Genomic DNA, 72,089 nt, shown 5'->3' on the forward strand with positions numbered 1-72,089 from the left:
ACCTACACGGACACATGCACTAACCTGCCGGGGGGGTGGAGGGCGGGGGCTGGTGGTGGGTGGATGTGGCTGTCAGGGCGTGCCACCCTCTGCCCAGGAGCTGCGGCGCCGCGCCGAGGGGTTCTAGTGCGGGCTGCTGCTCTCCATCTCCAGTGATGGATGGGCTTTGGATGCTGCTCGGGAAGCAGCTGGAAGGAATGCTCTGTAGTGCCGACACATCTCCCCGGGACTGCTGTTTATCGGGGCGGCGGGAAAACACGCTGCCATAATATTGAGCTTTTAATAAGTCAATAAGTGATCAAATAAATCAGCACTTCCCGCAGGAAACACGAGCGGTCTCATTCACCAGCGGGAGGCTGAGCGACGGTGCTCCTCGCTCCGCTGCCCGCGGTGGTGCAAGAAAACCGTGGGTGAAGGGGAAGCTCGGGGTTTCCCCGGCACTCAGCCGTGCAGGCTGGGACTGCGGCGCCTGCCAGGGCGGGGGCGCCGCCGCTGCCGCCACCGCCACCGCCCTGCCTGTCCGCGCCCCTCCGCGGCTGCGGACCGGCCGCTCCCGCGGTGTCCAGTCACCCCCGCCGCGTTATGTAAGTGCTGGTCACAGCGGCGGCTTTGGTTATCCCTCACCTCGGGCTGCCACGGGACACAGCGCCGTCAGCCCGGGCGGCTGGGCGCAGGCTGCGCCGCATGCGCCCCTCCCGCCCCGCGCGGAGCCGCGCACGACACCGCCCGCGCTCCGCGGCGGCCGGCGGAGGCTGCGCCGCGCCAGCAGGAGCCCCGCGCCCCCGCCGCGGACTCCCCGCTTGTCCCCCCGGTCGCAGCACCCCCGTGAGCGCTCCGGGCGGGTGGCGGTGGGTGCGCGGGGCAGCCCCTGGCCGCCAGCACCGCGCCCAGCCCTGCGCTCGGCGGAAAACAGCGCGCACTGCCACCCGCACTCGCAGCCCGTTATCCTGAATGGGAGAGTGATTCCCACGCCCAGTTCGCTCAGAGATTTTCAGCAGCTCTATGCCATGCAAGCGAGAAGATTCAGTCAGAAGACAGTGCCTTTAAAAAAAAAATAAATATTTATTTATTTTTTGTTTACCAGAGCGCCCACCGCACGAGAGGGTGAAGGGATACCCTATTCAGTCAACTGGGTCCTCCTCACGGCTGGGCAATGGCTCCCTGTTCCGTCCTTCCTTTGAAGCTAACGCTGCTTTTGGGGAACAGGGGATCCAGCCATCACCGGGCTCGTAGGGGTGGCACGGGGCATCCCCGCTACCTTTCTCTCTGTCTTCCCTGTGCAGACCGCCCCCGCTGCCCAGGGTGCGGGGGAGGAAGAAAGGCTGCGGAGGAGGAAGGAGGAAGGGGGGGCTGCCGAGGGTGTGCGTGTCCCCCCCGCCGGCCCCTCGCTGCGGCAGCACGTGGTGCTCCCGGGACGCGGGTCCTCAGACGCCCCCCCTGCCCAGCCAGCCTGTCTCCTTCGCGAGGAGCTTTTTATAGCAGCCCCGACCCGCTCCCCGATGGGAGGTTTCTCGCCGCGCTCACGTTACCGTGCGGGTGCGATGTTAAATAAAGGAGGGGGAGGAGGGGAAGGGAGTTCGGCGGGCGCCTAATTAAGAGCCGGCGTTAACCAGGAGTGCTAAAAATAGCGCCGAGCGCTGCAAACCACCCAACCGCAGACAGCAAGCCCCGTCGATCCCTGCCGCGCCTCCGCCGGTGAATGGAGCGGCCGGCGCTGAATGGAGCGGCCGGGAGCATGAATGGGGAAGCGGAGCGCGGCGTGAATGGGGCGGCGCGGGCGCCGCGGGGGGGCGCTGTGGCGCCGCGCGGCGGCGGCTGGAGCCCCGGCCGCGCACGTGCCGGCGCGGGGGCGGCTCGGTGTCACCTGGCGGCAGCGGTGGCGGCGGGCGGGGCGGCGGCGCGGGCGGCCTATAAAAGTGTCCCGCCGCGGCACATGCACACTTCGGGGAAACTTCCTGCCTGGAGTGGCGGCGCCGGCCGCCATGGGAGGTGCGCCCGTTCCTGCCAGCCCCGCTCCGCCCTAGGGCGGGCAGCCCCGCGGCGCAGGGCGACCGCGACCCCCGCCCCGACCTGCCCTGCCCTGCCCTGCCCTGCCCTGCCCCCGCCGGAGGCAGCGCTGGCGAGAGCGCCCGCTCCGCCGGTAGCCGGCTGTGCCCTGGGAGGCTCGGAGGCAGGATGAGAGTGAACGAGAGCGAGCTGAACAGCTCCGTCCTCCCGCGGGACCCGCCGGCCGAGGGCGCCCCGCGCCGACAGCCCTGGGTGACCTCCACTTTGGCCGCCATCCTCATCTTCACCATCGCGGTGGACCTGCTGGGCAACCTCTTGGTCATCCTCTCCGTCTACCGCAACAAGAAGCTGCGAAACGCGGGTAAGGGGCGGCAGGGAGGCCCGGGGGCGCCGCCCGGGCTGGGGTGGGTGGGGGTCCCGTGGCCTCTTCGCCTGCCGGCGAAACTTTCCCCGGGCGCGGAACTCCGGGGCTGGGCTCTTTGTCTCCATCCTGAGCTGGCGGTTATATGCTGTGACAGATGCCAAGAGCTCCGTCTTTCCTGCCGAGTCGGTAATCGAGCGGGAAAAGGGTATTTTTAGCTCCAGCCACTGAATCCTGGTGGTATTTTTAGCTCTCGGCAGTTCCCACCTAGAAAAAGAAAATGGCAAGTAAGTCGTATTTAAGAATTAAATTTAGGCATGGTATCGGGGATGCTGCCTTGGCATACAGTGTGTGTCTGTGCATGCTGGATGCTATTCTTCTGATTGATTTTCTTTGAGTTACAGAAATGTCTTCAGTAACAAATTCTCTGGTTGGAGCTTCAAATCAAGCGAATACGAAGTTGTAAACATTGCAGGATTCAGACAATTCCCTCCCCCCACCTTTGTTCGCCTCCTACTTTGCTGTCTAGGTCTTTGGGGAATGGAAAACATCTAACAGAAAACAGCTTTAGGCACTTTAAAAAAAAATCAGTCTCTAATTTTGACAGGATAGAATCTGTGCTGGTCTATTGAGTAAATCCCTCTTAGTTCATGGATTATTGGTCAGACAGGCAGGAACTTCTTCAGATTCATTCTGCTTTATCATGTCAGACCAGCTGCTGCGCACGTGTACCAAATCTGTGCACTCCAAACCCTATGCATCTTTCATTGAAAAAAATACAGGAGCATGGGAGGAGAGCTGTACTGGTAATGAAAGCAGAATTTCACTCCATGACAACTGAGAAGCTGCTTTTATTTTTTTCACAACTGGGCTGTCAGGGTCTTCATTACTACTGCACTAAGTTCGTTAGTTAATGCTTTAAAATTCATCTCAGGGGGAACTTGAGCTGGCCTAAGAAAGGTATCTAGTATTGGGCTCTGGCAAACAGTGGCATGCTTATCTTTCTAAGGTTAATTCAGGTAATTCCAGTGGGTTGTCTGCTTCAGTTTCATTCAGCCATAGTGGAATACCACACACAATATGAAAATGAAGAGTAACAGATTTTAGTTTTTTCTTCCCTGCAATTGCCACTGATGTAAATTCTGAAAGCCATATTACCTTCCGGCTTTCATTGGCAGAAATTTCATTCACAGGAGCTGGCAGGGTAACACGTACATGTAATTGAGAGGAGACTCCAACTCCAGGAGTCCAAGTGAGCACTTGACTACCCTTTTTCCCTGGAGGATTTTTAGATGGAGGGAGAAAGGATTGAGACAGGCATATTACTTGAGTTACTCTAGGGGAATAGGTGATATTGTCCTCCTCCTTAATTAATAAATCTATGCTTTAGCACTTTTGTGGGTAGTTTGCAATATGGATAAGTCTGGTAAAGTCTGAAATAAACATGGTGTCTTTTTTCTGGAGACATAACTGAATCCTTGGGCTCTATGTGTGTACGTAATCTCTGCTGTAGATATCGTGTAATTCCTCCTGAATCTCAACATGTGCTCACTTGCTTGCTCTTACTGCATTTCTTGTTCTTGCCTTTTCTGTCATAGTGACTGTTAAGAGCTGCAATAAACTGGCAACAGCTAGGAGAGTAGAGCATTCTTCTGAACATAAGTTGTTTGAGACTGGAACATGAACTAGATAACTGCTTGACCCTCTGAAATTAAAGATTAATTAAAACAAGTACATACTTGGTACAAAGTGGTGAATAGTTTGTAGTCTTGATTTAGGAGAAAAATAAGAGCAAGCTTTTAAAGTTCTTAAGTTTGAGGGCTTTTTTTCTTTAAAATATGGAGGGGTTTAGTAAATGAATTAAAGGAATCTTTGGAAACAACACAAGTTCTAAAAAGGTGTTGTAAATGTGCTTGACTAATCCTGCAAAAACCTGTGCCTGGGAATAACTTTATTTATGTGAGCACCACTTTAACTGGGCCTTCAATTAGGGCTTACTCAGGCAAATAAATTTATAAAAGGGAGTAAGTATTTAGAAGACCCTGGCCTAATATTTGTAAGTTTGAAGACTAAAGTCTCCCAAGTCTTGGTTTCCTAGTTCAGATTATTCAGGAAGAGATTACAATGAAAATAATCTGATTTATCCATACAAGTAATTTGTAACCTGGTAATGCCAAAAGCAGTTACAACTTTTTACAGAATTGTAATAAGAAAACTTCTACTTTTGCAACAACTTATATTAATTAAGTCTTGCTGGCACATTTATTGAGGAAAAAGGACACAGGATGAAAATTCCACTGGAAAAAGGTCAGGGAGGAACAGAAGATACCTCCTGAAGAAAATGTATCTCACTGAAGATTTTCTTCCCTCTTTGCAAGAGAGGACTAACAGAAATAAGGAGTATTTAACCCTTTCACAAAAAGGTGGATTTGGTGGGGGAAAACATCTTTCATCTCTGTCCTACTCTCTATTATATACATATGTATTGGAAGATACTACAAATTGAACCTGTGGACTTACAATTTTAAAAGTGCATTGGGGAATAGTAGGAAGGCCTAGAAAAACCTTCTCAACAAGTGGTGTAACCTTCCTGACAGTCAGAAGGTTAGTAAAAGACACTGATCAAAGCAGAGAAGTCAGTAACTCAAAGAAGTTTGTCTCAGCAAGCGAGGAGTGTCTGATACTACAGACTCCTTCATAGGCACAAGCATGGCTTCAATAGATGCTCTTCTAGACACAGAAGCTGATGATACAACTGGTAGGATCCTCTTTTATTTAATGTACTTGACTTGTAATAAGTTTCATAGTTCTGGTCTGTTATTTCTTTTATGGTGGCTTGTAATCCAAGAGGTGCCTGACACCAATTCAGTCCTGATGGGAACAGCTGCAATTTAAAGCTGACCTACACAAAGACTGAATTTGGTTTATGATATCTGTAATCTTTTTTAATTTTGAAACAAAGTTCAAGGGAAACATTCAAGGCATAAGGATTTTAATGACCATAGCTTGGTAGCATATTCATGCAGCTTGAACTTTAAACTGACGTGCCTTCTTTAATAGCTAATTTTTTAAAAGAATGAGAGAGGATAATTTTAAAAAGAAGTTTTGTGTAAATCCTTGTCTCATTTACCCTTATAAATATTCATTGATCAGAAATAAGGTCATTCAACAGATCCACCCTGGGAAGATGCAATAACTAGCCTTAGGGAAGGTGTATTAAAAAACTGTTAGTACTTGTAACAAGTGGAATTTTTATTTGAAACTGTCAACATCGAATCAGACCATCTCAGAAAACCGAGGAGATCATTTAAGTGATTTATGTAATACTACACACAAATTTGGTGATTGCTGGTATCCTTATGCCTTTGTTGTTACCCACACCAAGAAAACAATGCATCAAGAACAAGGTGAGGGAGCAGTTCTAAGTCTTTGACTATGGAGATTAGTTTTCTGGTAGTGACATTAAAATGTCAACACACGCCTGTTCTCTTGGTGACAGGTGGATTTGGGTACTCAGTGATTGCAGAACTGGACCATTCGAAAAGTCAATGATGAAAGTTTTCTTGAATGGTATTACACCTCTTGCTCTTCTTTCTCTTCCTTTTGAAACTTTCTCTTGGCCTGGCGGGTTGCTTTTTTTCTGGGTGCTTCATGTGCTGAGGTCCAGAGGTTCCCTGACTACCCCCTCCAGTGGAGTCCAGTGTGGGAAGGGTGGCCCAGCAGTCTCAGCCTCGCTCCTGTGTGCCTGTCCTGTCTGCTAGCACTTGGCATGGGTTGGGATAATCCAGGGACTGGTGCCACGCTGGTAACTAGCACCCACTAAATCAGGGCAGAAAGCTGCATTCACCTGCTTCTCACTGATCTCTGTTCTGTGCTAGGTGTATTTGGGGTTTTGTACTTTTTTCTAGTTTTCCACGTCCTTGGCCCAAATGTTTTGTTGCTAAAACTGTGTTACTAGTGAAGAAGGCATAGAGGAAGTTTGACATTGCCCCAGGGCAACAAGATACAGTTAATTTCACTAGGACTGCACACATGCTTAAACTTACCTATGTGTGGTAGCTACTTTTCTGAATGAGATGGCAATGGCAAAGGGAAAAAAACCCCAATGTTTGTATGCTCAATCTGCCTCACCTGCTTTAGATCCCAAGAGTTCTGTGAAGACAGCTCTGTGAGTGCTCAAAAGAATACAATGAACTCAAGGGTAATATTGAGTAAGGGTAGTCTCTCTAAAATCTCTTCAGATCAGTGAAGTCACACTTGAAAGAACTAAGTAACACAGCTACTTATGATTTTTTTTTCATTCTTTGCTGAATATTACAGCCATTGCAGAATTAGGGTTGGGAATCTATCAGTAAGAATTTAATTTTGGAGACTTTTCAAACTGGCCCTGGGTTTTGATTTAAGCAGTGTAAGAATCTAGTTGAAGAGTGCTCCTCTCTTAATGCATCTTCTAGAACAAAAATTTTAAAAATAAGGATGGAGCTATCTTTTGATAACCAGATTGGAGATATCATCAGCCTTTTCAGAAAAATGTTGTTCTTGATGATGTTTTGTTTTTTAGTTTTAAAATTATAATATTAAATGCTCTAGTAAAGATTGTTTTATCTAATAAATGAAACTCCTTTTGTGAATTGAGACTAATGAAATCATTCTTTTTGTCACAGGTGAACCTTGGACTTCGTTTTGTGCCCTGAGAGACTCTGGGTAGCCCGACAAATCCTTGACTCAAGGAAGAGAGCTTAGAAGATCAAGTTATAGCACAAATTCAGGGTTCTGATAAAAACTGAGATGTTGATGGCAATGAACATTATTTCAGAAATTAATAACTTCCAGTATTAAAAATGGTAAGCTGTTTGGGAGGAGGGAAAAAGTTTAGAGGAGATACTGAATTTTGCCAATTGTTGAACGGAAGCAAGCATAAAAATACAGTTTCAATAAAGTTGTTCCTCAGACTGGTTTTGATTGAATACTTTACTGAATCAAAGGTTTGCTTCAAAGGCTTGTTTAAATAGTGCTGTGCTGTTAGTTAGGTAGAGGTGAGTATTCCAAATAATTAATTCTTACTAATGCGTCTGTCAAGCTCAGATATTTATTCTTGCAAGATTGTGCATTTTGAAGTTTTTAGAGACATTGCTTTTTCTAGTGTAGCTGCTGCCAGTGGGCAGTGATACTCATATGGTCTACTATTTGCTGCCTCTTTTAGGTTATTTTTTGAGGAGTTTTCCCTTTTCTCATAAAGTTTTTTTTCATCTTATTTTTTTCGTTAGCAGTGTCCAATTTGCTTCTGCTCTTATCTCTCCTATTTCTTTTCACACTATCCACTTTTCTTTCATAACATGGACATTTCATGTCTTTCCAGCAGTCAGACATCAGCAAGTCTAAGTTAGTGACAGAAAATGCTACCAAGAGTAGGCATCCAGTGCTGGTGTGGCGATGTCCATTCTGTTTTTCTGGTGAGGCTTGCTTTCCTAGGGCAATAAAAACTTTGTGTTGTCAATTCAATGCTAGGCATCAAAGTTTAGTTTTGCAATGTCAATAAGAACTTGCCTCCCTTGCTGTTGGCAGTTTTTTTCATCTAGTCACATCTCTGAGCTGCCTTAAATACCACGTTTCTGCTCCTGAGAAACAATTACAGGCATCTGTTTCAGGAGGACAGGTGCTACTAAGAATTCCTCAGGATAACAGAAAACAAATTGTTACCAAAGCAAAAAATGTTTGCTTCTTGAATGAACTAATGAAGATGTATTTAATGTGCATAGTTAAGTAATGCTTGGGACTATAATACAAATGCTGCTACTAAACAAATCCAAAGTTCTTTCCAAACCTAGCCCTCCTGAAGTCGCAGGTAGATAGGTGGGATAATCAAGGTTTCTGCCTTAAATGATAGAAAAAAAGGTCTGATTAGCTTCTTACTTTTTAAAAAGAGAAAAAAATATGCAAATGAACTTCACCAGTGCCCTTAAATTCCAATGACAAGCATGCTGCAATTTTTTTTTTTCAAGTAGAGCAGCAACTGAAAGTCATCAGCAAAGCTGTTTACAACATCTGGATAGTAACTTCTGTAGCTTCTAAGTAGCTTTGTGGTAGTCACTGACCATTATGTGTAAAAAGTTTCATGTTCTGTAGGTTTTTTTAATGAGGAGGTAAACTTCCCTTCCTTGCAGAAGCACACAAAAAGTAAAAATTTTCAGCTCATTCTTTTAATTTTATAAATTTCCTAATATAGTACCAGGTTGTGTAGTTAGATATGCTTTTTGAAGAAAAGGTATTAGACTACTGGTCTTCATAAAAATTCAAGTCGTGATTATATCAGAGAATCCTGTGCTTGAGTTGGGAACTTGAATTTGGTTGTTTGGGTTTTGGGCAGGGTGGTGGGTTGGGTTTTCTTGGTGGTGGAGGACTCATCTTTTCCATTGCTAGAATTCCACTAACGTCCTTCAATGCTTCATTTGGGCTCTCTACCCTATCCTAAGAGCCCCTGTCCTCTAAAATAAGAGAAAATAGAAGCAGCCAATTTTAAACACTTATATGCGTGACCAAGCACTGAAATTCTCTAGTCAAACACAGACTAAGCAGCTGGAAAGGTTTATGGATGGTTTCAGATTAATTATATTTTCAGTTAACACCTTTAAACTGACTGTTCAGCTACCTTTATTGTGAAAGTTGGACTGGATATGTACTTTTTTCATTTAGGCCTACAGAAACCCCATTCAGCATGATGTGTATGTGGTGTTCTACACATGGTGCTGAAGTATAAGGTCTGTTTATATCATATCACCATGGGGTTGTTTGTTTGTGTGGGGTTTGGTTTTGGCTGCAGATGCAAGCTTAGCAAAACTGATTTGTATTCAGGGAGAGGTTACCAAGTAGAGGTAGTTTGCCCCTGTGCTGACAGAGGTCAGCTCCATGCTTGGTATTGAGGTCAATGTGACTTCTTTTTATTCAGCTGTTTCAACTGCACCAAGTATAAGCCTGCTGAGGTTATGGTGCAGCTGCCAGAACTTTGTTACTCAGCCACACAAAGTAGCCAGCTCTGTGGAGATGAACCAAAGTGGTCAATGGGCATGACTATAGAGATCAGCTTTGAAAATTGATATCCAGTCACACCATGCAGAAATTTCACCAGGTCTTTGCATTCTGGGAAAATATTACGAATTTTCTTTTTTCCCCAGTAGTGACTACAGGTTTCATTTTATGTTTGTTTTCCAGAATGACTGATAAACAGTTTTCTACTTCTTACTCTAATTTGATTTTTAAGGATGCATTCATCTCCCTGTTTGTATTTGGGAGACAAAAGTATTTTCATTTTCACAGGTGAAAGAGTCCAGTACAGCTAGGCTATGACATTTTTATTAGGAATACTTTGAAAATATGGGAGTTGCATATTATGAAGAATCAAAGTTTGCATAAATGCAAAATAGTAATTTACTTCAGCTGCATTTTTGTTTCATTTTGGATGAAGAGTTCATGGTCTTTAAATAAAAAGGTTTGTGTATTTTACATTAATATGCCCTGTCATAATTATAATAGTTATTTGCATTAAAGATGTCTCTAGATTATCTCTGACAGTGTAATGATGAGGTCTGCCTTCTGTAATTTGAGTCTTGCAATGTACTGCAACTAACATGCTGGTTCACTTAATTTAATCTACTTTTTAAAACCTAGGTTCTTCCCTTCATTCCCATTATTCCATATATCTCTGAACCTTCCCTGAATCTGTCACTGAATTAGCTCTCACTTAGAACACAGGACTGAACGAGACCTTTTCAATCATCAAATACAGCTTTCAGGTGCTGTAGGTATTCATAGAAATCCCTTTGGAATCACCTTGCCCCAACATAAAAAATATTAATACATTGGAAGGTGTCTCAGTGAGGTTTTGGATGCTGCCTTCCTTGAAGTGTTCAAGGCCAGTTTAGATGATGCTTTGAGCAACCTGGTGTAGTGGAAAGTGTCCCTGCCCACAGCAGGGGGTTGGAACTGAATGATCTTTAAGGTCCCTTTCTACCCAACCCATTCTATGATCCTCCTTGCCTGAATGTATTTTCTGTCAGTTTATATGCCTTTGCTGTTGTACCAGTATTACATAGCATTGCTGTTCCTGTAATGAGAATAAAAGTATCACCTCTTGACTGTTGCTTTGCTAGTCAAAGAAAGGTTGATATCAAATTCTGTTAGTCTTTCTACAAAATAACCTTTCCACTTTGCAAGGGAGCACCATCTCCAGAAGTATGCCTGATCTCTGGAAATAACTTCCCTAAAAGTGAAATCCTGGTTTTACTGAAATCGATAGCAAATCTCTTACCAAGGTCGGTGCCTGTCTCACTTCACTTTTTATCTCTGCAATACTTGCCAGTGAGTAAGAAGGCAGATGTACTGCTCATAGCCTTAAACCCCAAGTGTGGTAAGCAGAGAAGTCTTCCATAACTCTGGAGTTGGAATAGGATTTTTGTTGGATCACTGATAGTGTTCTAATAAATTTGAATAAAGGTATGGGTCATAAGTGCCTGACCTATATATCCTGAGATGGGTGCATTGTAGGAAGCCACTTGAAATTTCATATATAGTAGGTATGCAAGCTATTAAGTCTGGAAATTAATGCTTCAAGAACACACTTGGGAATAAAGAAAACACAAGAGACCACAAATGATTGCTACTGCAGTGCTGTCCTTTGTAGGGTTACAAATGGGAATTAATACTTTGGACAAAGACAGTTGTACTGTTTTACTTGTACTAGAGTTGTCTGGTCAGATCACACAAGTATATTCTTGATGTATTTGTACTTTTCTACTTTCTAGGAACTCATTGTTCTTTATTACATTCATTAATCAGAGTAATTTTTCAGCTTTTTTTCTCCTTGTCTGAAAAACTGTATTGTTGAGAATCTCTTCAGTGCTTATTAAACCCATCTTACTCTCCATTCCTGATGAGGTAACACATTCCAACATGTGTTGCTAAGCATTTTCATAGCATTGGCTATGTCTTGTCTTGGGTATGTACAGAACCACATTTATATTAAAGCACATGTAAATCCTACTGATTTTTACCATGTTGCAGAAGTTATTCAAACCAAAGTTTTCTTAATTTTGTGTAGTTTGGGTGCATGAATTTACAGATACAGATGCGTCCAGAAACGTTTCCTCTAATTTGCAGAAAGGTTTTTGCAGAAAGGACCTTTTCATTTAACTTTTTTTTTTTTCCTACTGCAACATCTGCTGGCACATTGTAACTCATACTTTTGTGTATTGTTTGTGGATATACACACTCCAGAAATTAGTCTCTCATACACAGGAGAACAATATTCAGCATTTCTGAGGGGGGAGAGAACAGTAATCTTTACCTTTGCTTCACCTAGACGCAAGTGGTGGCTTTAGTTCTTAGCATAAATTAGAACTTTGGTGTGTTTTAATTAATGGTTATTGAGACAGCTTCCCATGGGAATTTTTGTATTTGTGAGTATCATGTACACATAATCTTCATTGGCCAAGCTCATTCTAACTGTTCTGGATGCAAACTTTCAGGACTACAGAGTTAACAAAGTAATCCTCATCAAGCTCAGTAAAAGAGCTTTTCATCTCCTCTGTATACTGGTAAGTATGGAGAAGACAGCAATTTGTGTCTTAGCATATATTAAATATCTAATGTAGAGCTCAAAATGCAGTCAGATTTTCTTGCTCTTGCAGCAAAGGTTTTTAAACATTTTTTTGGCAAATAATTGGTCGTTTTGTGTTTTCACTTCCAAATTTGTGTACATACTATTGTTTTTTGCAGATGTTCTGATTCCTTTTTCTCTTGCCCCTCAGTGCATCCCACTACTGTAGTGCCTGATAATTACCATGAACATTTTGTTTGGTGGGAAACCGCCTTGATTTTCTTAATTTTTGTGGCATAATACTTGTCTCCTTTGTAGGCAATCTCCAAAAGTATTTTGTATTTACATCTGCACTTTTGTTCAATTATTTCTGCATTTTCCTGTGAATTTGACGTGCTTTCGCTCATCATACATTTGCACTTTGGATGATCCATCCCCACTGGGTATTGTGCTGAGGATGGCACAAAGATGACTACTCCTGTATTGAAGAACAACTTTCACTTGTCCTGCTAAATTTGTTTGCTGCTGAATTTTTTGTTTTCCTCTTTTATTTCCCCTACATTTTTCCACCTAGTGTGGATGTCAGTTTTTTTCTGAAAGGCTCTTATTTTAAAGTTGTTGTTGACTTGGGTCTCTCCCTCATGGTCCCCTTTACACGTTGTGTCAAAACTGATATTTATACTCTCTGTAAAAAGAGAATTCTGAGATGCTGCAGAACTTATAGGGGCATTAGGAATACTATCATTTTAAACAAAGTGCTGCTTTTGTAATTATTCCTGGTAAGAATTTCTAATGCATAATTCATGACAATCTAGAAGAGATTATACAGTTGTGCAAAGCTTGCACTTGTACCTTGTTAATACCACTTGTAGCTATTATCTGCCACATGACCTAAAGGTATGGCTGCATCTTACAAGTGTGGAGGTGCAGGAGTATGAATGGAAAAAAATGAGGTGTACAAGATAAGTTTAAGTAACCTAGTCAGCCTAGAATTTGCAGTCTGCTTGTTTTTGGTGCTTGTTTTATACTGGGATGTCCCATCTGTCACAAGAGTGATGCATCTTTTCATTGCAAGCTTTTTTCATTGCTAGTGGGTGTTTTGTGTTCCTTTTCTCAAGTTATTGCAGTGGCAGGCCTTTGCTGCCAGAATGTTTCCTGGGGTAAAGCTGCCTGAGCATGTCTTTCTAGTGCAGACATAACTATCACCAAAGCAGTGAATTTATTTCTAAGATCTTCTGCTTATATAGGTATTAATATTATCTCTTTTTCCCATATTTACTCAGAAAATGATTGAATTCAAATTTCATAGAGATTTCTGTTTCTGTCTTTTGAATTGCTGATCATTTGTTGTGATGACTGGACAGAATATTTGCTTACTTTACTCAAAAACAAGAAACTTGCTTATCTTGCAAATAAATCTCAAATCTTGGATTTGATGGTGTTCTTTTTGGTCTACTCTCTTATACAGGTATTCCAATGAAGTAAATGAAATTTTCAGTAGTAACATTGTGAGGCAGCTCCATTACATTTCATTTAAGCTAATACCTATTCTGAAGACATATTTATAGCATTATTCTAAGGACTGATTTTGTTGGAACATTTTTACATATATTCATTTGATAAGTGCAAATGCAGTATGTGATCAAATATTTTTTAATAGAAATACAAAGTGTTGACTTTTTAGTACACTGGAAATAAGGAACTGTCTAATGGTCATCTGTAAAGTAAAATTATTTTGTGTCTTCTATATTCAGAAACTCTGAGCCTATACTGAGGTAAGAAAAGAGTCATATGAGCTGACAAATTAGGAATGCAGTGTAACTGGAAAAATTGGACTACTCTGTCAGCTATAGTAGGGCACTCATTAGTCTGTAATCCTAAACCCAGCCTTCCTCTCACAGGTGTAATTATTGAGTTGGTTATTAGAAGTAAGGTACTACTCTCTGTATGGGCACCTGGATGGCTGCTTGGGGCTGGAGTCTCTCTGTTTTAACAGAGACTGCTCTCAGGATTAAAAGCCCCACCCGACACGCAGTGATTACAGCTGCAGTAATTATGGTGCTCCTGGTGAAACTGTCATTCTTTCGAGGTGGTTTCAGTCCACAGGGTGTCATTCAGCTAGCAGCCTCAAAATGGTGCTGTTCTTTTATGCTTTAAATTCTCTTGCTTCTGGAAAAGAAATGAGACCCTTCAGAGTCCAGAATATTTCAGGATGAGTTTTTTGCTGTTAGTGTCATTTGATAAGTATATATAGTTAAGTATTGATATAGTTGATAAGTACCCTGACTTATTTGCCCTGAACTTAATTCTTCAACTTATTAACTCCAACTTGGAGTTATTCTTGGCCACCATGCAGACCAGTACAGCTACTCAAGGATACCTCTGCACCATCTGCGAAATGGATGTTCATGGAGCTAGATGCCATCATAAACCTTGTTACAAAGAGGCTTTTCAGAAGGGTCTTGGCTTTTGTTCATGACATCTTGCTTCCACCAGGTTTCTGATCATCTTAGATTGCTCTGTTAAGGGAATGCATTTGATTCAGTTCTTGTACTTGATCGTCTGACAGGTATAATGAAACATTTTGTTGCTCATAAGTAAAACAAAACAGCATGATATCCAGCAAGTCCTAAAAGTCTATATAATACATACAAGTAGGCATAGTTAATTTTGTATTTTTTTCTTGCCCTTTTTTTCTCTGGAGTGTTAAGCAGCTTTAGGTTGTTTTCCCAACTTTTCAACAAGAAATGGCAGCAGTCTCTCCAATGCTGTTATTTTTGCTCCTTTGGAGGACCAGACTTAAAAAAAATCTTCTACTGAAATCCTAATGAAAGGGATGCCCTCTTCCTTACTGTCTTCCAGAACCATCTTCCCAGTCTTCTGTAGAATTCATTGACTCCATATCCATAGTCAAAGTTCAGATGTGACCATTATCTTTCAATCTCTGTCCATATGTTGAATACTAAATTTCTGAGCACTTGCATACATGTCACCTCTGTCTTGTTCTCCCTGAGATTTTTGCTTTTAGGACTGTTCTTTTTGTTCTTCTATTTGTCATGAATGTTTTTCTATATTTGTTCCCAGCCAAAGCTTATAATTCATTACATTTCATTTGATATTCTCATAGATCTTGCTTTATGTCGTGATTTTCAGGCTATCAGTGTAGAAAATATAAATCCATTGTCTTCTATTGCTTTTTGCAGTCCCTAGACAATTTTTTCCACATGTGATTTCTATATCAAACCCTGTTTCATTTTAAACTGTGACTATGTTTAGGAAACAATGACTTTAAAAATTACACTTTGTCACTTAATATACTCTGCATCTGCATCAAATGTCTTCAGTTTAGAAATCATTGTGAAACACCAGGAATGTTCAGCTATGAAGTCTTTTCTGCATGTACAGATATGCTTGATAGCATTCCAGTTAATGACTACTATTAGTAATATCTGGAAGAAAGTACAGCAACAATGCAACTTGAGTAAAAACAATTTCCAAAGACAGATTTTTTTAAAATAAATTGGAGAAAAAGAGTTGAACAACCTGAAATGTAGCATTTGGGATTTACTGGTAAGTATTTGTTGATTCTTGCTGTTCAACTTTTTGTTTGGATTATGGCCACTGGACAATACAGTCTGCTTGGAGTTAAGATGTTTAAACCAGTACCTAATGCTTTGTTAATTGTCCAGACAGATGGCTTCTTTCAGTGGATCAGCGTTGCCTTCAAAATTTCATGGTGTGCTGGCACTGTTCAGAGAGGAGGGGCTATGGAGAAGGGAATTATTAGGAATTTTGAAATTAGTCTCCATGAAGTGAAGCAAATGGTAGAATAATTTTGAATCTGAAATTCCTATTTTCTAGTTTTGGGAATCCAGGAAAAAACATTACTGTATGTTTTTTCTGTAAGTAGTGGCTTTTACTGATACAGTTAACTATTTCTTGGGTCTAAACTGATTTCCCTGGGAACACTAGAAAGCCCTTCAAGCAGTAGTAGTGTATGCATTGTGCAAACCATTGACACCAAAAAAAGGTGACAGAAGTATATAACAAAATAATAAGAGTAAGGACTTTCTAAATATGAAACAAAATTTTACAACCACATGATTTTTTTCAGAATTCTAGTATTAGCTTGGGAAGCATTTTCCAAGAAAATTAAATACTATCTGGAATTGACATCAGTCTGTTTTATTTGTTTCTTGACTTTTTTTTTTTTTTTTTTTGAGGCATGTGCACTGCTAAGTAATTTCTTATCAGCTGAAAATTAATTTCCTTCTTATTTTACAGCTGTTTGTCTCCTGTTACATCAACTGTTGTAATATTGTAAAAGCCCAGTTTCTCAGCCATTTTTCGTCTTCACTGTTTGGGTGATAGTGGCTTGTATGTAGCATTATAGTTCTGCTACTGAATCTACTTGTTCCAATACTTTATGTTCTCATGAACATTTCTCAGCTTCATTCTGGAACTTTTGTCTTTTGTCCCAGTCTTTTGTCCCAGTATGACAGCCAAAGTTCTTTATCCTAAATAACTGCAGAAAGTATCATCTTCCACAGCACCTCTGTGCCATAAAGAAGCCTTGTAACAGACTATAACTGCAGCTTTTCTCCCAACATGGTTTTTCATTGAATGAACATATAATTAATGCATTTAATTTCTTTTACTACATCCCAAATTTTATCTGATCCATCTTTCTACTTTCTGTCACTTATTGTCTTGAGTGTCTCCTCATAGGCTCTCTGAATTTGTATCCTGTCTTTAGCTATTGCATGGATGCCTGTGGAGTCCCTGAATTAGTCTCTTGGTTCTTTTGTCAGTGTTGCACTAATCCACTCTTTATTTTATCCCCAAAAAGAATAAAAAATATTTATATTGTGTATCTAGCATGCACTTTTTAGCAGAGTATTTTTTTAAAATATCCTTTTTCCTTTTTTCAGAACAGTTAATTTGTAGGCATCACCTATTTGATCATCCACTCTTAAATGTTGCTTAAGTTTTGTGCATAGACTCTTCTTATTTCTTAATAGTTTTGTTAGGATCTTCAAGATCAATACAATGGCCACAGCCTCTCAAGGAATTTCAGATGCTGCATAATGAGATTTGAGTGATGAATGCATGTTCTGACCATGCCTAGTTTAGCATATTTAGCTAAATATGCTAATAATTTCTATACGTAATATACCTATATTTAGGTATAGCAAAAAGGAAGCTTTTCAACTTCTATGGTGCTGTAATACTTTTTGAGAGAAAGTATTAAGAACTATCCTTATTCTGGACTGTTGCTTCACTAAGGTCATTTCACCTTGGGCTTTTTGGATCCTTTCACATCTTACATGTGTCAGGTAAGACAGTGTTAGGCTGTCTTACCCGAGTGAGACCTATTGTCTCTGTAAAGTGAGTATCCATAATAATGCAGCATGTTGACTTCAGTCACTTTAAAAAGCTAGAGAGAACCTCTAAATACTGTGAAGGACACTAAGTTTCTCTGAATCCCAAGCCTTATACGCTATTTTTTCTGTAGTAGTTTAGCGATGAGGCAGAGATTTGTGAATTTGTGTTTGGGGTAAGTCACCTGTTCTGAATATGGGAAATTGTGATTTTATTTCCTGTGTTTGTGACCCATTGCTTCAAGACTTGTGGCTTTATATAGAGTGCAGACTGTTGTCCTGTGTGGAGCCACGAGTTGGACTCAGTGATCCTTGTGGGTCCCTTTCAACTCAGTATATTCTGTGATTCTGTGATATATCATTGCACATATTAATTTCTGAACTTCAAGTTTCATACTCTCCCTGCTCTTCTGTTAGTGTTCTATGAGTCTGTCAGTATGCAAATCAGTCTTGATCGTCCCATGCATTTTTAAACAATTTTTGTGCCGCTTGTGAAATTCTGTAAATGTACCCTGTATGATGTATAAAAAACTTTGAAACACTTGAATTTTTCTCCAGACATCCTTTATTATAAATCCCTTTTGCTTACAAAAGTCAATGAATATGAATACTCAATCAATATGTCCAATATACCTTCAAAAAATGAAATTATGCATATAATTAGATGTTTTTTTTATAATCATATACTGACACAACTGAAGTTTCATAGTTGTCTTTGGGTGAGGTGAGAAAATGAAGATAAACATTAGGGGATGTTTGCTTTATATATTTTTTTTTCTTTGATTATTCCAAAATGTGTCATTTTGAGAGACATCAATTAGATGGCAAAGCTAGAGGATTTCATGAGGTGCTTGGTTCAACTACAGCATAGTCTTTTCAGTACAGCTGTAACTAAACATTTGCTACTGGATTACAGGTACTGGATACTGTGACCTCCCTCTAAAACATCTTAATTTCCAGCATTTTCATATAATACTGTTTAAAACTCCCATGACCATTTGTCTTTTTGATCTGGTATGTCATGAAGATACTTCATTAGTGATACTAGTCCCATAGGTCATGGGAATTCTTTTAGCTTTCTGTCAGCCCTTTTAGCCATGCTGTTTAATTGACTTTCCTGCCTCATATTGCCTATCTTCAATGAAAATAGAGCTTTTAGCCATTTTCACTCAAATGACAATTCAAGTAATGTCTAATATGTCACAGAATATATTTTCTGTCACTTTTTGCATCAGTACCTAAAGCTTGTGGTATTCTTCACTGACCTGGCCCTAAAATCTTCATTTTACCAGGAGGAGTGTCTTCTCTTCCACTACACTTCATAGCTTTCCATACTGTTGAAATCAGAAACTTCACAGAAGATACTGTACTCTGCTATAAGCAGTAGATGGGCTTGAGCTGCATATCTCTCCTTGCTAGATTGCTCCCATCAAAGAAGTTACCATTGTTTTAAAGTGTTTATCCAAAAAAAGTACTCTTCTGTACAGTGCTGCTTATTTACGGGCAGTTCTGTTTTCTCTTAAGACCAGCATGTCTGATGATCACATTCAGAAGACTGCAGGATATCTGTGAATAGATTTACAGTAAATTTTACAGGTCTCCTTTGGCTTGTGAATTTTTAAACTTCTAATAAAATGGTTTATGTCCTTGTAAACAAGGTGAAATACCAGTCAACAGTGACTATGCATGTGTGAAAATTCTACTGACAGCCATAAAGTAGTCATAAAATATAGGCTTGGCATAGCTTTAAAATAACTACAAGAAAAGCTAATGCTGTTTGCTACTCTAGCTATGGTCTTTGCCACTTAAATTTCAGACTTCAGAACTTTCTGGAAAGTTTCTGTTCTGCTGACACTGATGTTTATATGTTGATGTTAATTTTAAGGGCTAATGAGTGATTTTGATTTAGTAGTATTATCATCAGAGAGAATTAACACGCTTTTTACATTAAAACATTAGTCTGGCACTAGCAGCCAAATGTTCTCTCTCATAAAAGCTAAGTTAATCAGAGAAGACTCCTGAAAAATCTTGTCCCTGAAGAAAATAAGTAGCAGAGCTGAAGTCACAGAGTAAACCACAAATCAAGCCACTAGCATGGCTCAAAGACTTGTTAGTACAGCTGTAAACTGTAAACACAGATTTTCTAAAAAGCATTTCAGTGGTCCCTCTGTTTATAGTCCAGTGATTAAAAAAATTGAAACTCTCATGACTAGTTTAAGGGGAAAGCACAAATATGGAATGAGTCTTGTTTTCATTTCCACAAACCTTATCTACCAATTTGAAAAAGTATCTTTTAAACCAGAGGAAAAAGATGAAAGAGACATATGTTTATGGCAACAGAAATTAAATTATATAGCAATAGGAATAATATTACCAATTTCATGCTTTTATCTATACTGTACTATACTGAGCTTCTATGAAGTAAACATTGCAAAAGCACAAAAAAATGACTTCCATCTTAAAAGGTTGCAATTAAGCCATTATGAACTCAGTTTGTGCAATTGTTTATTATTTGAAGTCTGATCAAAGCAGTATTCCAGAATGCTCTGCTAATCATTAATTCCAGATGTGTTTCAGAGCTATAACTTGTATTACAATTGGACATGTGGCAGACTGAAAGACTGGTGTTTATGTACTGTGTATATCTTATACTAAGGGAAATGTATCCCCATTATGTGATATCTTTTGTATTGCTCAGAGCAGCACCCCTTACAATAATAATTTCATTTATAATTACCATCTGCATAGCTTTGGGTGCACATTTTCTGCCCTCCCTGTATGTGAGAATACACCTAATGATATATTTATCTTCAAACCTAATTTCAGATGGACTGAGTATGTCAAACTGTTCTTTTCAATTCAGTGTCATATTTCATCTATTGTATGAAAATCCAGAGCCAACTGCTCCCTTGAATTCAGCTGTGTGGATTTTTTACCTTGAACTGAGATTATCAGTGGATTTTAACAGGTGTGGTATTGCCCACATTTTGTTGTGTGCAAGTAGGGTGTCTGTGCCTTTACAGAGTTTGGCAGTTTTCTCCTCAATCTGCTTTAAATCAAAAAAACACATCCTTAACTCCTGTTAGTTCCCTCAGCTTTAGGTACTGGAAGACTGCTCTAAGGTCTCATCAGACCCTTCTTTTCTCCAGGCTGAACAGCTCCAACTCTTTCAGTCTGCCTACCTAGGAGACGTGCTCCAGTCCTCTGATCCACTTTGTGGCCCTCCTTTGGACCTGCTCCAGCAGGTCCACCGTGTTCTTACATCGGGGACCCCAGAGCTGGATGCAGTATTCCAGGTGGGGTCTCACCAGAGCAGAGGGACAGAATCCCCTCCCTGTCCCTGCTGGCCACGCTGCTCTGGATGCACAAGCCCAGGACACAATTGGCTTTTTGGGCTGCAAGTGCTCATCGCTGGGTCATGTTGAGCTTTTTGTGTCAACAACACCCCCAAGTAATTCTCCCCAAGTCAAAGGTATTGATACACCAAGACTGCAGTTCAGAAAAACTGAGAGGAGGTAAGCCATTACAAGCTTCTCTACCCGACTTTGAAGTAGAGAAAACAGCAGGAAAGTTGGACTCACAGGAGCATTCTTGAGATAAAACTTTCCAGCTGGAGACTGTGCAGTGTACACCCCTCATGTACTGTTATGGGCAAACATAAAGTTGTGGCGATCTGTGGCAATTTTCTCTTTCTCTCCTTGAGATAAAAGATTTTCTGTGTTTTGGGAGCTACTGACCGGGAAATAGTTCATTCTGTCCTCTTTAGAAAAACCTGGATAGGTAGGCAAGGTTTTACAGTTTGCTGTAAGGACTTTTTTAGAAATTCAGTTCCTGCTGTCTTTCAAATATAGTTGCCTTACAGAGAACTCACATTAAGTTTCTTTTTTTCTTTTTTTTTTTTTTTTTTTTTTTTTTGGGAAGTGAAGAGGGCAAAAAGTGGTCTCTGGGTTGTTGAGGTTTAGTTATTTTTCAGACAGCATTCTTTTTCAGGGCAGTTCCGTTTAAACACGTGAACATCTTAAGGATATTGAATGCCCCAATCAAACAATGCTTATCCCTGAAGCTAACATATGTTGAAATGCTTTTGCAGTGCTTAGCTATGCATGTCACTACTGAAGTGTCTGGAAATGAAAGCCATTATGAAGATTTTTTTGTTTTGTTTTTCTTTTATTCTTTCTTGTCTAAACTGAATCTAAGATTAAAATGTAAACAAACAGAGTGCTGACACTAAATTTGCAACAAGTCCCAGGAATACTTCAGTTACTTCAGATAGTTCTGTCTTCATCTTATTGCAACACCTCCACAAAAGCTGGTCATGATTGATGTATTAAACATCTAGGGGGAAAAAATAGCTTCAGTGCCAGTTATACTTGAGAAGAAGAGGCAAAAGTATTTTGTTTTCTGTCCAGATACTCAAAGCACTTTCTGCTCAAATGACTCAACTCTTCTTGTGGTAAACAAAGTATTCAAAAATGAAGTTTTTAAGACATGTTTTGTAGCAATAGTAACTGAAAGATTTCTGATGTCACTGTATCTACATGCCTCCTATGCCCATGCTCCACTCACTCAAATACATGGATTTATCTAAAATCAAAATTTATTCCAACACACTGCATTCCCCTTTGGCTTATCCTTAGCTGCTTGAATTATCACAAAAGTCATATTAATAAAGGCAGCTGCTTTTCTTCAAAATAAAGTTTGTGATGCCGTTTTTTGCGTACCATTAGGCCAAAGCTGTGCACATCAATTGCAGTCTACAATTCAGAAAGAAATTTCAGCTAAATTTTCTGGGGCGTGTATGTTTTTGGTTTTTTTTCAAGTTAATTCCCAGGTGGTTCTACATTTTACCCCATCTTTCAATATTTTTTTTTTCAAATGGGAGCTCTTATGAATGTTATGAAGCAGCCAGGGTTTTTCTGGTTTCTAAGGGCAGATGGATTGTTTGAAAATGACAAATTTGACCATTTCCAGCAAGAAAATGTTGACTGTTTTGTGTCAGTGATTCCTTCCCCTAATCACATTTTTTAAATGGCACTTTTTGCAGGTTTTTTTTTCCTCCCAAAATTTTGAAGAGCGTGACTGTCATAGGGGAACATAATTTCTTATTAGGAATGAGATGAAGTTGCTACCTCAGAGACTGTCAAGCCAAATCTGCCTGATGTATATGCTTTGTCAATAATATCATTAACAAATGCATGAAGCAGAAAGTCTCTTTAGACTCCATCTGCATTGTAGTTATGCAGGATGGGAAAATGTCTCACAGCAGTATTTTCAACAGTTTAGAAATTATATAGCCACAGTGATTGCTGTCTGATTTCTGCCTAGCAAATAGTAGTGACTAAAAAATTATCTATGACATTACAATGGCATTTGAATACTGAATGCAATGTATAAACATGACCTTAAAATAAAATATAAAATGTTTGGGTACTTACAATATATATATTTTTACAGTTTTGTTTGTAGTTGGAAATTTTGATTTGTTCCACTCTGTGTCTCTTCAACTGTTTAGTCTTTGGGGAATTTAGAAAGCAGCATTAATAGCTCCCAAAATACTGGATATATCAAATTCTATAGGGATGAGAGAAAACAGCTGTAGTAAAATGTCAAGGAGTCCTACCTAACACATATGACCCTGAAAAAGGATCCCCTCAGCCAATTCACTAATGGATTTCAGAATCGTTCTGCTTAATTCTGTGCTGTAAGGTTATGGAGTAAAAAATGAGTTTACATCTATGCATACAGGAACTACTTTCTCATTCTCTTCGGAGTTGTTTCTCTTCCTGCTTCTAATGACATGTGGAATTGATGAAGAAAACTCAAAAGTATCACCATCAATTTGTGAGGAGCCTATCTTTGTCACGTGTCTGTGAAGCATATGAAGACTAAAAATACATAATAATTATTCCAATAACATAATACGAGAAATATTCAATTGCCCTTTATCCTTCACCCAAGACTTTATGAAGAAAATTCTCAAAAGATTTTGATCAGTTAGAAATCTGCTTTGGATCCTGTGAATCATCTTATTGAGGTTTATGGCAAAAAATGTCTGTATATGTTGAAGTGTTTAAAGTTTTTGAAGGCAAAATCTTTAAATTATGTTAGGATTTTTTGCTTCAAGATAGATTATAACTTTATGAAAAACAAAAACTTTTAATATTTTTTAATTTTAAAAAAGGGGCTTTTTTATAGCTTGAAAGCAGCAAGGTATGGTTTAACAGTGAAGTTTCCATACTTGTGTGTTGAAAAATATATTTATCTCTTTGCTGAAGTTTCTTTTTTTTTTTTTCCCTGAAAGTTTTTTCCAGCACCCTACTGATGTTAATGATCCATTACTCTTTCAGAACTCTCAGAGCCTAATTATGAAAGCTTGGTAAGTTTGATATGTTGGCAAATTTACTTTCAGATTCTGTTTGCTTTTTTCTGGTTTGGTCTTGTAGAATTTATTTTTTCTCTGTAAACATGTCCAAGAAAAGCACCTTGGTCTGATGATATTTGAGTAAAGATAAGAGGACCCAACCTTGGATGATACACATATCACTGTCTAGAACAGTTCAGTGTGCTTTTTGCAGGCAACATCTAAACAAATTATATAAAAAAGGGGAAAAAATATATTTTTGATTGCTTTTCATTCTGCTGAGGATAGAAAGGGTAAATGGTGCAATTCTGTTGCAATTTCTGAGATATTTAATCCATTTTGTGCATAAGAGAAATTAATATCTCTAGAAGCAAAACTTTCTTTTCTGCCTAACAAGTGCTATATATTTTTTTTACTGATTACAGGCTTGAAAAAAGTCTTCCAACTTTTTCACATGTCTTGCCACCTTTGTTACATAAAGTCCTCATTTTATCGGCCATGATTTTAATGACAATTTTTCTGGAAGAAAAACTGCGTAACAATTCCTCAGTAGATATTTCTAATATTATTTAATCTTCTTTCATCTTCTGAAATCTAATTTCAGGTATTCTCTTTTGAAAAAGTTTTCCATCAAATTATGAAATAATAACTCTCTATATCTAATTGAATCTGAATTTATTTCAAAGGCAGTATTAAGATGATGAAGTAAATGTTGCTTGACCCTTCATATTTGGATAAGAAGAGTGCATGGCAATATTAGAACAATCGTGAATTATGCAGCAAGTCATGATACTGCTGTAAAACTTCAGATGCTTGAATTTGACTAACACATCAATCATTAGTAGAGAAACTGGACCCCTGCAGTTCAACCCCTAAGTCAAATTGTTCCTTTTGATGCATTTTTTGGGGGGTATTTTTCTGAAGCCTTAACCTTAATCATCTTCTGCTTTACAGTCAGTGGACAGCTCAGCCCATTATCTTTGCACCATTCATCCTGTCAGAATTCATTAGCATGCCATCTACAGAGAACTCCCTCTGCAACCAACTGTTTGTTAATTCATCTACAGAAAACTCTGAGGAATTTTGTGAAAGAGCCATTTTAGGCAAAATATTTGACTTATCCTTCCTTTGGTACTATTTAGGTTCAACAAACGTCAGATTTTTACAGCTCACCCACACTTGGTAAGATTTTTTTCTTCTTGAGATTTTGAAAGTAAAGTACTTTGTTAGCAATGATTCTGGAAGTGGGTTGATACTACAATAAAAATCGTGCAATATTATTGCATCAAGCTGTTTAGAACTCTTTATTCCCTGTAGGGAATTTATCTTCAATTAAGTACACTAAAAATAATAAGTTGCGGTATCTTTCGATTTGGAAGTTCCATTATTACTTGATGTACCTAAAGCATATCTTTCTGAGATTGCTGCAGGGCATTGAAACTTTCTTCTTTTGGAACGCAATTTTTTTTTTTTTTTAAGTCTGACATACTTCTGTAAAAATGTTTACATGAGGCTGACGGGCATCTTCTTTAAATGAAATGAGCTACTTGATTTCTTTCTTATATTGGAGTGCCAAATACTTTAAACAATAATGGACTTCAGTATTGTATTTAAGTTTATAAATAAAATTACTATAAAATTTTTTCATCTTTTCTTTTTCCTTCATAGGAGTGTCAAAATAAAACAGTGTCATATGGAAGAGTTCTTTCTCCTCCATGAATATTTTCTAGGCCAAAATGCCAAGGCAGTTTCCTGAACAGGAGATATACTCTGTTGTGTCAAAGAGCTAGACAGCAGAATTTCTACAGATTAAAGTACCAACCAAATTTGCTGTAAAGTAGCAATCAGAGTACCTCAGTTAGGAGTAGAGTATCAGAGACATCTAGAAAATCAGTGGAAATGCCTCAAGAAAGCTGGTCAGCTGAGACAGAATTCCCCATCAAGTTTTTTCACAAAGTCTCAAATCTTCCTAAGAGTGCCATGCAGAAGGTTGGTAATAAGGAGCACTATTATGAATTTTGAGAGCTGTCACTTTCTCATTAATCAAACATCTGGTTGCTATTTGCCCCATTCCCCTAGTAACTCTTTCTGGGTTTCAGTTTGGTTACTGGGATAACTACTCATTCTTAAAAACATGGAGTGTATCTGAATCACTGAGAGGAAGAGAGAGGCCTATTAATTATAACAGAGAAGGAACAACGAGTGGTTTCATTGAAAGGTATGAAGTTTAATTTTTCTCAATAAATACACAGCAGTATGGAGCATCATTATGGAGACACCAGAAGCCAAAACAATGAATGTATGTTTATGCAAGTTGGTACAGAGGGACTAAGAAAAGAAATACACAATTTCTTGCTTCTATTAACCTTTTTTAAAAAACCTGGATTGGAAAATAAAATGATTGAAGGTGTCATGCTTATTTTTTGCCTGTGGAATCTGGGTGTGCAGGAGTTAGCTTGCTCTCCTTCACAGTTAGCAAATCTTTAGGAAAAAAAATGATAAACTAACACAGAAATAAACAAAGGAACAAAAATCCTCGAACCCAACTCCAAAAACCCAAACTCCAAGGGAAACAATGTTCAAAATCTGCCATTTCTAACCAATTTAGAAAAGTTACAGAAATTTCGTTATCTGAATTAAATTTTGTCCAAAGGTATAACTTTCACTAAAATAATGCCTGGAGAAAACAGATACTCCAAATGTAGACTCCTTTAATGAGAACTGAGAAAAACTAGCAAAATCCACATAAGTCTCATGTACACACAAAGGCTTTTATTTTAATATAATTGTACAATAGATTGTAGGTGCTTTATGAACCTACATTCAGTGCAGAGAATTAGAAACATTCCATTGTTTAATCTCATTGAATAATATTTACCACTTGCTGGGTGCATTCAGAGAATGGACTCTCAGGCCTGTGAGAAAATCTGGTCACTGCAGTGACACTGGAGGTAGCAATTAATGGTCCTGTCTGTTCCCCAAAGCACCCCCCGCACAGGAAAAGGCCACATGCAGAACATCTGCTCTCGGTCCCCAGACCACGTGCCTGCTGTTCTCTGTTGGCTCTAGAGGACTCGCCTGTGATGGGTGCAGTCACCTTGAATTGCTCTTCTGCATTTCTTGATTTTGGCTGCTCTAGAAAGTGCCAGGATCAATTTATGGCTTCACTGTATTAAGTATATAAAGCTGAGAGGTAAGCTTGGTTTGGGGAAATCAGGCTCTGACTGCAAGTTAACAGATGCTATTCCCAGAATCTCTTACTTTGTAGTGAAGGTTATATTGATACATCCGAAGTTTTAGAGTTTTCCAAATCAACAATAAAACTTTAGTAAAATTTCAGTATAAGTTGGGTCTGATATTAATTCGTCATTAGAAAATAATTTCAAAATAATGCATTAGGCTAGACTTTAACGTGTTCATATTAAAAAAAGGTATAGGTTAAAAAAAATCATTTTTGAATAAAAAAATGCATTCAACTCGTTGTCATTTCCACTAACAGACACTAGAGGGGAAAAATGTTCCATGTTTTTAGACCATTAAGATGCAAACTAAGCTGTAATGTATTCCATTTTATGCATCACTTCTCAGAATAAGACTGCAGAGTATAATATGTTTGTTATAGATTTTCTATTTGTAGCAGGAAATGATTAATTATACTGTATTCATATTGTTATTGATTCACTGATTAGCACTCAGACATGGGGTTCATAACAGTATTTGTTACTAAATAGTAAGTTGACATCAAGATGTGATACAGGCTGATTATTTAATCCTTACAGAGTATGAAAATCCATTAAAATGCAATGTATTTTAATTAGAATGTAACAATTTTGTCCAGGTGATGGTAGCCGGTTCATTTAATTTCTATGTATGGATAAGTTCTTGTGAACATGTTCATTCACAGAAACTGCATTTTTTTCTTTTCTATGAAATATATCCTAATTTTCATCAGCACAAAGAATTCTTCTATATTAGTGATTGTGATTCTTAAGACAAGTCTGACAGGTTTTTTTTCCCTTGAACTCCATGCTCTCTATGTTCTGCTTTACCACAAAAACAAAATAAAAAAAATTGAATAGTTAGAGCTTTGCAAAATCCAAATACTTTGAATATTCATATCCAAATATATTTCACAATACATTTTGCTGGAAACAGTCAGATTTTTAGAAAATTCAGTGCTGTTTTCTCCCAGACAGGCACAGAAAGCAGAAATGTCATACAGTGATGGGTAACAGGCAGAATAACAGATGTGTGCAAGTGTTCTCCACAAACTAAGCCAAAAAACATTCTGACCCAGGTGTTGGAATATTTTTAGTATATAACATTTTAGGACAGTATTAGAATCAGTGGGTTGTTACCTGCTTCTTTTCTCTATGTTTCTGTTACATCTCCTTAACACAACCTGCTGTTTGTACTGCTGACAAATGTGATTGAGAGTCTCAAAGAAGCCCAAAGAAACTAGATTTCTGCTTGCCCCCGAACCTGAGACCTGTGCATCCAAGTCCCTGTGGTCTATTTTAGATGCTCAGACCAGGTTATCCTGTGAAGACATCTCTTACCTTATCTCCTTTGCCGACTCTCAGCAGGTTAGTTTTGATAGAAGGTGTAGGAATACTCCAGGTAGGGTAGAGTTGTGTGTTGTTCTGTTTTCATCTTGATAGATGCAAGAAGCAGAGTAAAAGGGAGGAAAGATAAATAGGAGTGTCAGCCAGGAGAATTACTCAATATAATTGGTTACCCCTTGTCTGAGTGCTAGAGTACAGTGAGAAATGATGCTGTGCTAGTTCTACTAGGTGACAAAAGATGAATTGACAAGTAAAGAGTGATATGAACCTCTATTTGATACTCGTTTGGTAGGTGAGAAGACAAGGCTGCAAGTACACTTGGGGGCGACAAAGGTAGAAAAAAGTGACCATAACAAGCGAAAGAGTGACACTTTTCTCCAAAATTATTTGATTGGTTTGTTGCTTATCAGGAGTCCCCAAACTTTTGATGAGATTATATTCTAAAGTGTAAATATATCTGAACATGAAGGAAAAGATCTCTAAAACCACACTGGTTGATTTGGTCATCTGGCAGTAGTCAATTTTATAGAGAGACAGCCAAATACAGAGTTTAGACAGGATTCCATACAGCTATATTGAATAACCGGGAAGATTTAATACTTTTATTTATTCTTCTACAAATGTAAATTTATAGAGATTTTTTTCTGAAAATTGACTTAGAAATTCTTCAAGATTTCTGTGCCTCTCTCAAATTAGGGGCTTTATTTTTAATCAAAATGTGCAATAAATTAGCTAAACCAAAGCAACACATATGAAAAATTAATGCATCTATAATGGAATGATATATAAAAGGGAGCACTTCATATGTTTTGGACAGTTTTCATTCACAATTTATAGCAAATATGACTACTTAGCAAAGCTGAAACAATTTCCAGACAATGATTTCCAAAAATGAGTAGTTGGATTATCTGAACACATATCCATTGCTGATGCAGTTATTAAATGTCATCTTCAGTTTCAAAGAAGCTTAAATCACTCCTGCTAATATCAATAAGGCTGATGTACGTTCAACAAGGGGAAAATATATCCCTAATGAATGAGAGTTGTCACTGAGATTTCTGATTATATTAACTAGTAGATATATCTGCTATTCTATCACATTGCATTCCAATATTGTTAGTCAACAACTTTGTCTATACTATAAGTTATCAAGAAAATGCGCCTAAAAATCAGTTTTGTGACGGAGTCAGACTTCTGCCATAGAGTAAATTGATATAAACTTAAACTTCTCTGATACTCTTAGAGGCTTTTATCATAGCTACCTCCATTCAATTTTGCTTTCTTAATGTAGATGGAAAAAAACTTTTCCTCCATTCTCTCTTGTACTGTCATTTTACTTCTAACCCAACAACCCCAGGGTAGTGCCCAGTATAACTGGGACATATAAATGTCCCAGTGGGACATTTTAGTGCTAGCTGCTGATAGAGTAAAATAGTAATTGGTGGCTAATATTTGTAAAGACACCTCAAGCTGCTAGATGGCCAATTCCAGTTTAAATTGGTACCAGATGTGAGTCTAAACATTAAATGCAGCTTTGAAAACCTGAACTAAAGTTATTAAAAAAGGCTATGACTGAATCTGCTGAAGCTTCTTATCCCTGTTGTCTCTACTGTCAAATCATTACTAAACCCACTCTTCAAATAGTGTGTGTTGGCTGTGTAACCAGCCTACACAACCAGTTCTGTATGAGCAAAATTAAAGTCTACATTATGCATATTCCTAGCACAGTGGATTCTCCTTTCTGAGGTGTGTGTTGTACGTTAGAGCCATTTCAGATGCAGCTAAACTGACTGCAGACTCTGTTCCGGCCAGTTCCCCACAGAGCAGTAAGAATCAAAGTCATCTCTATGTTTTGACTAGCAAGTAGATTGGAAAGTACTTCTCTTATATATGTACAGCCATCTTTCCACTGCAATTCACAGTGCAGGAAACATGTTTGCTTACTCCTTAGAATAGACCATTGTCAAATATTACAGACAGCTTTCATAATATCCGAGTTTAAAAAATGACAGTCAAGATTCACTACTGCCATGTGCTGGGTTGCTAGCTTGTGCACTTTGGTCAGTTCTGGAATATTACTTAAGAGTTCTTTCTAGTCATTTTTTTAAGCACTTTGTACTTAAGTTAATTTTTTTTTGTTTTGAAAGGGCAGACTGGTCAGCTGACTTGATCAGCTGATTACTTATCCAGTAATCATTTCTCTTGCAAAAAATCAAAAATGTCCAGTAACTTAACTTCTGCATATTTCCAAATCATCTCTCCTAACTGAGATATTTTCACAGAATCATAGGACACTAGGTTGGAAGGGACCTCAAGGGGGATTAATCTTTTTTGGCAAGAGCATAGTAAAACCACAGTCTAGGCAAGATGTCTCAGCACTATATGCAGCTGAATCTTAAAAAAGTCCAATGTAAGGGAATACCACACTTACCTGGGGAGATTTTTCCAGGCCAGACAGTTCTCATTGTGAAAATTCTTTTGTCCAATTGGAATCTTCCCAGGAGTAACTTGTTCCCATCACCTCTCATATTTTCATGTGACTCCTTGTAAAAAGGGAGTAATCTTAGGCTTTTAATACAGGAACACGGTGATAAGGTCTTTCCAAGGCTTCTTCTCTGAAGGCTGAACAAACCCAGTCCTCTCAGGCTTTCCTCACAACCTTACAGTTGTTTGATCATCTCTGTGGCCCTTCTGTGGACTCTATCCAACCCATACACTTCTTCTTTGTATAGTGGGGACCAAAGCTGAACAGAGCGTTCCGGGTGTGGCCTGACAAGCACTGAGCAAAGTGGCACAATGATTTCTTTCTGCCTGCTGGTGATGCCCCCATTGGTGCTACCCAGCATCCTTTCTCTGCTGCAGCAGCAAACTGTTCACTGATGTTAAGTTTGTCGTCCACCACACTTCGAATGAACAAAAGCGAAGCAACCATTGTAATCATTAATCCAATGCTGATTAACTTTTGAAGATGGGCTGCATTTAGACCACAGATGCAAGCATTAGGAGAGAGCTGCACTGCATTTAAGTCACTAACTTACTACTTTACTAAGATATTTTTGTGGGCTAATTCATGGACGCACATATGAAATGCTAAATTTACAGATTATTGTTGGTTCAGAAAAGATTCTTGGATACCCATCTGTTTTTCCAAAAAAAAAATTTTAAAGATGTCATTGGAACTTTATACTTGACTTTTCTTTGGGTATTGAATTTTGAGAGCAGACTGGCATTTAATATCATTTGAAACGAGTGGAGCTTGACAGGCATGTAAATACTGTGTGTAGTTTATTGCATGAAAAAAAGTACCTAGGATATGGTTCTCTCAATATGCTTTAATCCACACTTGAAAGCTGTCTAAAATACTTTTAAAACATATTTCAAATGTAAATTTTAACTTTGTGAAACAACAGAAATCTTCTCTATGCCAACATTATTCACTGGATTATTGGCACCCTTTAATTAAACAAGCATATTCCTAGTGATGGCTTTGCCTGACTCTTTGCGGAGTTTTTCACAAGCAGTATGATCATAGCTCTCAAAAAGTCAGTGGGCAGAATTATGGTGTCTAGTATGAAAATTCAGATTGATTTCATAATTTTGTCTCAGAAAAACTTAGAAGTAACTGGGGATCTTGTGCAGTTACTCTCCTTAGATGTGACTGATTCCAGAGCCATCTTTTGCATACAGATATGATCTGGACCTGAGCCAAAGCTTTTATCTGTACACTTTCTAGCTTAATGGAAGCTTAAGTAAATTTCCTCCAAGTCTGATCCCTGGCTATATCAAATATTTGGGCATATTGGATCATAGACATGCTCTCAGGACTGAAGAACTTTTCCTTCTAAGCAGATCTTCTTGCACTCAGTGATTCTGATTTATCTGACTACAAGAGCTGTCTGTTATTTTCAATGTTTAGCTCTGTCGAAGTTCACAGACATCTACCAATAAAAATACTGACAATTAACAACAATGGCTAAAAAAAAAAAAGACTTTTCCTAAATTATAATTATTTTAATTCAAATGTACAGAGTAAGATCTGAACCAAAATAAAATGTTGCTAACAAACAGAATTCCAGCTGGCAAGAAATACAATATCCCCTGAAATACTATAGTATTTTTAATATGTATGGGAAATAACTAATTTTTTTATTTTTTTCACAGAGCTGTAGCTCAAACAACTGGCCAGAAGTTTCATATATGCTGAACTGTATGTCTCCCAGTAACATGGGATTTTTAAATATGAGAAATAAGTCAGCATCTAAAAGCTCAATGTCTCATAAAATGTATATCTGTTCAGGTTCTGGAACAGAAATTTATTGCTGTGGTAAACATTGTAACTTCTGAACTTATTACAGTAGATAGCATATGTCATTATGAATTGAGAATTGCACATGCTACATTTTTAGTCCTTTTTTTGTTTGTGCATATTGTTCAAATTATCTGAAAGCCAGAAAAGTGACTATCTTGCATCATGATGGATGAGATGATTTGAAGAAAATTCTCATGCTGTCTTCACATACAAAGAGCAGTACAGATGAGAAACAGGCCACAGAACCAGTGGATTATTTATATTCTGTCAGCTTTCTGAAAATGCACCATGCACAGATCTCAAAATGCTCCTGCTATGTGATGTTAAAACTGATTTTTTTTATTAAATAAAAGTTAAAAACTAATGTTGTTAAGCATATGATCATAATTTTTAGTAAGAGTTTCTATTTTTACCAAGGCATTATGCTGAAATTATTGGATAGATTTCAATATAATAAAATTGGGGTTATTTAAAATCCCATAGAATAGTAATGATTGATTTTAGGCCTTGACAAGGACACATTGTCAAATGTATAAGACTTTAAAATTGAGAAACCACTAAATGGATTTATTCTCAGTGCCTGAAACCATGTACGGTTTCCTCAAAGTTGCTATGATTATGTTGATTAACTTAAGCAAACATATTTGGACCTGAAAATTTTCCTCCAATGCAATCACAAGAAAATACAGAGAGATGGCACATAGCAGTCTTTTGTCTTCCAGAAGGAGAACACATATTCAGTAGCAGTACTTTTCCTACAATGATCATTGCAATTACAAATTCCCTCAAACACAGACCCCTTTTTAGAGATGGTAGAATGAATGCACATTCGCACAAACACTGGCCCTTTCACTCTTTATGTTCTTTTACAGCTGGCCTTTGCCAAAGCAATACAGGGCTATAACTGGAAGATTCATTCAGGCAACTAAATCTAATGTGTAACTTGCATTCATTCTTAAACACAACACAACTAATAGCAAACAAGACAATTCTATTCTCAGAACATTAAACTTTGCAGGAGAAAATGTCAGACTTTATAGATTTGTTAACTTCAGTGACTGCACCAATATTTAATGACACAAAAATGTATTCGCCAGTAAGAATAAAAAATTACCTGAAAGATTGAAAGTAGGTTTAATGGTAAAGTTTTAGTAAAGTACCTAAGCATTTTTTTTCATTCTTTCAAATATTTTATGGTTCTGATTGTTTTAATAGAAATTCTAGTACAACCTCCATAACACAGTCATGTGTTTATAATGTCAAGATCACCAGGATAGGGTATTTTTATTATAATTTGTGAAGATTTTCTGTAGCTAGATAAGAAACACATTCAAATTCACTTTAGTTTACACTTGCCACTGGCAAAGGCATCGATTTTTTATTAACTTCATGGCATAAAAAACTGCAGGACAAAAAGCTGTCCATCACTTAGTGATGGACACTGTGATATACTTTCATGTATCTACTAGACTAAGGAATATGAAACATTTTTCTTCAGAGGCTGTATTTCCCCATATGCCATCCAACATCAATATATCTTTATGAGAAAAAAAAGCAAAAGGATTGGTCCTAATGTGATTAAATTATCTTCAAATGCCTCATTCTTTTTGTTTTTGAAGCATCCATGTGCTGAAAGCAGAGCTTGTAATTTTGAGCTATCATGTCTTCTACTATTTGTGCCTCAAGCTGGGGGTAGAAGAAGGGAAGAAAAAAAAATCAAAGAACAGAGAAGGAAGCAGAATAATAACAATAATAATAGCCAGTATAATTTTGGAAGTGATCCATCAGTTTACTGTCTATAGAAGTGACATATCTTCAATATCTTCTGCTGGCTCAGTTCAGGCTGGACATGACCACACTGCAGCTCTCTTAAGATTACTGGAAGCCCAGAATTAGTTACAGCCCTGTCCTAATGAAGGCAGCCATTCTTTTGAAAATATAAATTTTGCTTTTCTGACCTTTTAGCAAAATCTATAACACACAAAGTGGTCTGTACTAGGTGCTAGGGTTTTTTAAATTAAACTCTTGATCCAGCCTCATAACCATGAGATTTTTTAAAAGTAATCCCTTTGCTCAGAAAATGAAGGTAAGGCTCTACAGCAAACACTGATCTTATAGTATAGCAAGGCAAAGCGTCACCCATCAGCCTAAAAGACACTTAAGAACTTAATTAATGATTTTTTCTCTGAAATATCTTGCAGATTGACGGACATGTCTCCATAATTAATTTCTCTGGTATTTTGTACAAGAGTTTTATATACACAATTTCAATTTATTTCTGTCCAGATAGTGAAATATTTCTGCTTTCTGTAAAATGCATTATTTTATTTAATCTTTGTCATGAAAATGAAAGCATTGAGATATGTGTTTTTTTACCCTTGAATTTACTTCAAAGGATTTTTCAGAACCTTATATGAATGAATCTACTGGGGTACTTTTATTCATTCTTAAACGCACATGAGTGCAAAGAAAAGAATTTTGTCTTCAGAATAGCTAACTTTACAAGAAAATAGGTTATGCGTGATATTTTAATTTTGGAAACTGAATCATGATGAATTAGTAAATAGAAATCTAAAAAGATACTATGTGAAAATAAAAACCCAATCTACTAATCCCCCATTACACTTTTTTTTTATAATGATGCTACTTCTGGATTTGATTTTCTTTTAAATATTTTTATTGCTTCTTGGAAATTTCTTCTAGAAAAGCATTGTTTTGATATCACTATACTCTAGGGGTGTTTTTTGGGGGGGAGAATGAAATAATAAATAATAAAATAATAAAATAAAATAATAAAATGCAGTAATAGCTGCTACTGGAAATTTCCACATATGTTCCTTGCAGGGTTTGATTGTGTCCAATAATAATAAGTGTAAATAATATACAATACACAACGTATTCAGGGTGGTTTGATAAATCTGCTAGATTTCTGTCATTGGCTCTTTTGGGGATTCAGATTTGTTCTCATTTCTATGAAGTTCAATAATCTCAGTAAGCAAGGTTCTGTAGGGAGCACTAAAAGGTCACTATGCAATCATGTGTTTTCAGTGAATAATTTTATGTATGAACAATGTGCTTATATATTAGAAAATACTAATGCTTTAATTTAATACTATAAACCCTAGTCCAAAGACTCTATATTTGTGCAATTCACTGAAATAGATGTGAAGTTGATTTGTAATTTGAAGCCATGTACAGCATGATTTTTAAACCTTAAATATTATGAACTAGGGGCAACAGTGATTTCAAATAATCTTCCCTATTTGTAGGGACACAAATCCATGGCAGTCCTTATTTTTTCCCACCATATAGCTAAGACTGTTTCTAGCCTTGTATAGCCTATGTTTGCTCTTTTGGGGGACTTCAACTTGCTAGAAGTCCGCTGGAAATACAGCAGAGCAGAGAGGAGGCAATCTAGAGTGTCCTGGAGAGTACAGAATGGCCTGACACAGCTGCTGAGTGACCCAGCCAGTGGAGGTGCCCCACTAGTGGCTGCTGGGTGTGAGCCGGCGGAACAGGAGCTAGCTGTGTGACAGGTGGCCATGGCCAGTGGGATCCTGGCCTGTGTCAGTAACAATGTGGCCAGCAGGACTAGGAAAGGGATTGTCCCCCTGTACTCAGCACTGGCAAGGCTGTTCCTTGAGCCCTGTGTTTAGTTTTGGGCCACACACTGCAAGAAGCATGTGGAGGGGCTGGAGCCAGTCCAGAGAAGGGCAACAGAGCTGGAGAAGGTCTGAGCTACAAGTCTTACAGGAGAAGCTGAAGGAACTGGGATTGTTTAGTCTGGAGAAAAGGAGGCTCAGGGACAACTTCACAGCTCTCTACAAGCACCCAAAAAGAGGTTGTAGTGAAGCGAGGGTTGATTCTTCTGCCATGTCTCAAGTGAAAGGATGAGAGCAACTGGCCTTAAGTCGTGCAGGGGAGGTTCAGACTACATATTAGGAAAAAAAAAAAAAACCAAAAAAAAAAACCCAAGGAATAAATTGCCCAGGGAGTTAGTGGGTTCACCATCTCTGGAAATATTCAGGAAACATCTGGGTGTGGCACTTGGGGATAGAGTTTAGGGGTTATTATGGTGGTGCTGGGTTGATTATTGGACTAGTTGAATTTGAAGGTTTCTTCCAGCCTTGATGATTCTGTGATCTGCTTGAGTAAAAATAGGCTAAAATACACAGGATATTAATTGCAAAAAAAAAAAAATTGTTATTATTAAAGGACATTGAAGTTATACGTCTGCAGTTTATGGTAAAAATCACAATTGTGATACTAACTAATTGCATGAACAGTTGTTCAACAATCATTTTACTGCTGAGATATGGTAGAATCCAAGCATGAGGATGCATTTCACAGTGAACCTGGCTGCTTTCATGCTTCATCTGTGGAGAGACTTTCCAAAATGCAATTCCCTGGGGCAGAAGTGAAGTGGAGCGAGTCTCTTCCCATCATCCTGTCAAAAGTACATCAATTTCTCTGCCCATCTCTCAGGGCTGTCACGGTCCTTCTGAAGGGCTGCACAGCACTCTGGGTTGTCTGCCACTCCTCCCAGCTTTGTGCTCACTGAGCTTGCTGAGGAGGCACCTGCCTCTTTATCCAAATCATTGATGGATAAGATAAACAATACTGTGGTTTGTTCCTTTAATACTGGTCCTGCTTTTTACGTCTTCTCACTTTTATATCTCTCCTGGAAAATCTCATATAACTAAGTACTTTCTTACGCTGAAGAATAAAGTTTGATGTGTTTGTTCATTTGTTTGACTTAGCAGTTTGGTATAGATTTTTAATTCCTTGCATACTTGCAAGAGATATTTTCAGGGACTGTCTTTAGAATGAAAAGTTTAACTACTGTTCTTCTGTCCCTTAAGTCTGAATAAGGGTATTTTTTACCTTTTTCCTCACTCTGCTTGCTACGTGTTGGTAAAGGCATATGTGGGTGAGGTTTATCTCCCAGAATAAAGGGGAAATTACTCTCCCTCAGAAGCAGGTGAACAGGGTCAATAAAAGCAAGCACCAGCCAACAGAAAGGCATCAAGAAGAGAACTTGCAGCTACAGCAGGAATTGGGATGTCTGAGAAGAACAGAAAACACATCAGGCCTAAAAAATGAGAAGAGGACCACAGGAGACCATCAAAGTATGGAACTGACAGAAATCAATTATGGAAGAAAGGAGGTGTCTTAGAAATACAAAAAAATGCATGGTGAAACTGGCTTGTTTTTATTGTTCTCTGTCTTACATTGTTTTCTTCACTGAGCTTGCTGTAAGAAGGTTGATTGATCTGTTTTAAAACTTTGACCATATCAACATCCTTCCACACCAAACTTACAGGAAGCAAGCTCGTTAATAAAATATATCTAAAAATACTTTAAAGAACTGAAACAGTCGTATTCCAGATACTGGAATTTATAAAAAAAAATCCACTTGGCATTTCCTAAAATGTGAATTCAAGTCTATCAGGAAGTGACTATAATGCCAAGAAATTCTACTATTGCCTATCAATGGTTTCAATGGCACAAACAATTTCAGTAAAAGATTTACAAGGAGATTTTTTTTACCTGTTACCAAAATAATTAACTTCTGATTCATGAACTGACCAGTTTTACACAACACAAATGAAAGCTACTATTCAGATCTTTAGGGGAAGCTCTTCTGCTATTAGTTTAAAAAATACATTCATATGCTAAAGTAGACATTTTTCTGCTCATTCATGGAAAAGGCTAAAGTGGTTCTTCGAGGAGCTCAAGCTGTCTTTTAAAAATTTTGAAGAAATCTTTTCACATACAAAGCTAAATACCAATCTTTCTGAAACTAAAGTAAGAAAATCTAGGCGGTTTTAGATGAGGTATGAAAGATGCTTTCCCCCCCCCTCCTTTTTTTTTAGCATTCAGTAACCTGTAGAGGATTTTAAAAATATTTTGTTTTAAAAATGAGGGGGTTATTCCCTAATAGAACAAAGTAAAGAAACGTGAAGCTACTGTTCAGTGCTGTTTGAAGCTAAGGCTTCCTTGCCACCCATTCTTCTTCACAATAAACTTCAAGTCAGGTTTTGTAAAACAATATTAGTACATGGCATCTTTGACATACACTAATTGCAGAATTTCTACTCTTTTGGCATCCTTTCAACATAGAAATACTTTTTAAATAATATTCCTTGAGGCTGTTATCCCACATTTCTTTGGGTTTCTTATTTTTAGTTTCATAAGTAGTAGTGTTGACTTCTGGTTTGCTAGATTTTGTTAAATAATGAATTATGTTGGAACACAGAAAGCTTGTGCCTAAAAAAAGATTAAGAACTGAGCAGTAAGGTTCAGAGGGAGAACTGGAAATGTTTTTACTGAATATTTAAAAAGATACTATCTTTAGCTGTCTATATATAGCTTTTCAGCTTGCTTAAATGCTTTTTTTTTTTTTTTTCCTGTAAGATTCTTGCTAACATTTAAACAAAGATAGAAAGGAGTAAAAAGAAAAAAATAGGCATTATAAAAGGAAAGGAGCTCCACAGCTATTATACACATAACACTACAAGATTATAATGGTGGTATAATTTTGCAGATTTGTTTTATTTTCACATAGTGAAAGGGCTCACATTTTTACACTGGAGGTATTGAACTTAATTTTACAAATTGTGTTTGGTTTCTCAAAGTGCTCAGTTAGGGTATTTCTGAGTCATAACAAAAATCAATTGGTACAAATAATTCATATGAGATGTCATAACACAGCTTTTAAATGCACCCCCACTGAAATTACTATAATACAAAATCCAATACTTTTGATAGCAAGCGTAGATTTCAGCAGTTTTGTATTATTGTGCTGGACAGTCTTGTGCAACTTGTTAAGTAAGAACATTGAGTGATAAGTTCTGAAGACATATGTAGGTACTGGAAGTCAACACCATTTATATATTTCTTTCATATTAGCTATTGCCATAGACTCTTAGTTTTTTGACTGCATTCACTGATAAACAAGCAGTTTGGTCTTAAGCAACAAAAATATAAATTCTTTCTGAGAAATTCTATACCACTCTTCAAGAAAGAAAAACCCAGAGAAAAGGCAAATAACTAAAACAAAATGGAGAAGAATAAAAATTCAACAATGCGACGACCCACTTATTTGGTCACTTACACTACTTCAACTTGTCAGCAGATTTAGCTGAATCATTATTTTACCCTTTTTTTTTTTCTTTTCTTGTCTTAAGCCTACTTCTAAGGATTCAATGGTCTGGCACATTCATCTGTATGCTGAATTAGATGTCTCTATGTAAGGGAGCTCTCAATAAAGAACTTCATTTAATACTGTTAAGATAAAAGGCACAAATCCAAACCCCTTTTTAATTCTAATAAGCATTAAATGTTAAGTCATGTGTTTTCTAATAAAATAATCAAGAGGATATTGAAAAATTTTTGACTTCCATATCAGTAGTTGCTAAAGAGAAGAAAAATCCTTCAGGTTGACCTCACTTATGTAAGGCACAGTGTGGAAATACCTGAAATATTCTATGATGTCAAAGGGTAATCATACCTCACTATTTGTCTAAAAAGTTTTCTCTAAAATTATTACTGCTTAAAAATTTTATTCTGTTCTGTATGAAAACTCCCATCTTACAGGGAAAAAGAAAAAAAAATAAACAAGCAATAAATTAGGTCTTTTTATTATGACTTCCAGAGATCTGGTCAACCCAGAGCCAACTTCTGTGAAAGATTCATCATTCAGACCGATAGTAAAAAATAGATAATCCAGCTGAAATTTAAGTGGAGGTATGTTAATTACCTTCAAGTATAATAGTGCATCCAGTTGCAGAATAACTAGTTGTTGCACATGAGCATCAGTACTTCTCAAATATACTGTAAAGGTATTGGCATGAATTTAGGATAGCTTAGTCTTTTTGCCTGCAGTGAAGTCAAAGTGTCTAATTTAGGTCATCCAGAAGAAATACTGAAAAAAAATTCATATCTTTATTTGTCTGAAGAATTACAGGAAAAAATGCTTAAGACTATTTTTAAAGTTCTGTAAAATCTACAGTCAGATTGTTCCTGTTGTTTTGTTGATTCTGACAGTTGCTTTTGTAATGAAGAAACTAAATTGTAGAAAGATAAGAATCCCAGGGAGCCTTAGAATAAATGAAAATAATTTATGGTCGTTCAAATGTCATAAGTGTTAAGCTTTATCTTAAATTCTTTATAGACTGTTGCTACTAGCAATGAGGATAACATTAGAAAACTTAGAATTTTATTGGTTCACATCTATTTTAGTTCTATGGGAGGACTACAAGTTAGATTTTTAGTTAAAAAAAAAGAACAAAAACAAGGGGGTTTAGATGCAGATAACGTGTATGTTTCCTGCAACTTTTTTAATACAAATTAAAATATAGATTTTACTTAAGGTAGTGCAACACCTTCATTCTTTCTCCTCTAATACAGAATTTCAACTGTACGTTTCATCAGCAACATATTTTAAAGTACACATCTAATATAAGCAAACAAACATTGCTTCCAAGCCAATTATACTGTGCAAGAGCTAAAAAATTATGATTAATGAATGAGGGCAATAATGAATAAACTACCTTCTTCCTTAATGTCTTATATATTTTTTATATTATATTTTTAATATTTATTCTTCCTTAATTCTTCCTTAATTAATAAATTAATTTCTTATACATCCACTGTATATCTAAATCCATTTTTTTATAATACAAAGGGCAAAAATATACCTTACCTCTAAGATTTTGACAAATTTAAATTGCTTGGTCTGTCATTTAATTGCTTGCTGCAACAATCCAGAATATCTGCTCTAAGAAAGTTATCTTTGTTGTTTTGTCATATTTTGAATTTGCCTGAAACTCAGTGTAACCAGTTTAAGATCTAATTTTTATTTCTTTCCACATTTTTACCCCATTGTAGATGGTGCAGAACCCTGCTGCAGGTGTGGGTTCCCATCAAATTACAAAAAAATGTGTTTCTCCTGGCAGTCTGTGGACATATACAAACAGAAAAAGGAGTATAGTATAGGTGTCTAGTGTTGGGCTGGAGAGTGTATTTTGGTCCAATAGCTGGAGCAAATTTCACAAGGTTTTAAAATCTTTTTACAGAAAAAGGAACTGCACATCTTGGGTTCTTCACTCTCTTTTAATCCAGAGTTGTTTTCCCATACCCTGTTTCCTTGATATGATTGTCCATCATAAAGAGGAAAAGACAAACAGTAGAGAAGATGGATATTAAGATGCTCCACTGTTGTATTGTGTTTTTATATCTTTGTCTTAGCCGCTCCCCGAATCCGCCACGAGACACAGGGGAGTGTCCCTCACTGCCGACCGTGCCTCTGCCGGGCAGGCGAAGCCAGGGGGCTTCAGAGAGAGCACAGCGGCACTCCACCTCGCTGCCATGCGTATGGAAGTTACACTTATTTGCCTATTTTTCAGTTTCCAGTGGTGATGCATTTCTGATGGTATAGAACAGCAAGAATTCTTGGTACCATCACTTACTTTCACAAACAAACCCCACTAATATTGCAACTAAAATAGCACTTATTCTGGTGACTTCCCCATGATACTTGATAACATTTCACTTGCTCCACTCTGGTGTGGGACCATTCAACTTGACTTTTGCTGTAACACAATAGAGAAAATGAAGAACTGAAAGGAATGGAGGAAGAATTGAAGTCACCTGAGTCTGTGATAGTGGCACAGTGGAATACACTCTAAAAATCATCCAACTGATATGGTGGGAATGAACATGATGATTTGTGTCTTCTCTCTTTTTCTAAGAAACTTGGGGCAACAAAGAGGAGAGGAAAAGAGGGGAAAATATGGAGGAAAATGGCTTCTGTCAGAAACAAAAGATTTTGGGGTGTAAGTCAATGAGGAGAGAAAAAAACACAGTGATGGAATAAATATAAAAAGGAGTAAAAGGAAAAATAGAGAAATAGAGAATGTATAGAGGAGGGGAGAGTAAACACACATGTGTAACTCTATATAAGTGGGTTTTTTTCTATAATGCAATTTTTGACTTTCTCGGCAGGTGTCTTACCACTGTTAATTTTAAGAGAAAGAACTGGGAAGACTATTTTATGAACTCTTTTAAAAAGCTTTGCTGTCTGCTGTCTACACTGGCTGAATGACCAGCTATACAGTTATTAGTCATAACAGAAAGAAAATGGATTATTTTGTCCTCTTGAGAATTTTTAAATTTCTTTCCATCCCATGAAAAATTCTAGACAAATTAAACTACAAAATCATGTTACATAAAAGTGTGACTTTCAAAGAAATTCAGGAAAGTGATTTTGTGTTTGCAATGTTTTATGCAGTATAGAAGCCTTTCCTGTCAGGCTCTCTTGTCAGTTTTCTGGTTGCAACTTCACTCTCCTGTTTTCTCCCACTTGTTTTCTCAAAATACATATTAGGATTTGGAAGGGAATAGACTGCATCTTCACATTATCTAGTCTTGACAGATCTGTGAGATTTTGTACAGACACAAAACATAATTATATTTCATAAGCATCCATCTCTGCCTCTTCCTATGTTCAAACTCTATTATTAGTTTTATTTATCTGAGCTCTGATATTACTGTGAACAGTATAATTTTTGTCTTTCCATATATTTCCAGTCTTTAGTGCAAATACAGTTGAAGGGGAGAAAAGTACTCTCACATTGACTCCACTGTGATGCAGTTCAGTTGCATGATCCTCTGACATCAGCAGTATTGTTATTCTAATTGGTTTCATACAGCTTGCTGAACCTCAGTGTTCTGTAACATCTAGGCAATACCTTGTTGGAGAACAGGCTGTCCACAGGATTTTTTTTCCTCCCAAATGAACCATAGAAATTAGAGATAGAAAAGATCAAGTCAGAAGTGGTAATATAATTCCCTTCTGTAAAAGCGGATAAGTTATTCAGGCAAATCTATTTGATCTCTGAAAAATTGTCATCATGATAGAAGAAGCTGATGTTCAAAGGGGATAGATATTCTGACCTTGAAAACACACCCACCCGGTGAACTGTGGAAGGAACAGGCCAGGCAGATACCAGAGCCAAAACTGGGGTCACAGAACTTGAAACATTCAACAGTATGCCCTGGTTGAATACCAGTATTCATATATACCTGGTTTCTAGCTTTCACTTATAAGAAGGAAGGATTTGTTGATTCACATCAGTGTCATTACAAGCCTTCTTGATATTTTATGTTAGGTCTTAGTTCACTCTTGGCTGGGTGAAAAGAGTCACTTTTATCTTATATTTCTATGTTCTAAAAGTACAAAACCCTATGGCCATGCCAGTTTAATACTATCTTGTTACCAAGGTAAATAGATAATTCTGATAAAATTTTTGAAATTTCTGTAAAAGAATAGAAGTCTTGTTCAATTTGCTGCTGTTTCTAAAGCAAAATATCTTGGACATGGACCCATTGTGTAGAATCTCAAAGCAAAATATTTCATGCCACTGCATAATGTAACAGAAAGATGAGAGTGTCCTGAGGTGCACTGTAGGTCTGAGAGCTATCTAAAGTGCTTTTGAAAATGGCATTTTTAAAAAGTTGTTAAAAAAGACCCAGACCCTGACCACTTTTAGATTTTAAGTTCAGTTTCACAAGAGATCTTCAGTCAGTGTCAACTCCTCTTTAGTCCTGTGTTAGGTACCTAAGCAGGCAATGGTTGCACAGGCCTTTTCTTTAGTCCTGCTTTCCTCAGGTGCTTTATATTTCATGTCAGGTAAATGAATCCAGTAGATAGTGCTGCTCTTTTTGGCATACCCAGAAATACCTCAGTCTTTTCAGTAGTGAGGTATTCAATATCCCTGCACCTCCTATATCTGCCTAAATCTGTACAAACTAAGTATGCCTCTCATGTGAGAGGTCCAATATAAGAGATAATTTCAAAGCAGCCCTGGCATGTCATACAAAACTGCCAGAGGCAAGGAACATCCCCAAGTCTGTAGCACTCATCCAGCATATGGATTCAATTCCCTTCTGTGCCGGAGAGTAAACTCACATCACTTTCCTCTCATGACTGAACCATCAAAAATAGCTGCAACAGATATTTTTAGACTGTGAGAAGGAGGGCAGGAGCTTTCTCATTCACATGTGTACCATGGGACTGCAGACAAAGATGGTAGGAGATAAAACCACAGAAAATTGTATGTTGTTTGGCATATCTGTAAAAAACACTAAATCTCATCTGCATACTCTTTGGCTACAGTCAACTTGGACCTGATACACAGCCATTCCTTTGAATACTACATAATTTGTCACTGCCATTTTCTGCCAATTACATTTTCATGCGTCTGATTTTCTTGGCCAGAAGATGGCACAGGCACTTCAAATTTAATTGTTGCTGCAGCTTTGCTGGAAGATTCTATGTGATAATTAATCTAAATACAGTATAGCATTTTCTTTTCTGAATGCATCAGTAATCTTTCATTTATGCTGTGCTGATTATGTAAATTTTTCTTCAACTTTCAGCACAGTGAAACAAAACATAACAATATGGATTATTCTGATATCTCTTTAACAAATCTATTCTTCAACATTTCTCTAATATACTCTTAGGTAGTTCTCCAGCTGTCCAGACCCTGCAAGACTCAGAACCCTGAATTTCTATTAGCTGGAGTTAAATGTTGAGATTTTTTAGGTAATTTCAGTATCTGAACTTACATGACAATAAGTATTTCTACTTTAGTAAGATTGTAAATTAGTTTAAACCTCAAATATTTAATACTCTTCTCAGTGCTAACAAGTTACCTGCCTATCATCATTACTTCTATATGCAGTGGCAATGTCTTTAATTGCCTTGTTGGTTTCATTAGCATCCCAATGAGATGATAGAAGGTCTGAAAGTCCCTTCTATGATGTGACAGAAGTGTACACTGGAATGAGGTTTGATGAAAATGACAAAGTAATACAAGGTCTTTTCTCAGCTTAAAAGGAAAGAGAGAGGTTTTCTTACATATGCTTAAAGCTACAAGGTTGGCTATGGGTTTTAAATCTTTCACATTTCCCTGCATCACCACCTGCAGCATCAGGGTTAACTTGCTAATGAGAAGAAAAACCCACAGGCCCATCACACTATTCAAATTTAATGTACACATGGACTTCTTGATTCAGGACAGGTTTATAAATAGTGCCTTTAGTTTAAAAATAGGCTTTTCAGATCTAGGGGAGTTGGTATTATGATCTGTAAAGTGAATGAAGCTCCCAGGAGTAACTAGAGCTTATGTAATATTTATTCCTACATTTTTGCTCAGCTGTTTTGTGCCATTTTGATGCTGAGCTACAAGGACTGTTGGTTTCTTAGACATTTCAAATCTTTCCACAGTGATGCTAGGACTGCACACTTGCTTGTCTTGGTAACCTTACTTGACTTTGTGATTTTCTCTAAGAAACCATGGTCATTGTCCCCACTTACAACTATTTTAATTTTCCAATATTTGTTGTGCATGATCTCTCTGAAAACCCAAACTGTGTGCCAGGTACAACAACTCGTCAATATTAATTTAATTCTAGAAAGATTATGAACTGATCTTTTTCTTAAAACATTGTGACTGGTTGATCTCACAGGTAGAAGAAACGCTGAGTAGAGCTCAGATCTGTTTCTGGATACATGTACAAGAAAATTTTTATTATATTTGTATTAGGTATTCACAAAAACAGCTTTCACTCCTTGATTTTGTAGTTGTTTAAGATGTTTTATAAGTGAAATATTGGTGCTAATGGAATAACATTAAAAGCAAAAATGTTCATGGAATATGAAACAAATCTGGCTTTAATATTTGTCATTGGGACACCATTTTGTGCATGGAAATATCCTTAAATAAGCACAGGCTTGACAAAATTCTTTTCTAAGGAAGAAGTTCATCTCTGATGCTGTACCGTTATGAGGTAATACATTTAAAGTTTCTGATGCTGCAGGCATTCACTGGTAAGCGTCTATCATAGTCTTGTTTTCAGCTAGGAGCATAAACTCTCAAATTAACATCCTGAGCAAGGGCTAGAGTAATCAGAAAGATTTCATAATGCCAAAAAAATCTGTAAGCTATCCTTGAGGAAAATTTGTAGAAATATTAGAATTAGCAGAAACCAGTGCTTAAAAATGTAAATACATTTTTTGTGCCATTAGGTGTTTAAAAAATTTGTACATAACAAAATTGTATGATATTTGTATGATATGTTACTTGTATGATATTTAAATACTTTTTAATGTCTACAAAACATGATCAAAATTTATAGGATAGCATCCTGTTAATTAAGGCTAGTTATGAAACAATTGTTAATGTATCTGGCAACATCTTACTAGTGGTGAAAAGACAGTAAATAAGAATGAAATCAATCTGATCATTAGAAAAGAAGTTTGATCTTCTAAAAATTAACAGTGTTGGACCAATTACACTGTCCTCTTTCCTTAAAGATATACTTAGCAAGTAAACATTAGAGGTCTGAGACAGTGGCCACTGAAACAAAGTCCTTTTATGTTACTTCAATGACAGCTGCACGTATTGTTTAGTCTTACCTAAAAGATAAAGCAACTCCAGTTGGCATAAAGACAAAAAACCCTCACCTAAAATTGGTCCAACCTGAAGCAGTAATGGAAATATGATGATATGTGTTTCAAAATGCAATTACATGATGAAAACATGATGGCTTGTGGAAAGCATTTGTTGTAAGAAGCCGAAGTATTATTTATCCAGGAAAAACTTTGAAAAAGGTAAATAGAATAGTGACTTGGCAACCAATATTAAAAGGTATAGAAATAACTTGTGAAAAAAAGAAGAAAAAGTCGCCATACTGATATTGCCAGCAATATGAGATCTTTTCTAAAATTCACTCCGATTTTCTGAGTACCAAACATCCTAGCTGGAATACCCCTAATGCTTTAAAAGACTGGGGTTTTTTCCATACATAAGCTGTTTCCCTTTTTTACAGTAGGTTATTTTCCCCAGACTAAATATTTTAGAAGAGTTAGAGTACTTCACAGTCCTAACACTTGAGGAAAGGGCTTTGTAGACCACATCAGCCTCAGTTCTCCTAAAATTGCCAGAAGAATTAGTTATTTTTGACCTGCTGGCAAAGTGTTCAGCCCTCCATTCTAAATCTATGGCAGGCATTCAGCACCACCTGTAACTTTAATCTTTTTCCATTAATATTCTGCACATATTTCAGTTGCTAGAAATTTCTGGTAACTTTCTAATTATCATTCAGGACATACTTAGCACTAAATATAGGGAATAACCCCCACAGTAATTTGTATATGTTCTGCAAATACAAGCTGTTAATGATACAACTACATCATGTATTTCTTATTGAGGCTCTTGTATTCATTTTGATATCTTGGCAATCCCATAAGCATTTTTTTCTTATAATCTGTCAGGGTCACGATTTTTACACTCAGTTAATGTTGTATTGTGATCTTGGAAAAGTCAAATTGTCTCGAAAAACCCTTGTTTGTTTTCTGTTGCATTAATGCAGCTTTATATTCAGCAGGTAGATCTGATGTTGCTATGTGTCTGCTGAGCAGAAAGGCTTCTTTCTCAGTAAGAGTTGTGAAAATATTTAGTGGAACATTACTTTAGACAGCATCGAAAAACATAACTTGCTCAAGCTGGTTACCAGTGGATTATCTTTCTTCCCACATACATCCACTGCACAACATTTGCTTAAATTTATTAAAGCTTATTTGGCTTATGTCAAAGTCAGGAAATTCAACCTCTGCCTTCTCAGTTCAGCCAGCTGGTGTTAATGCATAATAATATATTCTTTAGGTACACAAATCACATTTTTTCATAGTTACGTGATCTTACTCTCTAAAGAGAATGAATACTTTTTCTTCAAGGAAGAGTTATTCAAGGTTTTGATTTTGTGGCCTTTTTGAAGGGTTCATTTTAGAGCTTCAGGCTTCATTTATAGCATTCTATTCAAACCTAACTCTGAAAACAAAAATTAACCCTTTTGTATATACATTTTTTATGATACCTCTAAAATACCAATTATGCTACAAACATAAAAGTTTAATTTCACAATATGCTACTGTAATATAGGAATTTCCTCAATTAGCAATATTTTCCAGTAACTGTGGTACCTAAAGCTAAGATCATGTTTTTAAATTGTTTATTATATAACATAAAAAAGCTCAATTTCATTTCAGATCCAACTTCAGGGTCTGAAACAATGAGCCCCAAAATATCCAACAATCATACTAATGCCAATTTTTTTTTTTTTTTAACGTGAATTATCTGTCATAGAAAAACAATTTCCATGCTCATAACAAAAATTTATCTGAAGTCAAGTTTTAAAAAAACCCTTCTGGAAAGGCAAATTAAAAGTCCTGTCTGCAAACAGGTATCTCGTTTCCAAGCAGTTTCCGCCCCCAACGCTTTACTCATTCAGCTGACACGCTAACCATGAGTTGGCAGCTTGGGGCTTGATTTCCAAACTCATGATTTCATTTTTTTTCCTTTAAGCTAGTCTATGGGGATATCCTCCTAGACTCCTGCTGGCCTGCAATTTTCACAGGAAACAGCTTGTGTTTCCAAGATTTTCAGTTTGTCATTCTACAGCAGCCAGTTGAAAAAGCCTGGAACAACCATGGTGTATAAGTTTATGGAAGCCTTAAATTTGGCTGATTCAGAGTGCCTACTCTTCCTAAACTCCTTTGTTTCCAAAGCTAAAACTATTCAGAGAGAAATGTATATTATCTGTCACCTTTCAGTACAACACCTTTTAAAGGGAAAAAACCCTTTTAACTTTGTCCTTATCATTTGGCTAAAGTGGGTAAATAATGGCAATGTTAGCAATAATAATGGTGGGTAGCAGCAGAAGTTTTAGTGGATGGCAGATAAAAAAGTTTAGGATGCTCAGTCTCCAGCTAAGCAGAAAGTTACTAAGCAAATATAAATAGAATTCTTTCAAATATTACATTTTAATAAGTGTCTGGGGTTTATATGTTGCCACTTCATCAATCCTGCAATATTCTGGACAGGGGGGAAAAAGCCTGCCAAAAGCACCTTTTCATTTACTTTCCACTTCTTGATTCATCAGATAAACAAAGAGCTCTCAGTTCCATGCAGTCTCTTGTTCTTGTATCAGTTGCCACTACGTCAAAGATAAATTCTGAAAGCAGTGCTTTTTTTCCTGTGTCATCTCCTTAAAGAAGCTGTGATGTTTGTGCTGAAATGATCTGGAATTCTGCCAAAGGCTTCAGGATAAGCATATTTCAGTCTGGCAGTGAATCCCCAGTCAAAGACGAAACAGCTACAGACACCATCACAAGAAAGTTATTTATAAATCCAGATACTAAATCAAGAAAAACCGGTGCAGCAGTCTTTTAATGGAGGCCATTTGTTCCAGGTGCCATTAGTATAAATATCAAATGTGGTACTTTATGCATGTATCAAAATTTAAACACAACAGTGTAGGTAGCATCCAGAGAAAGATAATTTCTGTTTTTCTCTGACAGTATTTGCAGATTGAACATTTCTCACTGGACATTTAAAGCCTGAGATTGGTAAGGGACTATGCATTTGAGGATATTTGAAATAATATGTTAAAAAAGTAGTTTTGAGAATTTTAGCAGCTAAAGCTCCATATTGGTCCATAGATAGTTTTGCCTTTCCTACTAATCTGCTATTATCTGCTTATATTTTGTATGTTCAGAATAAATGCATAGAATAATTCACCAAGACCATCTTGGATTAGCACTGAAATTGTACATAACCTGAAACTAATAATATATTTTATTACAGGTTGCAGTAGAAGCTCGTATTTCATCTTCCATGAATAATCTCAAAACTACAAAGTAGAATATCAAATGTCTATGTATATATGCATTTATATACCTACAAACATGCATGTAAAGATAAAATTGAAAGCTTTCTGTACTTATGGGCATGAATAACTAGAGCTTTACATGTAATAGTTATCTTAAAGAAATTAATAAAAGTGATATCAATGTTTCTTGTGTGCCTCTTCTTAGAAATTAGAATGGCTGGGAGGTATTCAGATGGGTTATCATTTAAGCAACTAAAAAAAGAAAATATAATCTCTTCTCAAAAAATGAATTCAAAACATGATGGATTCTCTTGTCTTTGAAGAATATAATCTCCCTTTGTTTAAAAATGAATCAGCAGAATGTTCCATTGCCTAATTTTCCAGTTTGGAGGCAGAGAAAAATAAGGCATCAGTACTGTCTGGGAACTGTCTAGGCCACTGCCCAGCATCTCTTTTTTTACTGAAGAGCATGTTTTTAGGAAAGACAACTGAGTTTGTTTTCAAAAAGACTCTTAGAAGTTAAGATTATTTAAATACTTGCCAGCAGATTCAAAGAGAATAATGTAAAAGTCATACGCAAGTCATGGAAGCTTGAAATATAAATGGGAGAAAAGATATTTTAATTTCAGGACTGGACAAGTTAAGGGCTAGTTAATGTAATGAAAGGAAATTAAATAAAGAAGGTAAATTTGAGTTTGGAAATTTATTAGAAATAGTATTTTTGCTGATATTTCAAGCGAGACTATTTAAAACCAAAGCAAGCCTTAAAGCTATGAATATTTTGATTTGATATGAATTCTGTGTGATTGGAAGAATCCAAATAAATGGCATGATAAAAATAATAGGTCATGGTAGATAAAATAGTAGATAAAGACAGTTTAAAAAGGTAGCTTAACTTAAAGATGCAGTTCTTGAAAGAAAACTAAAAATTAGTCTCTTTTTTCTGATATATGACAATGAATTTTGAGCTAGGAAGTAGAAACTAATTACATTTAAAGTGTTCCACTGAGGCTGCTCATTAATATAATGAGAGCAGAAATGACATAAAAGAGCAAAAGAAAAACTAATACTTGCCTTTTTATATTTATTTTACAGGAAATGTGTTTGTTGTAAGCCTGGCAGTTGCAGACTTGATAGTAGCTATCTACCCTTATCCACTGGTCCTCACATCTGTGTTTCACAACGGATGGAAACTGGGATACCTACACTGCCAGATTAGTGGCTTCTTGATGGGCCTAAGTGTCATTGGATCAATCTTCAATATTACAGGCATCGCTATCAATCGGTACTGCTATATCTGCCACAGCCTCAAATATGACAAGCTGTACAGCGACAGGAATTCATTGTGCTATATTGTTCTCATATGGGTCCTAACATTTGTTGCTATCGTGCCCAACCTGTTTGTGGGATCGCTACAGTATGACCCCAGGATTTACTCCTGTACATTTGCACAGTCTGTGAGCTCAGCATACACTATAGCAGTTGTGTTTTTCCACTTCCTGCTTCCCATAGCCGTAGTTACTTTCTGTTACTTGCGAATTTGGATCCTTGTTATCCAGGTAAGGCGAAGGGTTAAACCGGATAACAACCCTAGGCTGAAACCACATGACTTCAGAAACTTTGTAACCATGTTTGTGGTATTTGTACTGTTTGCAGTCTGCTGGGCTCCTTTGAACTTTATAGGCATTGCAGTGGCTGTCAACCCAAAAACTGTAATCCCTAGGATTCCAGAGTGGTTGTTTGTGTCCAGTTATTACATGGCATATTTCAACAGCTGCCTTAATGCTATAGTATATGGACTCCTGAACCAGAACTTCAGAAGAGAATACAAGAGAATTATTGTCAATTTTTGTACAGCAAAAGTCTTTTTCCAGGATAGTTCTAATGATGCAGGAGACAGAATGAGAAGCAAACCTTCTCCACTGATTACAAACAACAATCAAGTGAAGGTGGACTCTGTCTGAAAATGGGAATCTTACTATTATCACTCAACAGCATTCAACAAAAATGTCCATTTTATTAGACCACCTGTTAAATATTATTGTGAAATATACCTTCTACACTGACAGCACTTTGATCAAATTCCTCGCATTGTGTTTGGAAGCTTGTTACAGAGCCTTGACATACAGATCCTATTATACAATGGTATATCCCTTGTATAATGACATAATGATATCCTTGAGGGAACAAAAAGTTATGAATGGCTTCTTTTTTTTTTTTTTTTTTTTTTTGTTCTTAGATGGAGATAAGCACCTAGAAAGAAATTGAATCAGAAGCATCCATATTGCCCGGTTCAGTCAAACAAATCATAAAACTATTCCTGCCACTTTCCACATGCTTTTTCTGTCCATGTTACAGACATGATTCTAAAATCTCTGAAAACTTCTTTTAAAAAAATGAAATCAGACCTTTATGAAATATATTATGAGATGTGACGTGAAAAATCAAGGTAACTAAAAATTCATTAGGATTTTTGATAAGCACCTCTATCTATATTTCTTTGCTACTAACATGGACACGAATATAATTTTTTTGGATATTAAACCTCACCAGCCCTCCTAGGAATGACATTCTCAATTGACTTCTCAATTTTAAAATAGCTTTTAGGAGGAGAAACATGCCTGAATTATTATCTTCAAAGCTCCAAGGGCAGGAGGATAAACAGCAAGGAAGGAAAAGAGCCATGATTCATCAACTCAAGCCGTTTCAGCATGAAAAAGAGGTGTAGGAGGGTTGGGAAGAGAAATTTAAATTACCATTATTTCTGAAGAGATGGTAACTCATGAAATCAGGAAGTGCCCCAGAGGAGTTTCTGAGGAAACACCTAGAAACATAAGTGAGGAAGAACTGTTATATCTCACTTGTGTACAAGACAGAAGTTCTAAATCTCTGTGAGAAGAAGATTAATGCATTTAATAGGAGTGATAGTTGAGTATGGCAGTTTTGTTTGGTTAGTGGAATATTAAGCCCATGAAACACTGGGTAATAAGACTTGTAAACAGGTTGAGTATTTAACATCTTTCTGAAATTGATCTCCTGAGAATCACTAGAGGCTAGCAGTTATTTTTAAATCTGCCACAGATAAAATTTTCAAATTAATAACTAGGTATTTACCAGAATTATGAACATAGTGTAATAACCTAGAACAATTAGACACCTTTAAATAACAGAAAAGAGAACATACTACTTATAACAGTGGTACAAAGAGGAACATGTGATTCTCAGGACTTTCCACAGACAGCAGGGACCTCTTGAGTAAGGGGAAATACAGTGTGAAGTGAGGAAGAATAGCAAGACAGGCTGTCTCCTGTAACAATGAATCTCACTTTATAATGAAGTCCTCTGGCAGAGAAAAGCAATTCACAACAATAGCATTCACCTTCAAATTGACCTTAAAAAGAAGAGCATTTAGTTCTGGAAAGAAGCTCCAACTATCATACCTTTTAATGCTCAATTGTTTATACCTACTGTGATGTTCAAGTACACTTGAGCTTTTCCAAGCCAATTCCAACAATGTCAGTGGGAGAAAGAGCTTCTGAATAGCCATCTGACTTTTGTTAATCCATCTTAAAATGTGAATTTTACTTAAACAGTTATTTTAAAATAATATTTACTTTACTGAAGATTTTCTTGAGCTTGTACGTCTCAGAAAACAGCTGTCATTCTGTCACAGAGCTCCTTAAACTGCATATAAACTGCATATAGCATTCCCTCTTTCTTTGATCATAGATTAGTATACCCTTGCTTTACTAATGAACTGAAGGAAATCGATTCGTATTTACTTGAAAGCCCACTGACACTTCATCACCTGATCAGTTTCTTACCTTAAAAACAGGTGCCTCATGTCAAGTTATCAATGGAACTAAATGAGCAACATTGTAAAACCTTGGATATGAACTAGCAAGTCAATGCATTTTTAAGGTGCTTGACTCATCTTTGTTTACATTTTCCAGTCAGAACCACTGTGTAAATAACCAGCTCTCTTCTCTTGTGGTATCATCATATGATATGATACAACATGATTTACAGCATAAAGTATATCACAGCTTTCTTCACTGTGAATTCATCCTTGGAGGATGCTTAGCTCTGTAATTTTATTGCTTTGTGTGTAGTGATTTTAGAATAGCAAGGGAGGCATGACCACCTTACAAGTAAATGAGTTTTTCATGCAAGAAAAAGTATTATTTAAATTCTTACAAAAATTGCCTTATTTAAAGCATATTTTCAATGAAAATAATGTCTTATTATATATCTATGAAAGTAGCATAAAGACAGTTAAAGTAGCTTAATCATTAGTAAATTTAGAATTCTAAAATACCTTCCACTTTCCATTTCCTACAGAAAATGTACATCCTGTATCATGTCTACACATTTGTGAGCTGGTTCAAGATACTGTATCCAATATGTGGGTTATCTGAGGAGTTAAAGTCCCCTGTAATTCGCAAGTGCTAAAATATATTTTTGATGACAATGAAAATGGTTTGCTATATACAACAGAACATATTATACCAAAGGTATATATTTTATTGAATAGGCCTGTAATAAAAATGGAGAGCATTTTTCAGATCTGTATTTTGAAATATTTGTACTAAATCTAAATCACAGAAATGTGCATGTTGGTGATGTTATGAGCTGCTAAATATAGCAATAATTTTAAGAAATTTATCTCTTGTTCTTCTTTGGGGGGAGAGTTGATAATTTTGTTTAAATTACTATGGATGAAAATTTTGGATAATATCTGCTGCCCTCTTGAAATTACTTTTGCATTTACTGCAATTCTGAAGTATGTTTTAGGTAAGGATTGCAAAACTACTCACTGCAAAAGCAGAAGAATAATGAATGATGCTTAACTCTGCAGCAATGGTTACTTTTAATTCCAGTCTATTTCTTCCAAAGAGTCAAAGTGATTCATGCAAGACAATCATCAGCCTTGCCAGCTGCTCACTGACAATGAGCATGACAATGTAAGTCAGCCCCTCACAAGATCTGACTCTTTATGGTCAACATAAATATGACTGATGAAAATAATAATGATTTCTGTCCATTCTAAGGAGACACAGTTTGAAACATCTGAGATTACTTGCTTCTGTGAAAGTGGATGAGCCTTGGTATGCTTTTTAATAGTCCAAGACATTAGGTTTTCTCCAGTATGAAAGGTTAGCACAGCACAACTGCATTATTAAGAGTTCTGTCTGGGTGGTTTATCTAGTGTACTTATCCTATAGCAGTCATCAGCCCTGGATAGATTTATTCCTAAAATGCGAGTCTTACTCTGCAGCACCTGAAAATGCCCATCCTTTTCTTACTTCCCCTGCATTTCTGATCTGAGCCCCAGTGAAACCAAAGGACCTCTGTGAAGGAGCAGTGAAACGCCCCTGTCCCCCTCCCTGTCTGCAGCACACTTACAGCCTTATTGAACGCTACCTAATCCTGCAAGAATTCCTTTCCTATATCACAATCTTGATTATGTTGACAATCTGAATATGATCTTAGCAACACACCTTGAACCCTTACAGATAGATAGTTTTATTGGTGGTCATCTACATTGCAAACTTCACGTTTACGAAGAAGCTTGGCATTATAAAATATTTACCAGCAAAGAGAATCTTAATGAATATATTAATATAAAACAGGGTATATATTTAAACTGTAACTGTATGCAACAATGTAGTTTCATTTGGAGTAGCTTTGCACATTTTCTCTTTGCACATTTTCTTCTACCACTAGGCTAGTGCAAGTGCTTAGATATGAAACAAGCATATGTTATTTCAATAGACACAATATGTAGCAATTATTCTACTTCTTTTTCTTCTAATTTGTTTTAGAAGGCAGGTATATGAATTATCCATAATAAAGAGACTATCATGAACAATCTGTATCAGTGTATAGTGCATCCCTATATAATCGTCACATCTTTTTCTTCTTTTTGATCATTTTTGAAATGTTATCATGTTAGATCTGATTAATTATGATATACTGAAGGGAACTGTAATTTCTCTTACATGGCACTGAAAAAAAAATCATTAAAAAATCCTTAAAATGTAATACACAAGTACATAAATATATGTGGACATCCAATTTGAAATATAATTTCAAAAACTCCTTTTATTTGAACAATTTGTTCATAAACTGTAGTAATGTTATTCTTTAATTATTTTCTAATAAATGCACTTTCTAAGTATCATTAAAGTGGTTTATGACTAATCAAGAACTACAAATGTCTCATTTTGTTACTGAGGCTTAGGAAATCACACATGCTAAATCCGACTTTCTTAGCAGAAAAAAATTCTAGTGGCCTGGCTTATAGCCCATGTACTGTTTCTCATTTTTTTTGCCTGTAATAAGAATTCCATTATGTGGTTTTATGAATTTACTTATTAAAAATATTATTCCTACCTCAAATACGTGTCTGAGAGATTGCAATGTGTATATGGTGGAAAAGACTCACAGTATAAGTCAATAGCCTTTACAGTTTTTAATAGAAACAAAAATAAAACCAGCAAAAAATATATATATTAATAATGGTTACAGAAAATATTTTCCCAGTTGAATGAAATGCAGATCACTCACACTATCCCAGCTACCAAACACCGACCCAGGAATACACATTTTGAGAACCATGTTATTCATAAAAGTATATACATTATTCCAAAAGATTATTCCAAAATTTATAGACAAGTAGCCTTTGAGACACAGCGTCTCTTTCATCTCACATAAACCAGTACAGTTTCACTGATTCCTGTCAGCTGAGAATTTTGGTATATTAGAGTTCATCAATCTAAAAACTAGCTATTTTACACTATTACACAAGCAATATATACTTTATTTATGTGAAATTCCCCATCTGTCAGCTGTCCAGGTTGTAGGAGAATGTGAATCTGCCTGCTAATGCTCTGCAAAATTAACCTCATCCAGTAGACCATTGTGATTTGTCATTTTTTAAAATAAATATAAAAAAAGTGAGAAGTCTTGTCTTCAGTCTTAATTGTATAAATAGCAACTATTTAGCAGAAAATTACACCAAATTTAAGAGATTTAGAGACATGAAGTCTAGTTGCCATTATTCTTTCTGCTTATATTGCATGTGTGCACACGGATTTCATTTAATCACACCAAGAATTTTACTTTGCATGTTTCTTTCCAGATTCTAAAATATGTACAAATATTCAGCAAGTTTATAAAAGTCAGAGAAATACCACGATATTATCAGGCGTATGTCTCATACCAAAATATTTTTCCATACAACTTAGGCTGTGAATTGTTCTGCCACAGAGCACTGCCTACATGAACCCAAAGAAACAATTGCACTGATTCACAGAAAGAAGATTCTGTTTACTTTTTAATCATACAATATCAGGTGCTTAAAAAATAACATGGAAAAACCTCATTAAGCCCTTCGTGATAGTTTTTAAAGTTACATAAATATATTGTGTAGGTCTATGGACTACATATACATGCTTCACAAACCTCAAGACATGTAAAAATATGTCCTCCAAATATTATATTCAAGTATCAAGATGTTTTCATGCAGAATAAAGTAACACAGCTGCTACAGGCACATTAAACCCACTATAGATCACTTAGATCCCCAAACTTCTGTTTCAGACTGGCTGAATAGCTAATATGCCAATAATTTGCTCAATCTGTTCTAGTCTTTCCGATAGTTTATTAACATGTAATATCTCTCTTACCAGAAACTTTACCTAGCTTGAAAACAGAAATATTAATTGTTTCATTAATATGTATGTTTATACCAGTCATCTCTCCCAACCAATTTTGATGTTGATGCAATTTTTTCAGAACAACTGTTAGAAATACATATCCTTCCAAAAATAATCCTTTCTCATCTCTATCTCAGGTAACATGTTTTCCTTCCTTGGCTCTGCCCACACTATCAGCTTGGCTGTCCCTTTTCCACCTGTTCATACCAGTGAACATATGCCATTGTTCTCTTGACTCCAAAATGTCCCTGTCCTATTGTGATCTATTATGACCAATTCTGTTTTTTAACAGTAGTTTGATAACAATTCAATACCATTTTACAGACAAATGACATACAATAGTTTTAGCACTAGTCACTCTGAAAAATCTCTGATTTAATACAAGCATACAATTTTACAGCATGAACCCCCAAGGGGTTCTATTCTTTTAATATAAACTTTGATTTACAACCTTTATATTAATTATTTTTCTTTTAAGTGCTCATTAATCCCATTTATCCCTTATCTTTTTCTGCAGATGTCAAGAACCCAGCTTCTGAGCTGAGGGAGGAATTAAATAGCTGCTAGAATAAGGGTTGCACTTGAAGTCTCCTATGGGCTATGTCAGGAATGGAAATCAAGTTCAGAATAGGCAACACTAAATATTGAAGCATTTGACAATAACTGTCTGTTCCCAAAGATTTTAAAGAAAGAAAATAGACCTTGTTTCAAGAGGAGCTCAGCAATAAAGAATAGCTAGTAAGAAATCACCCCTGATGTTACCATCAAAAGACTGTTAGGGGAAAAAAGGAGCTTGTCTTACAAATAAATCAAGATTTTACTTTTAGTCTAACTAATGTTTTATTTGCCTATTTAAAAAGTGCAAGTTATTCCTAGTTCAGTTGCAATTAAATTAAAACTTGAAGTACAAACCATTTAAGTATTGTAGAAAATATTTATTTATTACAAGATTCAAGTCATTTACATGACTACATGTGAAGTATAGTTTTATACATAGAATCTAACCTCTAGCCCTTCTCTTTTAACACTCACCCTTTCTCAGTACTTCTGAATTATTATAATGCTCCTATTTGTTGAGATGATGAAGCCATAAAGAAACTGTAAAGCTGTAAAATTAAAGCCACCAAAAACTTCCAAGCCTGAAGGAAAGGACCAAAATGGGTGCAGTTTCTGTTTGTGTAAATTTGTTTATAGCATTCTTCTCTTTTTATTCTTAACAGCATATCTGACAGGAGTATTGGAACTGCCGCTCCCTCATCCTATGGGAAACAGCATGTGGAACACAACAGCCCATAGTGGAAAATCTTATGTTCATTGGGGTTTTTTTTTTCTCATGGAAGGCCCATGAAACATGGACACAGAGGATAGGTGTTTTGTTATCCCAAACAGAGTTGAAGGTCTGTTAGACAGATGTCTGCAGTATGCTTGGCCAGGCAGTCAGACTGGTCCTAAACAGGACTCTTCTACTTCCTTCTGAAATTGTTTCTGGATTACACCTTCTAGGTAGAACTTGCATTTGATTCACATACTCCTAGAATGCTGATGCCCAGGAAAGCAATAATCAAAAGACACAATCAATCTTATGTAACATTTCTATTGAAATTTGATCTAAAAAATATGATGAAGCTTCCAGTATAGCTTTCAAAAATAATTTTTCATGCTCTTCTTATTTAGGATATTGCTGGAAGGTAAAAACCACTACCCTAATTAATAAAAAAAAAAAAAAAAAAAAAAAACAAAACCAAAAAACCCCCAAAAAACCAACAACAAAACAAACTCGTTGTTTTTCATAGATAAGTATATCTATTCAGGAAGACAAGCCAAGAGACTGTTGAATGTTCTCCTGAATAACTGCAGTGCAAGGTCACATTGAAAGTTGAATATTAGGTAGTGCAAACTCACCGTCTAATCATCATTAAGGGCAGGATGATGCCAGTGTGGGCAGATGGAATGAAAAACATTCCTTGCATTGCAAAAATACACAAATAAGGAAATTAGGAGTACTGTCTGTAGCCACATGAAAGCATTCTTAAAAATGGGGTTCAGTTTCAGCCTCATCAGTTACTTTATTTTTAGTTTCATTCTTCAGCACCACAACTTTTGGGCAGTGCTCCATGCTGCTGAGAAAAGTTGTTTATCATCTGTCTATGGCATTCTTGGTTTCAGTTCTTCATCTATTTTGAAAAAAAAAAGCATTTAAGGAGAACCCTGATAATACATTCCAAATATGTTTGGATACAGCTGCACATACATAATTGTAGGCAGCTATGAAAATTAAGTTTGCATTCAGTAGGGAATGTAACAGTCAAGGGAATGACTAAAGCCTTTGAAAATCATATGTATTACATTTGTTTTGTCAACACCAAATGTCAACAAAGTGAGCTATACTGAACCATTGGATTTGCATTTCACTTGTTATCCTACTTTTTATTTAATTTTATTTAACTATCATGTTTTCTAGGTGGTGGAGATGCCAACAGAAAATGTGGGAGATCACTCTACACATCTCTGTGTATGGGAATCTAAATCTTCCTTCTCTCTTAGCCTGATTTTCTGTATGTTTGTCTCTGCCAGCTCTAGATCACCACAGTGACTACTCTGCAGGCAGAGCAAACTTCCCACTCCAGGGCATACCTCCTGATGTGATGCTTAGCTGTGCTGGGCTTGGTGCTGGCAGCAGCACCACACACAAGTAATGCAAGAGGGGAACATCTCGGAAAGGTTTTGCTGATGTTTATGAAGATGTGGTGGGAATGGACCACAGTGGAAAAAGCCATTACTGCTTCATTTTACTGACCACTAGTCCTTAATTTTTCCTCCCTAGGCAACAGAGAGTACAGTTGCTAATACCAGGGATCAAGGTATTAATGGATTTTCTGTGTGTGTGGGAATGAATGGCTTATTGAGTTGTGACAGTAGAGTCTGTGAAGTTTTTTCTTAATTTCAAATCTTGCAGCAACAGAAAGTGAGAAGTCTTTTCATAGTGTGTCTTTTAAAGGACACACTATGAAAAAAGGTAAGTTTTGTTCAAATTTAAGATGAGTTATTATGTTCTTTCTGCTTAAATGCCCCTTCTCTGTTTTAAAGCTAGCCCAGTATATTTTTTGGTTCGTATCCTAAAATTTGTCTAACATTGATATGCATTGCTACTCCATGGCAACAGGAATTATACTCCCAGCATGGTTATACTTCTGTAATAAATGACAGAGGCAGCACAAACCGTTCTTTTAACCAGCCATCAAACACATATATGCTTTACTTGCAAATAATATAGGATAAATTCTCCCACTCAAGTCCACACCATGAATTTGATTTTCTTTCTGGACTAAGAGTGAGACTTATTCAGAATTAAAATACACTGGAGTTGTTTCACTGGATCACTTGGAAAGTTGTCATTGCCAGTCTTAATCCTTCACAAACCATGAGTCAAGCACACAAAAACCTGAGAATGGCATTAAATAAAAATGAGATTTCAAATTATATTAATAAAGTCCTTTAATTTGCCTTCCATGTTGTGTCTTAAAAATGCAACCATATTCATATTTTTGATCCTTCTTTAAAATAAAGACTTTTCCAGATAAGAGATATATTCTCCTGTAACTCTAAATGAGAAGAACCAAATATCATAATCATGAGGAAATTAGAAAGTGAATAGTAAGATTTGAAAACCAGCAAAAGCAGTCTCCATGTAATGCTCCCATGCTCAACAGCACAAGGAGCTTCAATAAGCTTCAGAGTTCCTCTATCACTTGAATGCAAAAATAGCTTGTGAATAGTTGGGAGGATAAATCACCCAACTATTATTTAACACCTCCACTCTGTCAGTCTTTTCCTCTATTATTTGCAAGTAATCCAAGGTAGGATCAGGCAGTGTGAAGAAAGCATGGTAAATGAACTGCATGTATAATATCTTTACTGAGATTTTTATTGCTATTCAGTACTGAGGAAAACTTGTATATTAAAATAAACTTAAAAAAATAATACTACTACTGAAATGGTGACCTAAGAATCAGGTCACATATTCCAAAAACATATTTTCATAAAAAGTAAACACAGAAGCTAATTCTTCCAAGTATTCAGGGCTTTTTTTCCCCATTAGATAATTTTCTAATCATTTTTTTTCCCCACCCTAAATGTTTTTAATGCTTAAAAAAATTCACTCATTTTGATTGTTGATCCTATAGATCCTATAGGGCTTTCAAGGCATCATGAGTGCATGCTAGCTGGAAGACCTGAAGGAAAGGCTTCAGTTTAGCTGGCTTATACGTCACTTCCAACACGTGCATATCTGGATAAGCAAACACCGATGAATACATGCACTCCTTTGGTGCATATCTGTACAACCTTTTGTACAAATCTAGAGCAGCAGCTAGGGACAGCTGGCTAAATTCCCTTTTAGGAAGGATTTATTGCAAGTCAAACCCAGAGGTTTGACTGCAGAAGTATGAGGGTACTTCAGGACTTCACATGGCAACAGTCTTTAGTAGCAACCAGCAGAGAAGATGTGCCAGTAGAATAAGCTAATCTTATGGATTTGGTTTAATAACATCATTCAGGATTTTACAGTAGCATACAACTCTTGACAATTCTATCTGCACTTACATAACCATTTCAGAATTAGGAATTATTTTGAAAAGTTTCAGTATTTTGATTGCCTTTAAATTGTCTCCTAATTATTGGTTTGAAAATTAAAATTGAATCATCCTTATAATGCAGAGTCATTTCAAATATGTATCAAAATCATTGGCTAAACTTTTGCAATCCTAAAAAAACTCCACATTTAAAAAATAGCTTTAAAAATAGAGGAACTGAAGCAAGAATTCAAAACAAAATAAACCAAAGTCAGGATGCCTTAATGAATAAAAACTTATCATTTTGGCAAAGCTTAATTTTGCTATGGGGGCAGTGTAACCTGCTTAAGATATAAAATTTTGGATTAATTCTTGAGAACTAAGATGCAGCTACCTGTGTTCATGAGCCAGCCTTATTTTTTCCTAGCCTTAAGAAAACTCTCAGATAATTTTCTTAGCCCTTTTATTTTCCCTTTATGTGAAGTACTCCACACTACTTTTATCCACTCAAATTCCCATGGATAATAGTGTCCAGTGCCTCTTGCAGACGAGAAGCCTCCAAGCTCTTGCGTAGGACCTTTCCAGAAACAACAGGGGAGTAAGCCATGTGCTGAGTCAGTTGTTCTAGCAACTGGCCCACAAGTGCAGCCTCTCCAGTATGGAACTGCACATGAAATTATTATGTGACTCATGTGCAGTCATTCTTTTACCTGACAAATGTGTATCTACTCAAACAATGCAGTAAGCATTCAACTTAGATTCTTGCACTGTAAATCTACTTAATCAAGGCTGGAAGCATCCAAGGTACATGCATCAATCTGAAAATATTCATTTAACTGTAGGTATCCAAAAGATGTCAATAGGTCACAAAAATTGTTAATATTTCATAAAAGATGTCATATAAGCTATCCAACATTCACTCAAAACTTTACAAAATAAACAAAAATTTTAAACTTTAACATTATTAGCCAAAAATTATAATTTTTCAAATCTTAGTTTTCCTTGCACATAATTAACCATCTATCTTCCTGTCACACTGTAGTAGGTAACAAGATCACCTATGATTTGGTCACAAGATCAGCTATAATTTTTTTATTTATTTTCTGAGTCCTTAGAATAATATGCAGGACTCTGAGTTAATTTATGTGAAAACTGTGGTATAGTTTTGTCAAGTTCTTGAGTAGTGAAAAATTTTGGCTTACTGGAATACCACTGTGGTTACATGAAAGTATGTGATCTTTTTAAAAGCTTCTTGAATTTTATAGAACCTGCATAAATTGAGTATTCCTAATCGAGAAAGGGTAGAGATACATCTCTGAGAGAAATTTTGCATACTGGACTTGAGAAAATTTCTGTAAATTTACATTTGAAACTTAATTCTAATAAACTTGTCATGCAAGTTGCATTCTGTTCCCTATTATAATTCAAGTGATTTTTTTTATCCTAATGTATTAGGCCAGTGTGCAGTTATGAAACTTGTAGCCCATATTTCCAGCATAGTATGATGTACAGACTAGAACACAGAGGGCAATGTGTATGAAATTTGGATTGGTATTTAATTCCATTTTTAATGTAACATAAGAAATGTTGTCATATAAGATTATTTGAGTTATAGTAAAAATGTTTTGTGATAAATTACTTAGTTAATTTTAAATACAAAGTTCAAAATTTTCTGGTTTTAATTCCCTAAGAAAACTAGCTGAATTCAAATAATAAACATAGGAATGACTTTTTTTTCCCTTAAAGATATATGGAACAAAACTAAAATTCTTTAAAAATTTAAATAGTGCAGTTTGTATTTTCTACAAATTACTTTAATGCAACTACCTCTGTTTTAGTCCAGGGATGAGTTATTTTGATTTCAGAATGCACTTTTATCTAATGGATAGCAATTATATTGTATAATAGTTTTTAATTCCAGGCAGCTAATTTCAAAAGAGCACTGGAAAGATCCCAGCTATCTAAATTGTTAGAGCTCTTTTCAGAGGCCACAGAAAATGCTGCCACCATCAGACTGCCTGTAACTGCATATATTTGCTTCCAGATTTGCAATCATTATGACAATAGTAAGGTTTGATGAGCTTGCTCCTCTCAAGGAACCAGTCGTGGATAAGATCTCACAGAAATTTATTTATAGCTATACTTTCAGTCATAAGGTGAAATGCACCTAGAAACTGCAGGAAGCAATGTAATAAAACACAGTGGGAAGGAAAGCTCTGCAATTGTTTTATCTTGAAACATCCCTTGCTTTAATATCAAAGGAATGCTGAGTCAGCAGAAGAGGCCCAATTCAGTCACAGTGTAGGTGATTAATGGCACTTTCTACCCCAGCAGAACAGAAATTTTTGCCATTATCTGAGTAAGTTTTCCCACCACTATGTGTCACCACCTCTACAGACAGCAGTTGGTGCCTTGGCTGTGCGGCAGCAGCTCCGTCCACAACCAGAGCCAAATGCACATGGTCACGGCGAGGTGAAGTGTCCCGCCTGCCAGCATCTCCTGCCACTGTGGCAATTAGAAGAACAGCAAAATGTCTTCCCTCAGATGACTTGGGGCCAGGGCTTCCTTGGCATCCAGCTGCCAGGTAGGCGTCCTTAAACAGCACCTCCCCACCCCTTTCCCAGGTGCCTGCTTCCCTTGTCCAGCCAAACACCCGGGCTTCAGCTCGCGATGCCATGATTCTACGCCAGGCCTTCGCCTTTTTCCTTCCTCAAGATGGCTGCAAAAGGCTCATGTGTGGTGCCTGGTACATCCACTACCTGCATGCAGTGGGACACTATCAGGAGGTTAAATCTTTGGCCAGGGCTCTGCAGGGTGCTGTAGCAGGTGCGTATTACCCAAAAGGCAAAGTACAGTGCACATCCACAAGCACTTGCTGAAGAGAAGCAGCAAGTGAGGAACGCGGCCCAGGGAGAAGTGGGTTTCAGACTGATCAAAGCCACAGGCCAGGCATAGTTTAATTATAGATATTTTCTGTGGGGTGCAGGGCGTGTGTGCGTGCTTAAGAGAATGAGGATCACAGAAAAATGGGCAAGTCCTGTCTGTTACAGGAAGGTAATTTTCAATTAAAGTTCAGCATATTCTTTCAGGCAAACCATGGCAGGCCGAGCGGAGCACCTGCTGCTGCAGCCCAGAGGCAGTCTGATGAGCCGGCTGTGACCGACGTCACCTCGGCTAAAGCGGGATCTGAGGCTAGATTGGAAACAGAAATGTCACTGCTGGGAACCAGGCACAGATCTCTCAGCACTGGGAAGCGGTACCACAGAGAGTGTCCCCGGTGCGTGTCTGATAAGGTCAGCACCAAGGTGAGGGTGTCAGTATTTTGTGTGGTTAGCAGAGCTTCCTCGCCAGATCACAGGCTTGGCTTTCAGACCAACAACTGAAATTTAGCCAGACAGTGACAGCACACAGAGGTGACTGGATATGGACTGGAGAAAGTATTGGCAAGGTCCTAGACCTGTGTGAGATGGACAGTTTGGATGGCAAGGGACCTTTAAGCCTTTAAATTTGCTTCAATTTAGCTATTTGCTAGTGTGGAGTTAACATGGATAAGTTTACAGGAGCTGCAGTGTGGGAAATAGTTGCTCAGGCATAAAGCAGATGGTTAGTTTACCTGTGGCTAATTTGCTTTATTTCTGGGAAAAAAAAATATATATATATATGCGCTCAGCATACTTGTATTATTAGCCTACTTGTGTTATCAATCTTATACCAACATTTAAAAATCCGCGGTGAAAAAATTCACATGAAAACAACCCCCAAATTTATAAACACAAATTTATAAATAACATAAACATAATTTATACAGTGGGAAGAGAGACTGAGATCCTATCTAACACCTTGGAGAGCCTACCATGTCACAGAATTTGTACAAATATTTTGTGATGGGAATGGCTCTGGTAGAACATCACTGATTGCTTCCACAAGTTTTAGTCCTTGCTTTCTTGTGTAGATTATCACCATTACTACTTGCAGAAAGCTGTTGTCATTTTTTTTTCAACCTCAAAACCATTATTATAATAAAATGGACCATCTATAGAAGACACATAAGGATACATCTCTGGACTTTAGATGATAATTTGTAAGTTTGTGCTCACAGGCATTTGTGAAAATTCATGCATTCCATTTTCCTTTAAAAAAAAGTAATTCCTGTTATATCAGGAAAGACTATTGCTATTCAAAATGTATAGCTGTGCAGTGCTCTAACAAGGGAATTTATAATATACTCTGTAATGCAATATACCTGGGAGGAAAACCAATGAAAAAAAAAACCTCACAATTAATTCAAAGCAAACAGGCTTATTCCTCAACAGGTACATGAAGATTTGATACTGCATGCCAAATAAAATGTATTTTTAGATTTTTTGGTTTTTCAATCTGGCAAACTTATCAAGGGGACATCTGGAAAGAAGTATCACATGGAAATAAGTGTCACACTGCAATTACTGTTATTGTAACCTACAAAAATACTTTCTGGAGGCCATAGAGCCCCTACTGCATTTGATAAAATAACATGGTCATGCATTCTGATTTTGAATGAGTTGAATGAGAGGATGACTTCAATGCCTCACAGATACATCTGTAATTTCTGTAATGCTTTCCATATCAGGTTGATCTTGATATTTATTTTATTTGGGTTTCTGACACAGCATGAAGATTACTACAATGAAACGACAGCTACATTTAATTAAGGCATGACTGATGTATCTGCAAATAATCTTAACTGAGAATTTAATTTTTCATTTGGAACTGTTGCAGACAGAACATGATTTCCTTTGTTTTTTGTTTTTTTTTTTTTTGTTTAATATTCTACTGATTCTTCTATTGCTTAAGGAAAAATAGTGCTGCAACTCAAATCAAATAGTTAAGATATTAAGTGTTATCAAATAGCTACTTTTGGTTGACACATGAAATTGATCTGATTAGTCACATCTTGGTGTGGCTCATCCTGGATTGTGAATGTAGGAAATCCTAACAAAAATATTCCCTGTGTACATTAAAAAAAAAAAAAAAAAAGTTATTTTCAGGAGCTTCAGCTGTGCATTTCTGTATGAGTTTCTTGTAAACATTCCCACTAATAGAGTCTGGTCAGAGGGCACTTGAAGAAAATAAACAGAAATAGAATATGGCCACAGCTGAACAGAATTCACTTAAATATTCAGGAGACTATTGATAGAAAATGCTGGTAAAATCTGTTCAGTTCTAACATCTGAATAGCTTTAGAAAAATAAAATTAAAGGCCACTTTGAAATAAATTTATTAAAGTTACCACAGTATTCTGGGAGCTTGTGTCAGTTATTCCAGAAATCCAATTTGTTGCAGATATATTGGAGGTTCACGGAAGAGGTAAACAGTTGCTGTGCTGAAAAATTCTATGGAAGTAAGTAGGTAGAGGATGGGAAAATTGTTTGTTCATATTATTTGCTCTAGGATATTAATTTCATGTCCAAATTAAAACTGGGCAACGGTATTTGCATTAGCCATGCTTTAGTGCAAAAACAAATCACTTTGTTACTATGAGTTAGCAGTTTTTCTTCTTAGAGGAAAAAATGAGAAGCCCTATTTCTTGGACATATAAGCAGATGAGCCATCACCATAGCAACGAAAGGACGTATCCATCGCGTCATTCTGTCAAACAGCCCCTGCATGTGACTCCAAGCTCACATTCCTTACTTCCATCTGAAAGTAGGTTTTAGTCCTGCCATCCAATAAAATCAATACCCAGTAGGATGTTTTCTGTCTGTCATAGTTTCAAAATGAAAAGCTACTTATAGTAGCCTTTCTTGTCTTAAAGGAAAAGTAAAGGTTGTTTATCTATCATATACTAGAGTTAATGAGAAATAGAAATAATAGAAAACAGATCATTAGTTTCCAGGAATGATAAGTTTGCTCTTGCTCTTTATTATGTTTAGGGATTCAGCCATGTCTTTGTTACAGAGTATTATGACAGATTCTTTAGACAGCTTCCAGCAGTGAGTCTGCTTTAAGAGAAACACTACGTTCTCTCCCAGAGTTATGAAAGAGGCTTTGATTTCTCCACCAAAAGGAAGAGAATCACACTGCAAACATGATTTACAGATCAGGCAACAGAAACCAAATACAATACACAGTGTTAATTGATCGTCCATTTCCCTTGCAAAAAAGGGATTTTATCCAAAGCAGGATTTTATTTTCAAGTTCTTGCCCTCCTCAAAAGTGTTTTCTAGCTTCTCTCTCAGACTCTGGAAGGCTGTTTTCGCCTTGCCTTATCTTTCCTCTTCATCTCATTATTCATTTTAACCTTCTCTATTACCTGCAGTGTGTTAAGAACCAACACATTTGGCCTTTGCTTTCCTGGTCTAATTCCCAAATATTAAAAAAGCAATGGTGACTTGCACTTGTGTGGGTTCTGCATTTTACCTCAAAGAAGTCAACTCAGGTTCAGTTTCTACCTGTCAAATGACTACTGTAACAACAGTCCCTGGCAGAAAAGAAATAACAGTTGCCTCATTAGGTAGATCTTGAGGCAACCTTGCTACTTATGTTTTGTGCTCTTTGTCTGCTGAATGGTTTATGATGAATACCAGTTGTGCCTATGTGTAACACAAACTTTCACTGGAATTAACGTTTCAGTTTAACTACAGAGTGATCATACCTTAGGATCCATACACCAACATGACAGTTATGGAAGGTATGGAACGTAAGAGATGGAAAAAATTATGATGATGAGAAAGCACCATCTCTCTGTATCACTACAGTAAAATAATGAATGGTATAATGTACACAAGAAAGTATGCCTCCAGAACCTGAACTTTTTTTTCCCTAGATAATGCTTTCTTCAGTCTTATCTAAGTAAGACTGAAGGAGGTATATAAAAATGCTCTCGCTATCTCTCTCTCTCTTTGGAACACACATTTTAAATGTATGAAAATGTAAAATGCATGAAAATATATATGAGATGAGGTAAAAGTCTATACTCAAGTGAATTAACAGACATACAGAAAAATTATTTGCAAAACATCAGTTTTCCATATCAAATTAATGGTCTTGAAATGCTATCTAAGCAACTTCTGTCAGTTTCAATTAAGCCAGACCAACTGATAGTTTCCAAAACAGATTGCCAGAATCATGCCAGTGAAACTGTTTCCTGTAGAAGTGGGAAGTGAATTTGGCAGTCTTTGGTTTGGTTTTGTCTGGTATTGAGTCAATTTTCTTCATAGTCAGTAGTATGGACTATGTTTTGGATTTATGCTGGAAAGTGTAGATAACACAGGGATGTTTTTGTTCTCGCTGTGCAGTGCTTACACAAAGTCAAAGCCTTTTCTGTTCCTCACCACAACCCTGTGGGGAGGAGGCTGGAGGTGCACTGTGAGTCTTAAGGGAACACAGCCAGGACAGCTGACCCCAACTGACCATAAGGCATCAGGCTCAGCATACAAAGCTGGGGCAAGAAGGAGGAAAGGGGGGGCATTCAGAGTGATGGTGTTTGACTTTGCAAGTCACCATTACATGTGGTGGGGCCCTGCTCCTCTGGGCAAGGGTGAGCACCTGCCTGCCCATGGGAACCACTGAATAGTTTTGCTTTGCTAGCATATGTGGCTTTTGTTTCACCTTTACCTATGTTTGTCTCAAGCCATGAGTATTCACACTTTTAGCTTTTGAGTTCTCTCTTCAATCCCACTGCGGGGGAGTGAGTGAATGATTGCATGGTGCTTAGTTGCAGATTTGGGCTAAACCACAGCATTCATGTCAGAAGAAATCAAGCAAACCACATTGTATATACTCTTTTTTTATTAGGTGACATTAGCAAAACCAAGAAGCAGTCCATGTATTATGTCTAGCAGTTCCTTTTTTTTTCTTTTCTTTTTTTTTTTTTTTTAATGAGTTGAAATATTTGAGTTTTAATCCTAAAACAGAAACTCTCAGGTGCTTGGAACTTCAACTATAAATCCAAAGTTCAAATTTTTTGTTCTTACTTTCAAACTAGTTAGTAGTTCCTGGAAAGATAAACATCACAGTGAGAAGTGGGATATAAAAACTGTTCTCACAAATCAGCAAGATTTAAAAAAAAATGGGTGACAAGTATGTACAGCTTGTGCTCGATAGATTACTTCACATATAGTGTTCATTCACACAGGACTCCTTTATGAATTTAGACTGCTTCTGCCACCAAATTTCATTCTTCTTAACAGCCATTGTGTCTGCCTAGAGCAATGTTTGTGTCAACAGATACACTGTATTTCTTTCCAGTCTTGAAAAGTTTTTACCTGACACTAGGGGGACACTAGTCCTTCATCAGAGATACCAGCCTTATCAGTTCTATAATTTTACAAATGCTGTCATTATCCATTTTGCCTTAATTGGTGAGCTCCTGGTTTTTTTTTTTTGTTTTTTAGATCTTTCAATGTTCAACTCCAAGTGGAAACCTGGGCTATTACTAGGTCTTAAATGTACCAGATCCAATGACTTGGCCCTTCTCAGTTTAAGTCTATGCATGTGAACAAGTTGCCAGTTTTCCAAGGCTCCTATTAATCAGATTCTCTATAATTTCAAAACTGTTACCTTAGCTAAAATAGAAAAAAAATATCTATAACCACCATGCCTTGAAGAAAGGACTGCTAAGGCATCTTTTTAATCCAAATCCTTTTGCTTGAGAAAAAAACAAAGATAATTAGAAAAAAATTATTGTCATTTTGAAGGCCACAAAGTAATTTTTTTTATTTTTTTTCTGTGTGCAAGTGTAAAGTCTTGAGCTGATGTAATACTAGGAGAATATATCTTTGTTTGTTTTTAAAAAAATCAATATTACAATTTGATTCAGATATGCCATTGTTTCCCTTTATGTCATAAATCTGTGGATATTAAATCATGTCCGTTTCCATTTGTGAGAAGCTTGCTGATATGTATACTTAGATTTAGACTATAATTTATTATAGTTTTATATTTAGAATTTGGTATCTTCCAATGTGCCTGGTTAAAGCTGTGGCTTTGCTGTGCAAAGTGCAAAATTTCCAGAGGTAAATGTGGCACTCCAAGTGCCAGTGATTCCTAAATGGTATACTGTGCTGTATAGGCTGTCATAAGGACAGTAGAAACTTGGCAGCACCCTGTTTGCTCTGCCATTTGTTTTTAGTACATTGTTGCATAGGTACCTAATCTAAAGAGCCTACTTTCCAGGTTTGTCCTGTGACCCAGGAATAAAGAACCGGATAGATTAATATTTTTATCCATCACAAGCAGTGCAAAGGCCTGTCTTTGGTGGCTGAGGATCTCAGAACTATCAATACAATTCCCTTGTTGTGTAAGCATTGACTCTCTGGCGCTGATGGTGGGATTGGGTGTGTGTATCAGTCTTCTGAGGGCAAATTACCAGGTACAATGTCTGTGTGACTTAAATAAGTTGTATTCTCATCAAAGATGGTATGAAATGTTCTGACACCTTACAGAGGTTGCGCTGGAATCAAGTCACATAGAGTGAGTTACAGCCATCAAATATTTCC

At 37.0% G+C, this 72,089-nt stretch overlaps 1 protein-coding gene across 1 annotated transcript; it reads left to right on the plus strand.

Moving 5' to 3' along the window:
* The first annotated feature begins 1,067 nt into the window (after positions 1-1,067).
* Positions 1,068-52,505, plus strand: MTNR1A (melatonin receptor 1A). Its single transcript, XM_068186874.1, has 2 exons — positions 1,068-2,368; positions 51,414-52,505. The coding sequence occupies exons 1-2, from the start codon at positions 2,176-2,178 to the stop codon at positions 52,280-52,282; spliced, it is 1,062 nt and encodes a 353-aa protein (XP_068042975.1). The 5' UTR covers positions 1,068-2,175; the 3' UTR covers positions 52,283-52,505.
* Positions 52,506-72,089: the final 19,584 nt, after the last annotated feature.

Source organism: Anomalospiza imberbis, chromosome 4 (genome assembly GCF_031753505.1).
Source record: "Anomalospiza imberbis isolate Cuckoo-Finch-1a 21T00152 chromosome 4, ASM3175350v1, whole genome shotgun sequence".
NCBI classification, from domain to species: Eukaryota; Metazoa; Chordata; class Aves; order Passeriformes; family Viduidae; genus Anomalospiza; species Anomalospiza imberbis.

Bases quoted from the DNA above. Each gene is read 5' to 3' on its own strand.
- MTNR1A (XM_068186874.1), top strand. From the start codon at position 2,176: ATGAGAGTGAACGAGAGCGAGCTGAACAGCTCCGTCCTCCCGCGGGAC. The intron at 2,369-51,413 runs GTAAGGGGCGGC...TTTATTTTACAG, and splicing joins CAAGAAGCTGCGAAACGCGG to GAAATGTGTTTGTTGTAAGC.